At 42.8% G+C, this 61,493-nt stretch overlaps 1 protein-coding gene across 6 annotated transcripts; it reads right to left on the bottom strand.

Moving 5' to 3' along the window:
• Positions 1 to 862: 862 nt before the first annotated feature.
• Positions 863 to 41,932, bottom strand: AKAP1 (A-kinase anchoring protein 1). 6 transcript variants are annotated; one of them, XM_075590045.1, is made up of 11 exons: positions 41,754 to 41,932; positions 21,054 to 23,227; positions 18,856 to 19,022; positions 17,776 to 17,902; positions 16,175 to 16,299; positions 14,784 to 14,961; positions 10,193 to 10,343; positions 7,525 to 7,592; positions 5,536 to 5,609; positions 4,112 to 4,177; positions 863 to 3,079 (listed from the first exon to the last, which is right to left on the bottom strand). In XM_075590045.1, the coding sequence occupies exons 1-11, from the start codon at positions 41,915 to 41,917 to the stop codon at positions 3,017 to 3,019; spliced, it is 3,357 nt and encodes a 1,118-aa protein (XP_075446160.1). In that variant the 5' UTR covers positions 41,918 to 41,932; the 3' UTR covers positions 863 to 3,016. The 6 variants fall into 6 exon arrangements, with proteins under 6 accessions (XP_075446160.1, XP_075446161.1, XP_075446166.1 ...); XM_075590046.1 differs by having other exon boundaries at positions 18,856 to 18,989; XM_075590051.1 differs by lacking the exon at positions 41,754 to 41,932 and adding an exon at positions 41,624 to 41,743.
• Positions 41,933 to 61,493: the final 19,561 nt, after the last annotated feature.

The following is a 61,493-nucleotide window of genomic DNA, read 5'->3' as shown; positions in this document are numbered from 1 at the left end:
TCAGGCTTTACGAAGTAATCCATCAGTGAACAGACTGCTTTCAGTGGGAAGGATGCCTGTTGCAACCTTTGATGAAGGATCACCTTGAACTCTGATTAATAGTTTAATACACAAGGTAACCCAATCCCACATCTAATAGAATTAACAAGTGGTTTAAAAAAAATATTTTTTTTTATCAGACGGTCTTTGCTTTACTAAAGGACAACCCTTTAAAATGAGCATACAACTCCACAATAACACATTTTAAAATGTTTATGAAACAGTCAAATTCTAAAAACACTACCCCATTGAACACTGGAAATAAGACCATTCGGACTAAATTTAACCCACACAGTAGCTGCATGTCGAGGGATCTGAAGAACTGCTTTTTCATTAAAGGGGGGGGGGGAATAAACTATCACTTCAATCTTGTATTCTGGAAGTCGGACGTTATATTTTATTGTATGTAATGTAAGCAATCATTAAAAATGTTAATATTGCAATGTGCTCCCTTAATACAAAAATACCATATAGCAACTGAACAACGCTTGCCGATATGACTTTCAGACGTCCGTTTCAAAGAGTATCAGCCTCAGTACAAAAGCGGCCAGCAATTTACAGAGAAACAGATTTTAGATTTGCCATTTTGATTTCCTGATCAAGGATTATTTTCATTTATACAGACGGAAGAGATTCAAAGGAGGGGTTATTCCTGCTTCACAACTACAAAAATATTGTATGATACAATGGATCGGGGGCGCTAGCTAGGATCTATGGGTGTACACAGGGTCAAAATAAGTGCAGAAAGATCCTTTGTGCTGCACACTTCAGTTACACCCTCTCCACCCCCCATCCCCCCCAAAAAAGTGGAGGTAAAGTGAAGTCAATATTAAAATAATTTTTAATTGGAACGTCTTTATAAAAAATAGATGACAAATCGTTGCAAAGAATTAAAAAAAAGTGTGAGGGAGTATACTCAAATCTAGAGATGGGTTCTCTTTTATAAGATCAGTAACCTATATGTCTCAATGGGTTAGATATCTAATCCAGGGAGAGAAAAAACATACATAAAAGTAGCCAAAAATACAGAACACGCATACATTAAAGGGAAAAAAAAAAAAGAAAAAAATGTAATTAAGTCAAAGGAGGATGTGCACCAAAGCAAAATTGGTCTTTCCTCCAACATTTGCCCCATGTGCACCAGTTTGTGTTCAGGGGAGCATCAATAAGAGGGATTAAGGAAATCCAAATTCTGTGCTTCGGTTTGTCAAACCTCCCTTGCTTTTGTCTAAAAAAAAAAAAAAAATAATCTAAATGTTTAGCACTCTGCGGTAAATGTAAGAAACTTGGACAAAGTGCTTGAAGCATAAAATGATTCAGGCGCGTCAAGAAATTACTTTTATTCACTAAAAACAGAGCATGGAGTGGATGGTGAGATAGTACTATTGAAATAAGCAGGGCTACTGAATGCTAAACTCGTCCCAAACGTGGCCAGAGCATGTATTGTAACGTCGGCCTTAGACTTTCATTTTACAGTACGAAAATAATCACGGCTCCGATTGCTTCATTTGTAACCGTCTGTGCGCTTTCCTTTGGGACGTTCAAATACAGGTTTTATTTAGGCTAATAGCAATGCTAAAAACCACTGCTGCTACTTGGACATTTCCAGTTCAGTGGAAAGTGAGGGGACACACATTGGAAATGTGGCTGTATAACACATGTAACCTCCCCTGCATTAAATGCTGAAACTAACTGGCAGAGGGTACCCAACTCAGTGGGGTGCTGTTTAAGTGCCTGTAATATAAAAACTGCAAACTGAACACAAAGTACTTTTAGGTGATCGGGGCCAGTTGAATCTCTTCAATGAAATGTTAACTGCCCACCTATACTGCCCAACACTGGACTATCATATCATTTAAAGATTACATTTCACCCGTTTCCACCATGAAGCAGCAACATTCCATTCAGGTTTCAATGCTTCCCGTTCAGTGCTTTTATTTCCCATCGTCCCTCCCACTCACCACAGGTTCAGGAGAAAAAATAATAATAATAATGCATTTTACAAAACCTTTCCAGTGGACTTATATATTACTTTAACAGGTTTAAAAATCGATTTATGAAATGAAAGAAAAAAACGCCAATGCAATATTATTTCCATTTTTTGTTGCTTTTTACATCTGTACAGCAAAGTAGCAAATAATTAATTGATCACAATATCAGACCAAACAGCAAATCTAAGCATATCACACAGATTTGCGCACAGAAACTCCTTTTCAGGTGCTCAGCTCTGTGCTACAAACAGATTCAAGCTAAAGTTGACCGAAAGGTGGGGAAAATGTCAAGTTCCCTTTGTGTTCTCTCCAGTGTTCTTATACAAAATATTACAGTGATCCGATTTTTTTTTTTTATATATATTTACAAAGATTTGCACGGCTACAAAATTATAAATTACAGATCAGGCTTGGCAGACAGAAAGTCACAGAAAATGTGTGCACACAGGTTGAGATTTCTTATTGCATCAATGGAGGTTTAAGCCATTTGATGCATCTCCAGACAAGGGCATACTACCAAAATACTAGTTAATATCAATGCATAATTCGTCTGAAACAAATCTACTCAAAACTCTGTTTGACCACTAATTTGCCATCTTTCAGCCCCGTCCATGCCACGATGAGTTTATGATCCCAGGGACAGCGATGTGAAGAGGAATGCAGGTTCAGGTCAACATTTTAAAACGTCAACTGATATGATGGAGGGAAAACCACACAGGGCAGGTTTAAAGCTCTATATAAAAAAAAGTATGGCTTTCTAGTCATTCCTGGACGGGCCTAGTTATATAAAGTTTCACAGGCCGGTCAAATGAGATATGTGAAGTGAATGCAGGGGCAAACCGGAGAATAGTTCAGAGAGAAAAACAAAAACATGAAAAAAAAAAAAAGAAAAAAAGAAAGGGTAAATGTCCGAGTGCCAAGCCCAATACAGATACAGTACAAAAGGGATTCTCTGTTGGTTTAGAAAATGGATGTGAAGGGGCTGGCTAGTAGCTGTCTATCCACTGTGCAAAGCCTCTTTCCACTAGGGACCTGTTGATGGACACCACCTACAAGAGAAAAGGGAAAATAGAGTGAAATGATCATTTTTACAATACAAGGCATTTGCTACCCATGCAAAACCATTGGACCAAATTATTTGACATGTGAAAATATTATTTAGTGAAAACCGTTCTGCTGAACAGACCAATTCCATTTTTAGTGAATGGCTGAAAGGTTAAGTGGAAACAAGGTAGGTAGGTCATAATATACTGTTATCTATGCAGTTAAAAGAAGCATTGCATGGCTAGAAATGCATCACAGGGGGAAACTTTTAATGGAGCTCCCACAATTAGCGCTGGTAACACCTACTGAACTACAACACTTTCATCAAACACCATAAGGAAATGTCAAAGGTGTTAAAATTCATCTCTGATAAGCTATGACAGAGCAGTGGTTTAATCATTTGGGTGGCTCTATAGACGTAACTACTGTGTCATGGGGTGTAGCACACCAGAAACACCGTGACAGCCATTACGTGCTAAAAGCCAGACTTGTTTTTCTAGGGGAGATCGCGTTCAAAGCGATCGGTCACTATGTGGAACTGGAAGGGAGGACCATTTCCTATCAGCGATGGCGCGGTTACTTGATAGCAAGTGCCGGAGGGCTGTGGTACTCTGCTCCAGCACACAAAGGGTTAATCTGTGGTGTGTAACCTTGGGGTTCCTCAGGTTACCAGAGGTTCACCGAGAAACATTTGGTAATGGTAAACATTAAACAGTTTCAAGACCCAAACATTTTATTTCTGGTCACATCTGTTAAATGAATACATTTAAACAAAAAATATTAAATGTTATACTGCAATATTATATAAAATGGATATATATTTATTTACAAAAGGAAACCTCTAAAATAGTATTTTTGTGCATACACTGGATAAGCGAGCTGGGGCTCTGCAAAGTTACACACTAAGGGGCGCAAGGAAGTAATAATTAATTTTTTAAAGAGCTTCGGGAAGGGGGGGGGGGAAGACCACTGACTTGGAGAATCTCGGGTCACTGGTTGGACACCCACTGACAATATGGCTGTTTAATAGCCCTTACCTCATCTCCCATCATGCTCCATAACTGGATCAGCGGAAGCCCTGTTGCACCATCATAATTTGTAACCTGGAAGACCATTAAAAACATTGTTACACACTCACTAAAATTACAATACAATGGTGCTAGTTTTAACTTCATTGACAGAAGGCCAGCAAAGCAATGCATTGCAGGCTCCTTTGGCAAAGAAAGGTTTAATGATGCAGTTTGAACAGTCATTTCCCATTTTGCACAGAAAACATTTTTGGGAGCAAGTGTATCCTACACAGCTGTGTGGACTCAACAAAAATCTAATTTATTTGATTTATTTACTTTTTATCCATCACCATATTGTGACTTGAATCTTATTTCTGGGTATGGCCAATATCATACGAAGAGCAAATGGCGTAGACCGTAACTGAACCCACAACTAGTAAACTCAAGACTAACACAGTAACACTTCATTACACTGCACCTGTTCATATCCATCTGCATTTTAATGATTTGTTTTCAAAGACGAAACTCAAGATACCTATGCCATAGAGCAGGGGATGCGCAAAGTTTTTGACCTGTGCCCTCACTGGCTCAGCATTCGCGCCCCTCCCTCTCTTACGACCCGGCGTCAAATAACGCCGCGGGTCACATGACCCCGCAGTGTCATTTGACGTGCGTTGACAAAGACCCGGCTGGCAACAGGTAAGGGATGTTACAGAGGTCTCATGCCTCCCCCGGCATTTAATTTAAATGACTTGGGGAAGGGCGCGAGGCCTCCGTAACCACCACACCCCTCTAGAAAATCATGCGCCCCCCCCAGCCATAGAGCATACCTCTAACCTTTTGTTGGTCAAGGCAGGGGTTTGCAAACTGTGGGGCACAAGATTTTCAGGGGGGGTGGCTTAGAGCCCCGCGCTCTTCCATAAAGCATTTAAATTAAATGCCGGGGAGCGCACGAGGCCTCTAAGTTCCCTTACCTGGTCTCTGGCATCCTCTGGCGACGTGTTGCCATGGTAGCAACGCCGGAGACAAGGTAAGGAGGAGGGCACGAGCGGGGGCAAAAATAAAAAAGTTTACGCAACCCTAGGTTTAGGGACCCTATAATTATATTGTGACATTCTGCAGAACCTCAACCCTCTCTAATATCAAGTCTGAGATCAGATGCATTGTAAGGAACCCCAACCCTCTCTAATAGCGCGTCTCAGATCAGATGCATTCTTCCGTATTTGGTACCATTCTCAAATAAGAAAATTGCAGGAATCCTTTAGAGATGACCAGGTTCTAAAGAACCCGTTGAAAAATACAGCTAAAGAGGCCAAGAACTCGCAATAGGACACATTCTTATTTCTCAGTAAAAAGTACAATTTGTGCATTAAATCAGACAAGTGAACCACAAAAAGAAAAAAGAAAAAAAAATAAAAAAAAGGGTTTTCAAAAGAAAAAGCCCATGTTACCTGTGCAAGCAAAGCTGTGTCTCTGGTCATCTCATTCACAGCATCATCCGCTTCTAATGAAAAGTGAGCTTCCTCTATATATTAAAAAAAAAAAAAAAAAAAAACAAAAAAGAACAATTCAACGTGTCCTCTCATCCTGCCATGGTATTATGTTTTACAATTATTTGGGGAAGAAGCAAGATTGGCAGCTGGTGGACAAAACACCATTTGAAAGGGGAAAAAATAGGCATTACTTGGACCACCTAAACATTTTTTTGTTTTAATAACTTTTTCCCTGTACCTTTATGTTATGTCTCCATGATTACAAAGACAAAGCACTCAGTAATTCCCCCCCCCCCCCCCCCCCAAAAAAAAGTGTAGGGGTCATTTTATTTACTTAAGAGCCCAAATTGTCCTTAAAGGTGCAGTTCAGTCTTTTTTTTTTTTTTTTTTTTACATTTATTTTTTTACTTCAATAGTTTCATGTGGGCAATCTCTAATTAGCTAAAGAACTGAATAGCTGCAGGTCAATTCGTTTTCCATGTATTGATAGGCGAAATTTGGTGACATATTAAAAGCTGGGATTTGTTTATAATCTGCTTGACTGGCAGTGGAAGCTCATGAATATTCATGAGCAATCCTGCACTGACACGTGCTAGAGGGAGGGCAGGGCTGACAGAGGGGTGTGCCAGGGCTTGTGACAGGACATGAAGGGGCAGTGCCTTAACAAATGGCTGTTAAAATAGATACAAGAAAATTGGTCTTTCAAAGTTATTTTTTTTTAAAACAGAAAATGCTAAAAATATTTTTTCTTACTACAGAACTGATTTATTAAAAAAAACACACATGCAGGCTATTGACTGAACTGCAGCTTTAAGTGTTATATTGTAATATTATAGACTACGCATCCAATATCTGCCACAGCGGGCACTGCTGGGTAGGAATTTTGTGCATCATCTACCACTAGGTGAGGCCTTACCAATGATTTCCAAAGATGTGTCACTGTGTTACTGTGTTGTTAATTCCCGAGTTAATTCTACTGCCCCTCTTTGGTCTTGGCCACAATGAACACGACAACAAGAACCGTCCCTCTATGGGGCCGGCCATAGTACGTGTGTGCGTGATCAAACGAGATGGCGCGACCACATTTTCGAAAGACAGGATACTAGTCTTTTCGCGCAGCGGCTGAGAAATGGCCATGTCACGGCAGCGGTTCAGCCAATGAGGGCGAACCAGCCGCGTGTCGTCATGGTCACGCTGCCACGCACCCCCACCCCCCCAGCTAATCTGAAGGCCACAGATCGCTCGGGCGAAGGGTACACGTGCCGCCATGCGCTCGAGCACCCACTGTGGCCGTAGTCTAACAATGTTTGGGTGGGTCGGATTCCAACATTTGGTCACGACCACGTCTCCGCCGACATTCGGTGCTGAGGGACTCTCCACGCAGCTGCTCTGCCGCTGGACATTCAGCCGCAGGCCACTTTGCCAAGCCAAGTTTATTTAAGGGTTAATCAAGGGGCTTCAGGGCTTCCTTAGTATTAGGGGTTTTTAGGATAAGGTTAGGGATTTACCTTGGCAACAAAGCAGCTGACTGTCCGAGGAGAGGCGAGAAGCAGCTACGCACAAGCAGATTTAGTCACGGCAAAACGGCCATGACCAAATGTCCTAGGCCGTCTCCGGTTGCTGCCCGTTCTATGGAGCGTGTATAATGGGTCTCATACGTATGTTTCTGCACTTCCAAGCACTAGACTGGTCACTACATGACTATCTTACTTCAATCCCTTTGCTTACCCACTCCTCCTGTTGCAGATAATTTTTACCAACTATTTTTCATACAATTCCTCTAACTACCAAACGGAAGTGGCAGCTCTAAAATACTAGAGATCTGGTTACTAAAGTCCACATTCTGACTTGCACACATTTTTGCAGACTTGAAAAACATGCATAAAGGGGTAAATCCCTTTTCTGTCAGAAAGCATGGTAACCAGGGAGGTCTCGGGCTGCATTTACCTGGAAGGGGAATCATGTTGTCCAATAAAACTTCTGCTCCTTGGAAAGGCAGAGTAACAAAATCTGACCTGCGGGGGAGACAGAAAAAGAACAAAAGTATTGTATCAATACCCGTATGACCTAGTACAATGGTAAAAGTAACATTTAATAATGTTTTGTGGTACCTTTATTACAAGGGTATGATTAGTATCCTTTGGTTCAACTGTGTTTTGCAGAAGTATTCACCCCTACCAATGATGTCACAAGTTGTCGAATTACAAATGTATGATTTTTTTTTTTTTTAAACAAACTTTTTATTCTAAGCTACAAAGCTGTAGTGGTTAATTTGAACACTTTTATATGAGGAGGTTAAAATGTCAGCAAAGGAAATATGCAACCAGAAAATGTCATTTCGTACAAGTACTGTATTCAACCCCTTAAAAGTCACTCCTTGGCAGAAGAAACCTTTTGGAGAAATTACTGCTATGAGTCTCTGGATAGGTCTCTACTAGTTTTGCACAGAAGAATGGTGACATTTTTGACCATTCTTCACGGGGAAAATTGATCCAGTTCTGATAAGTTTGATGGGGACTGTCAATGGACTGCAATCCAAGTCTCGCCATAAATGTTCGATTGCATTCAAGTCAGAACTTTGACTAGGCTAATCAAGAACGTTAATTCTCTTCATGGTTAACCACACCAGTGTGGCTTTGGCTTTGTGCTTCGGGTGATTGTCCTGCTGAAATGTGAAGTTCCTCCCCAGTTTTAGAGTCTTGGTTGACTAACCGGTTTCCCTCAAGGATTCGTCTGTACTTTGCACCATCCATTCTCTCTATCCTGACAAGCTTCCTAGTCCCTACTGGAGAAGCATCCCGATAACACGATGTTGCTACCCGTCCATACAGGCCAACTTGTTGACGTGTGAACACGGACTCATATCTCAGATACAGAACTCTGAATCAAACATGGACCTTGGGAAATCTGCAGTGACATCTTAAACCAGTTTCCTGCTTACTTGGCTGCTCAGTTTGGGAAGGTGACCTGATCTGGGTTGTGTCTGGGTGGTATCATACAAGTCACTGTGCTAAGAGATAATCAGCGCCTTTGCAAAATTTTCTTGCACCCTTCTACTCTGTACCTCTCTACCCTTTTACACCTGACGTGTTGTGAAAGCTCCTTGGTCTTGATGGTTGCCATGTTGGATCACCATGTGAGTTGCAGCTTTAAAGTCTTTATATACCCGAGGGAAATGATCTACAAGTTAAACCACTTTGATTACACACCACAGGTCATAAAATTAGTGAAATGGTTTCAGCCTTTCAAATAATTCATTTGCACCTGAGCTGATTTAGGGCTGCAGTAGCAAAGTGATTGCATACTTGTGCAACTGGGATTAATCTGTTTCTCTGTAAATCTTACTTTATATTCTATATACATTTTCTATCACTTTGGCGTATTTTATGTAGATTCTACATGTAAAATCTAATTTGAAAGCATTGTGGAGAACACCCCGGTGTGAACAAAAAGTAAAACATTTGCAGGGGTGAATACATCTGCAAACCTCTGTATATACATCACCTGCAGCAGTGTTGTCACATTTTATTTTGGCAATATAAATATGTTTGACAACTGTAACCAAGTGTGAAATGGTTCCTAAAAAGAGAATATCTTGTTCTCCCCTTAACCCATTTGCGGTCAATTATGCCTGTAATGCATTGCAAATGGCTTTGGTGGTCACGTGCAACAACATCCGCTTAACTCCATGCCAGACAAAAACACAGCTCTAACACTTTTTGGGTTTTAAAAAGATATTAATGTGCAGAATGGACGCGTGCACACAGGGAAAGGAAGCAGGCTTCCCTACCATTAAGAAACAATTTGCTACTTTGCTTTAGAGAAAGATGAAGTCTGCTGTCAGCTCTACCAGGAGTCCACCAAAGAGGTGCTGCACTTTGGGTTCTGGGAGAGCAACCTGTTCCCTCCAGAGAGGGCCTGGCACTGGCCTCGGCTTATCCCAAACACCACAAATTGTACACGTCTTCTAAAACCAACGTATAGCATTATGATATACACGTAGGTCATCTTTATGGCATGGCTGAAGTATACACTTCCTCCTTAAAAGAGCAAGTCCCAAAGCCTTTGCCTTGAGGATTTAACAAGGTGTCCACCACTGCTGGCCTTTTTACACCTTAAGTATAGGGAGAGCCATTCATTTCTCTTGGAAGTCAGAAGGCATGACAGTATGACAGGGAGGGCTTGTAATCAGTGGCTATCGTAACAGGACTATCCCATACATTGTAAGCGCTTTGAGGTAGGGATTCCCTTTATTTATGTTGCACTTATTGTATTATATTTGACATGTATATCAACGTTTTGAATTGTTCTGCATATAGTTTGTTGTTCATTATGAATGGAAACACCAATGCTTAGGTGCACATTTACCAAGCTTTGCTAGGCCACTTGAATGGGCTGGAAGCTGCCTTTTGGGTTTGCAACACTTAGTAAATATGGTGCATAACGTCCCAATATTAAATGATTGGCTCACTGACTGACATGCATTATAGTATGCATGATTCTATATATCCAAATTAGCATTGGATTGAGAGATTACATTCTCCCGATAAACACAAATCCTGGCTGTATGTGTAAGACCAAAACTATCTTCACTTGCGTGCAGATCTTCACTGACCTGATTTGCCGGAGTATCTCAATCTTGACTTTTTCGTATCCACCATAGTCCACATATCGTATCTCCACTTCCTCGCTATCCTTTAAGTAGGCCACAACCTGAGCCCTCCACCATGCATCCTCTCCAGCAGGTGCTGCACAGATCACCCCAACTAAAAACAAAAACATTTAGACACTGTTTTCGCTCTTTAAGGTGTAACTAATGTTAACCTACATACACTTATGTATACACACATGCACCTATGGGAGTATGTACAATTGTGTGAAAAAGAAAGTACACCCTCTTTGCATTCCATGGTTTTACATATCAGGACATAATAATAATCATCTGTTCCTTAGCAGGTCTTAAAATGAGGTAAATACAACCTCAGATGAACAACAACACATGACATTACACCGTGTCATGATTTATTTAATAAAAATAAAGCCAAAATGGAGAAGCCATGTGTGAAAAACTAAGTACACCTTATGATTCAATAGCTTGTATAACCACCTTTAGCAGCAATAACTTGAAGTAATTGTTTTCTGTATGACTATCAGTCTCTCACATCGTTGTGGATGAATTTTTGCCCACTTTTCTTTACAACGTTGCTTCTGTTCATTGAGGTTTGCGGGCATTTGTTTATGCACAGCTCTCTTAAGGTCTCGCCACAACATTTCAATCGGGTTGAGGTCTGGACTTTGACTGAGCCATTGCAACCCTTTGATTCTTTTCTTTTTCAGCTATTCTGTTGTAGATTTGCTGGTGTGCTTGGGATCATTGACTGGTTGCATGACCCAATTTCGGCCAAGCTTTAGCTGTCGGACAGATGGCCTCACATTTGACTCTAGAATACTTTGGTATACAGAGGAGTTCATGGTCGACTCAATGACTGCAAGTTTCCCAGGTCCTGTGGCTGCAAAAACAAGCCCAAATTATCACCCCTCCACCACCGTGCTCGACAGTTGGTATGAGGTGTTTGTGCTGATATGCTGTGTTTGGTTTTCGCCAACATCTCCACTTTGGTCTCGTCTGTCCAAAGGACATTGTTCCAGAAGACTTGTAGTTTGTTCAGGTGCAACTTTGCAAACCTAAGCCGTGCTGCCATGTTCTTTTTAGAGAGAAGAGGCTTTCTCCTGGCAACCCTTCCAAACAAACCATACTTATTCAGTCTTTTTCTATTTGTACTGTCATGAACTTTAACATTTAACTGAGGCCTGTAGAGTCTGAGATGTAACTCTTGGGTTTTTTGCAATTTCTCTGAGCATTGCACGGTCTGACCTTGGGGTGAATTTGCTGGGACGTCCACTCCTGGGAAGATCTTGAATGTTTTCCACTTTTGAATAATCTTTCTCACTGTAGAATGATGGACTTTAAATTGTTTGGAAATTGCCTTATAACCCTTCCCAGATTGATGGGCAGCAACAATTGCTTCTCTAAGATCATTGCTGATGTCTTTCCTCCTTGGCATTGTGTTAACACATACCTGAAGGCTTCAGACTAACAAAATGCTAAAACTTCAGCTTTTATAGAGGTGGTCACACTTGCTGATGATCAATTAATCAAGGGCATTGATTAGCAGCACCTGTCTGCTACTTAGCATCTTAATTCCTATGGAAGCAGTAAGGGTGTACTTACTTTTTCACACATAGCTTCTCCATGTTGGCTTTATTTTTGTTAAATAAATCATGACACGGTGTAATATGTCATGTGTTGTTGTTCATCTGAGGTTGTATTTACCTAATTTTTAGACCTGCTAAGGAACAGATGATTGTTATTATGTCCTGATATGTAAAGTATTAAAGGAGAAGGAGCGGCTCAGTGAGTAAAGACACTGACTGGCACTGAGTTTGGAGCAGGGGAACCTGGTTCAATTCCCGGTGTCGGCTCCTTGTGATCTTGGGCAAGTCGTTTTATCTCCCTGTGACTCAGGCACCAAAAACGTAGATTGTAAGCTCCATGGGGCAGTAAAATGTCTCTGTAAAGCACTACGTAAAACTAGCAGCGCTATACAAGAACATGCTATTATTATTATTATAACCATAGAATTCAAAGAGGGTGTACTTTCTTTTTCACACAACTGTATATGTAAAATGCAAGTCAGTCATTCTAATGACTAAGTCATACTGTAGCTGCATCCAACACATCGGTGCATGCAAGCAGCTTCATCCCTGAAACCGAACAGTTGGGTGCCGCAATGACTTAAAATTAGTGGTGTACCAAGTAGCCGGAATTACCCGGTACCCGGCACATTTCCAGCTACCTGGACCCGGCAACTGAGAAGTGGGCGTCGGGTAATTGCAGGGCAGCTGGAAATAATCTTAATATTTACCTATCCGAAGACATCTAGGACCAGCAGCAGCAGTCCTGTGGCGGTGTCAGCATCGGCGGTGTCTTCAGCCGGCGGGGGAACTGCAGGAATCACTTCCACAGCACCGTAGCAGGTAAACAGTGTCTCTGTGAGCCGCCGGGGAACCACGTGACCGGAGCAGGAGACGGAGCGTTCCTATTGGACAGCTCCCCCGCCGGCTGAAGACACCTCTGACGCTGCCATCCCACCGCCACCGTTGCTGCTGGTCCTAGATGTCGCCGCCACCCTGCAGGCAAGTGCCAAACCGGGTACCCGACCGGATAGGACCTTTAATTTTGGCCGGGTACCCGTTACCCATCCGGTTCAACATTACTTAAAATTAAAATGACCGACTTGACCTTGACTCTTTTGGTGCGCTTGACATTTGCTCTTTAATATACTTGACCAGCATATGGTCCAGTCTTTCCAGCATTGTTTTTGCTTTTGCATTATTAGACCCTGCTCCAGTTCATTTCTAGTTGCTAACACCTGATCCTTTTTGTTACTATGTATGCATGTATGTACATACAGACCTAGACACAAATGAATAGGCAGGCAAATATTTGGTATACAGTAGTTCATGATCGCCTTATTCAATGAAATGACAACACCATCGCTGCCATTAAAGGTAACTAAATTAATGCACACGTTGGCACAATAAAAAGGTATTGCATTGCACTGCACATCAATGAAAAGTCTACTGCATCTATGTCACGGTAGCTTATGACAAGATATAATGAACACCAAATATCTGGGTTGAACTGAACGAGGCTTAGATATAATAAAATATAATTTATTCCTTAAAAAAGGTGAACACAGCAATATAGTACAATTAACAGGGTTGGGGAATGGAGAAGTATCAGCTAGAAATTCTCCTGCAATCCGGTGACATTCAAGATGGTATCAGAAGAAGAAATAAAAACTGTAGGGTTGACACGGTTTATATACCTGTGTAACCCTATTCTTAACATTGAATACAGACTATTGGTGAACAATTATCTGTATCCAATCCCTAACGTGGAGACACAGATTAACCCATGCCCCCCCAGCTAAATAGCCCATGTGTACTGGGACTCTATGGGTAGCCCCATAATTAAATCAGGGGCGACGACCAATCTACCAAATGAAGTATCTGCATTGTTTGTAGGTGTAGACATAACACTTACAAACCACTCCAGTTTGATTATTCTCCACCCTCAGGTAACAATTAGAGTGGCAGAGTCTGTTGATTAGTACTTAGTGTAAACAATCAGGCAGTTAACTTTTGATCACAGTGCTTAGGCTCAATCAGCCGGCTGCCTTTCATGACCTATTAGCATAGCAGATGGTCTGCATTTCCAGAGCAGATCCAAAATACCATACATATATACTTTAATATCTACACATATTAATAAGTTCCATTCTGGTGGGCTCAGTGGGTCAAAATTTGCCAGTTCTTAATGCCTACAGTGACTCCACACATTGGCCAAATATCAACTCTGCGACCTCCAGAACTGGAGATACAGAAATGCACTTTAAAACATTAAAATACAGGATAATAATGAAACATGGGAACAGGGGAACATACATTTTCATGACATGACAAGGTGTAAACCACATTCCTGGACCGCAGTCCAGTTAACCCCTTGCCTCTCTGGTGAGGTCAGGGGGTGGCCATATGGGGTGCAACCCCATTAATACCGGGCCAACCCCCCTCTCCCTCTACAATCTAGTTTACTCTGACATATGTAATGATGGTGCTTTTAGCAGCAGCGTTAACATGGTTATTCTGGAATATATAGCTGGCCCTTCCTTATGCCACTAACCATATAGGCCAGAATGCCACGCACTTCCTATACAGAACGCTGATACTTTACATATTAATTCATTACTATAAAGGGCTGTGTAGTAGGTGCATGTTATTGCTTAAGCACTGAAGCTTGTGTAAAAGGATCTAAATCTTTCCTTCACTCAATAGCAATAAAATACTATTTCAAGGGGTAACACCAAAACCTACATTCTATAAACTTAGCCCTGTACATACTAAAATACTTTTAAAAAGTCTGTTTAAATCAACCTAAAAAAGGGTTTTGCAACTGCAACCAGAAGGTCTATAGAGACGGATTTAAAATAACAAGCAATAGTGTAGTTATATAACTTGTAATAAGGCTTGTTACAATACCCTATTTCTCAATGCTAATGATACAGACTTAAAAAGGCCAAAAACACAAGTATGTACAGTTGCACTTCAGGGGAAAAGGGAGGGAGAGGGAGAGGGCTCACCTTCCACCGGTGTTGGCAAAGTTGGAATTCCAGGCTGAGAGTAGCAGAGATACATCTGCTGGTCCAAGCTGCGGAGAGCGTGAAACGTAGGGTGTGTGTGCTGCTGTACGAACACGTGTCCTGCATTGACCACATTAACTACAATCACCTCAACTGTGACACCATCCGGCAGCATCAGCTGCAAAACAAAAAGAAAGTGGTTTACTTTAATCATAGTGCATTATGTTTTGGTCCATGAGATACATACCACATATAGCCAGGCAATGGGCATAAAAGCAGGACCACACGATCAAGTCAGTGCTTTTTAATAATTATTATCTAGCAATATTCTATTTCTTATATAGTGCACACAATATATGCCATGCTGTACATAGAATTTTGTATGCACGAGTGCCTGCCCTAAAGAGCTTACAATCTCATTTTGGTGCTCCAGGTCACCTGGAGCAAGACTGAATCAATCTTATTACCAGTTCAGGAAATGTGGGCCTCCCAAACACTTACGGGGCACAAAAATGGCAGCTGGCAATGACTATGTCAAGTACAATGATTGGTGACTCAACCATTGGCAGTCACTGCTGACAGCCATGTTTACTTTGCAAACAGTACTTTGCAAACAGTTTACTTTCCATCACATGACAGGCTCGCTAGCGTTCTCAGAGTGTGATACACACTGTCATTAAGTAGATAATGAATAAAGTTTCTGCTGTTCATCACGTGGCTTCTAGCAGCAGAACCCATTCAATGAATGGAGCAGAAGTAACACTTTTAAAGGATTAAGCACCAGGATTGATAAATTGATGGAAAAGGTTGAGATCTTCTATTGGACACCCATAAGAGACCACTGAAAGAGAAATGTGATGACTGTGCAATCAGGAAGCAGCAAAGGATGGGATATTTTAATGCCGAATGGTGCTAGTTTGTCTACATATTTATTACACATCCTGCTCATCTTGAAACACACCTGCAAGAAACTAGCAAAAACGGTACAAAGTTCATTGCTAAACTGACCTTGCCTGAAGACAAAGATTACCGGACTAACCAAAAATCTGCTATCACAGAAACAAGACCACCAAGCCCCTACATAATAAGCCACAGAAGAGAACAGAAAAGCACTGACGAAAGATAAAGCCAGCGTGGAGATAGCAGATGCAAGAATGATGTGGAGAAAGTTTCTTACAAGTATATATACTGGGGCATTAAGATAGATTCTTTGTCTAGACCAGGGTGCTTATCCTCATGACACCGAGGCAAAGCCACGATATTAACCCTATTTGTGTGCTGTGCTTAAATTAACAAAATCTACTTTGAGAAACGTCTTCGGGTCAGATGTGCCGCCTTTCCTTCATTTTCACAACACTGGTACCATGTGTGCAACTACCGACACAACTTACCCAGGATGTCATAGGAAGCGAGTGCAGTGTCGGAGAAGGCGGAGGGGCATAAATATTTGTGAGGTTCAGCTCCTTAAATTTCTTGCCAATTAGACTCAGTGCTCGGTCTACCTGCTGCTGAGAGCCTGCGAAACAGCAAACAGTTAAACATACACAGAGATCTTAAGCTGGGATATTCAGAGGCCTGCAAATTAGGTACTAGACACTAGCATTTTAGCCGTGGAGACAGCTACCTGATGTATAAGGTGATGAGGAAACAAGTAACAAGCAACTATGGGTCTTGAATCCACCCAAAAGCAGTAGAGGGAGGAGCTTTGTAGTCATCCGCTACAGGAACATTTTCAAAACATTACCATTTATACACAGTCGCCATTCCAGATTTTACATTTAGATGTTAGGTGAGCAGATCATGGTTGTACTCACAATTTAGGAAGTATTTTAGATCATGCAATTCTGAGCTTCGTATCTTTGATATTTTCCCTCTATAGCTGATAGTTACAATAAAATACTGTAGACATAAAAACAAATCCGATTGTCTCCGTTTAGTACAGCTATGGGCAACTTCCTATAACTTGGACAATATGGAACCAGATAAGAAATAGTGGCTCCGCGCTACGCTTTATGAGTTATAACCATCCAAATTAGGACTGTTCACTGTGCAAAATAGTGACATTACCTAGCATGTGCCTTATTATAAAAGTATATCTTGGTTGTGAGAAGAAAAAAAAATGAGCTAGGGATTTTTTTTTAACCTCTTTGGCACTCAACCCTTTCCGTGCCGGAGGGTCGTACCACCTCTGTGGAAAACGGACCCTTCAGCACATCCACATCACGTGACCGCTCTGCGGAGGCATCATGTGATCATTTCTCGGTACCGGCTGTAGTGCCAAATGTGAGCCTTGCACCCTTCCCCTTCCGTGTGGTATGTGATCAGATCGCCATTGGGGCCCTGACCACGTACAGTACAGACCCTAAAACGCGAGCATAAGGGCCCAATGTGGTGGCACTATTATTGACGTACACCGAACGTCATTAGGGCGCTGAGAGGGTTAGGAAGGTCAACCATTGAGGGAAGGAAGTTTTAAAAGGCAAAAAAATGGAAAAAATATTTATTGTACTAGGTTACAATGGTGTCTGACAAGAAAGTACATTTAACACAGTATTGGCTGAGAACAGAGAAATATGGTGACATATGTTGAACAGGTCAGAGCACAGGCAGAGTACTGATCCATTAACTGGAGTCAGGTAGAAAGGATTTTATTTCTTTATGAAATATAATTGGCAAAGGTGCCACTGGGGTTGTATTAGTCTGCTCTCCATTGGATGAATGTACATATACTGCTCATACCACCTAGTTTAGAATTGAACAAAGGCATTTGTATTGAACCTCAACTGCTAGGTAAATGTGCCAAATGCCCCAGAGGAACTTACTGGCATAAGGTAATATTAACTCATTCGCTGCCAGATGGGCGTGCAATGCGCTAACAAGCCCCTTAAGCTGCGTAACTGTTCACAATGCAACCAGACTCGTCCTATCGCCTTTCCGCGCAGTCCTTTTTCCATGCTATGTAAAGAAGTGGGCGGCGGTGGCAGCAGCTCACCTTCCGTGTGACAAATCTGGAACTCTTGGGTATAAGGCAGAGTGGAAATATAAATTTTGGCACCAGAAGTCTCCTTCAAGAAGCTCACAAATCTGCCTTGTTTCCCAATTAACCGTCCAACCAAATGCTTCAGGGGAAAGAAAGAAAAAAAAAATAAGAAACTGAAACACGCATGTAACGACGAATAAAATTGACAGGTAAAATTGTGTGACCTGTATAACAAGTAGAAAGATCTTGTCTGCCAACAGTTGAAAGAATTTACATTTAAAGCCCTTTGCTGCCCATCTACAAATAAGTTACACTATATACATTCTCAGGAAACCACATGAAACATTTTGAAGGGAAAGCAGAGAAATATTATAACGCTGTCCCTGGACAAAGCGCAAGAAAGAACATGTTTTGCTACACTTCGGCATAGTTCACCCTGCAGTCCCTAGTACTAGAATATTTGCTTGCGTGGTCAGAGTGGATTAAAAGAAAAGTGATCCTACCAATTTAAAACCTATCTCCCCAAAAACTAAATTTTATTTAGCCCTAGTAGTTCTTTAGGCTGTATTTTAGAAATATGTCAGCAATATTTATGATGTGAAAAAGAAATAGACAAACGCTTTCTAAAACAAATGCCCTTTTTTTTAAAAAGTGGAATTGCAAATCTATTTTTTTTTTATTCATAAAAAAGTACTACTCTGGGTCTGGGCACAAACTGTATCCCCCCCCCGCCCCCCGCCCCCCCTTGTACCATCACTGCTATTTTCCATTCCTCGGATGTGACACCTTGAAAACCCCAAGTCCATGGGTGGAATAAAATGGGCACCAATATCTGGCACAAAAAGCATAGACTAAAAGACAAAGCTAAAACATCTAATTTTTGTCTCATTTTAGAGACTTTCTAAAGAACCAATAAAATATGCTTTGGGAAGTACTGTATATTCCTGTAAAAGAAATTAGGGGGGATACTGCTTTAATCCAGTTGTTTCCAGAGGTGACACAACACATTGCTTGCAAAGTAATGCATTGCAGCCCCCCTGGCAGCTGAGAGAGGTCAAGTGTGGAGTGGACAGAAGCATACGCCTGCTTTACCTTTGGCACCTCTATCTCCCAGATGACCAGCTCAGACTTTTTGGATTCCGACCTCTGTTTGACATTCTGGAGCTCCTCTGTCTTTCCCAGAGCAAAGCCGCTGTCCACAGAGTCCATGCTGTTTACATCTGAACCTGCAGCAAGCAAAGCCAAGGTGATCACACGCTCTGTATTAGAAAAACACAACGGGCTCAACGTTCTCATATATAAAACAATTCCACCCTCCACTCTATCACGCTCCCCCTGTGTAACAATTGCACCTCTCAAATGCAACTTTAAACTATTCCACTCTGGTGCTCAGGCTCAGTCTTGAGGGCCAGCAGACATTATTACAAATCAAACAGTAATTAATCAAACCAGACCAACTATTGGCCCTACATTTACAGCTGCAGTCATTATTCTTATATCTTGTTTATTGTCCCAGAATACAAAAAAGAGTCAGGTGATAGTTGTGTGGACTACACTAAACAGGCAGGTATAAAGATCTCCACAGTGCCACTGCTCTTATACAGGTGGAGTACCTGACCCTGGTCAGTGATTGTGTGCTCAATCGTCACATTTTTGATGGATTATCGTTCTGGTTGCACAGATTCTATAAGACTTAACCTTTTATAATTATACAGAGAACGGTCATCTACCACCAGAAAGGTGTAAAGCGCCAATGAAGTAACAATAAATCTTACAGTATAAACACCCAGCAGTGTACAATTCAGAAACTGTGTTTGATGAAGGCTTCCTGTAAACTGCTGGAGAAAGAGAAGGCAGGATATGCAAGCATTCACTGGCACAGGGGCCATGCAACGCAATGCAAAGCGTGAACATGAAGCAAGAAACAAAAAGGAAAAAACTAAAAACAAATCCCATGTTTCAATTTACAATGTTTACAGACCTCAAGTCTTTTAAAAATATATTTAATGCTTTCAAAATTGCAGCTTACAACTACAACGCCATGATGTTTTGAATTTATGAAGACCCCTATGTCACGGTGACCTTTGCAGTCTAAGGCTGGTAGATCAGGTTTTAATGGCAATTAGCACAGATAGCGGCCCAAAATCTGATTACCATTGCATTGGAGGAACCACCCCCCCCCTTCTCTGACCCTATTCTCCAGAGTCCCAAATCTATTATGGACTTTAGTCATATGTCAAACAGTGACTATTAAAAAGATTGATTTAAGCTTCTTAGGTTTCAATATAATTTTCAATATCACATGATGATGCCGGTTAAAGTATCCCACGCCCAAAAAATTTAAAAATAAATTAAAAAAAACTTTTAGTTTGACTTTTTTTTAAACTTAATTTTCATTTGCAAATATTTAACTAAAGCAAACGCAAGTCTCAAAGACTGTATATAAAAAATGACCACTAGATGGAGATGTTTATGCATCATCTGTCAGGGGAGCACAAACTTTTCTAGCTCCGCCCGTGTCTGTCTGCTACGGAGCTCACAGCCCCCTCCTACCTGGCAGCTGCGTCAAATGACACTCTGGGGTCACGTGGCATCATTTGACGACTGTGACGTCACATGACCCCGGGTTGCCATGGAGATACACCACAGCATATGCAACAATAAAACTTACCTGGATTCAGAGGCCTCACGCGATCCCCCGGCATTACATTTAAATGCCATGGGGAAGAGCGCGGGACCTCTGCAACCACTCGCACCCCCCCCCAGACAAATCTCCCACCCCCCAGTTTGCACACCCCTGGTCTGTGTGTTATAATTACTGGTAACAGAATAAAACAGTGATCCCCAATGATATCCTAAGTAACATACGTGAATATGTCAATGAGGATTTTGGAACAAGTGTGCCCCGATTTACTACTGCAGTTTAAGAAATACCCCATTGGCATAAACACGCAACTAGTTTATCCCAGAAAACGTTGTCTTTTAGGGTTCAGGTTGGTAAGCCAATGCAATATAGAATTACATGCAATCAGGTAAAAGATCTGACCGACAACAGAATGATACCATTCAATGATCAGAAAAATATGATGCACCTACCTTAAATGACAGGTGTGCAGACACCATTAGATTATACACACAAGCCCACCACAATTGCTCAGATTATCCAGTTGCCTTGCTCTTTTGTTAACACACTGTGCACACAAAACTCTTCCAAGTAATCTTACGGTCGTACACTTTCAAACATCTATGTTTTTGGTTTAAACTACTTTAGTAACCAGAACACGTCTCACCTCCTGAGTGATCTGCTTCTGTCTCTGCAGTCCAAGGGCCTCCATTTTTCAGATCCGGGGACCCTCTCTTCACATCTCCATTGCTAAACGGCGCACACTTGTCCTCCACCACTCTAACTTTTTTTGTTTTCTCACTCGACACTGTAACCTGCTCACTCGATAGTTCAATTCCTGAGGTGCTTAACGTATCGTCCGGCACGACACCCACACATGACAGCGCGGTGCTTTGCAACGGCTCCTCCATGCCCATCCCATCTTCTAACGTAGAAACACTTAAACTAGAGAACTCGGTGACGGCATGAGCTTCGTCAAAGGAATCTGCAACTCTATGGACTGGACTGAGGTCTGGTTCTTTTTGTGTCTTATGCACTGAATTTTTTGGTTTGTGCTCTTCTACTTCTGTTTGCTGCACCGGACAAGCATTACTTACACTACCTACCTTACATCTAACTTCCACGTGCTTCTGTTCCTCTTTTTGAGTAGATTTAGTTAAATATTCTTTTGCATCAAAACTTTCATCTTGTCCAACAGAAGCAGAGACATTTTGCTCCAGTACAAAAGTGCATGCCTCTCTGTCTATGGAATCTCCAATCTCACTGTCACGAATATGGCAACCACTATCTGACATATCGCTCACTGTGCCAGACAGTATTTCTTGTGTAGCGGCTACAATTACCTTTGAAATGATGTTTCTTGCCAGCTGCTCAACCGTTAAGGCCTCATGGTTTTCCAATACGGCTACGTTTTTCTGTTCCTCCATATTGTCAGGTATGGTGCCTGAGGTTTCAAACCGTTCAGCATTTCCCATACATTGAGAAAAAGTGTTTAAAATAGAAGTACTTTCATCTTTTGTTAATAGCTCTGTGCATGCAGGTCGCGTACAACTATTAGACAGTACGTCCACTGCTACTGACTCAACTCCCTGTGACTTCAGAGACTCGAAATTGCTGTATTCAAAGGTTTCTTCCTCTGAAGCAGACGCCTTGTCATCTTGCTCCGCAGGCAGATTCTCTGTTACCTGCCCTGGCTGAACATTCTCTACAACAAGAGACTGTGAGGCACTAAGATCTGCATTGGATTCTTTTCTCGCGTCTTTATCTATGACTACTTTTGCCTTATTTGCCATTGTTTGGGGACACTGTACAAAAATGTTGACCACTGTTTCTACCTCCCCAGAACATATCTGGACACTTTCTTTCCCAGGGGACTCGACAAGGAATTCGTCTGACAAATCGTTCTTGTGCAAAGCCTCAACCTGGGTGCACTTTTCTGTAGAGTTGAGCTCATGTATTTCATTGCCCGCTCGACAAACTGTTTCACCTGTACCATCTTCAATTTCACTGGTTTCAAGGGTCGCTCCGAGACGTTCAGCCTTAATTAGCTGAGCCACTGCAACATTTGTGTTTTCCATAAAGCTTGGCCGATTACCTAAATGTGTGGGGACTTTTTCTGCGCATCTACCCATTTGAACAATGTCTTCATTCTCTGCAGGGATCTTCATATCTGACTTAGCATCTAGTTCTGACAAGTAAACATAGTCACAGGATGATTCGTCTAAAGTTATGTATTCACTACCTACATTCTCAGAACCCTGTATTGAATCATGTTCTACTTTTCTGATAGTTGCCTCAGGTGAACTATGGAAAACTTGTTTTGATGCTGTAGAAGTACATACCAAAAGATCGTCTGCTTTGTCTCCATGATCAATTGATTTACTTTTTAGAATGTTCTTATCAATGTTATTACTGTGAATGCTAAATAACATGGGTTCGGGAAACTCTTGTGAGAGGCACGCAATATTATTTTCAGCTTCAGATTTGTTTGTGCTATACTCAGAAGTGATGTCAAAGTTTGATTTAAAGGAAGAAGCCACCATCTCCACTGAGGACACGGAGCATGAAATGCAGCTCTTCGGCGCACGCTCTGGGTTCCGCTGCACAGGCTGTGTCCATGAAGAACTCATCACTTCTTCTGTGGGAACAAGTTCTATTTGGGCATCATTTGCCTTCTGTTTGTCTGCACGGGCAGAAATACGCTTCTGTTTGTCATCGCGTTGATCTTTCTTTCGGGAAAAGAACCACCACCAACCAATAAGTGCCAGCACTCCAGGCAGGGTGTAGGGGACGATTGCACGCAAGCGTAAAGCCATATTTAAAAGTTCTCCACAATGAAACCTGAAAGAGAAACATCTGATTACAATCATGCGCACAAGATCCTCTTTACTGAACTTATCTACAGGGTCATCACAAAGAACCTAGAGTTAGAGCAAGCTCGCAGGTTAAAATGCGTCTCCAACGGGTGGCTAACTTAGCCCCTCTGGCAGCAAAGGGACTAGAAACTAGTCAAATTGTGTTTTGAGCATTATGACATTGCAAACAGACTAAATGCATTTTAGATTAGTAGGTGTTTGCATTGCAATAAGTGCATCTGAAACTAGGAGTTTGCTTCATTTCCCAGTCGCAAAATGTCCACGATACAAGCAATCAATACACTTCAGTACTAGATGTAATTGTCGAACGTTGCGTACAAACAGGAGAACTTTTCAATGGTGCTTCAAATACGAGTCAACCGATATTACATAATATGCAACATGCATAAGAATTTTATGGTAGGTTATTTACTGCCAAAGTTCATAAAGCACTCTAAAGTCAACCTGTTGCCACATTAACCTCATTAAGGCAATAATAAAACAATGGTCAAACTATATCAAAAATACAAAGAAAATATTACCATAACATCATGCTGGTGGCCACTTGCTTGCTTGTTTTTATTCAAGATCAAATTCCCGGAGAACATACAGCTCTGTATTATTATACCTGCAACTCAGATTAGTTTGCCCACAATGAGCGTTTTTTAAAGTAGTGTTTGCTGCGGTCTAGGACATTTGGTCAAGGCCGTTTTGCTGCGACCAAATGACCCGTCGCCACGCCGAGACACCCTCCGCAACCAGATATCCCGTTCCGTTCCGTGTTTACTGGGCCATCTACTGCTCATGCAGCTGCAAAGGGGATTCTACTCAGCTACTGACATTATTTAGATAGTGTGTTTGCTTGGGTCACATTAGATTTTTTTTTTAAACTACAGAGTAAATTGAATTTAGATTGTCAAGATCATGTGAATGCACTTGACTTGAATGGCTGATGACTTAACAAGTAGACATTGGACTTCACCGTGAATATGGTGTTTATTCATAGGCTCGAATATTCCTCGCTCAATGTCGTGTGTGTGTGTGTGTGTGTGTGTGTGTGTGTGTGTGTGTGTGTGTGTGTGTGTGTCACAAAAGGTGTGAATGTCAGCATTAGGGGCCAGTGTGGACAGGCACAAAAGAATACAACGAAATCGATATTTCAAAACATTTCCAGATCGACATGTTATGACGCACTCAAAAAGGGAGTGAGGACTCAATACAACATGCATTTGCCTGAATTTTTCCATGGCAAATTGAAGGTTATTTGACCATAAATCAAATTTAGTGATAACCACCACAAAGAATTTGCAGATTGAATTTTGACACATTCGTCTAGGTCTACTAACACGGTAATTTCAGGGCTTAATGAAATACGTAGAAGAAAATGCATTGACTGAGTAAAAGTGACCACTTATGTGACTGTTTAAAAACTGTGCACCACACTGAATATTAGAGGATTAATAGGTTTAAACTAGATTGACAGAATTTTATCCTCACCTACTAGTGTTACTCAATAAAGCATCACTGCAATAAATTCATTTTGGCACTCTGGGTGCAATTCATTTAACAGTGGGAATGCCCACTGAAGTTAAATTGGGGTTTCTGTGCGATAGTGCCTTGACTGGTACCATCACACTTTAAAAGTGAAATCCCACATAGGGATTTATTATTAATCGCCTCCAAACCCACTTGCTTTATGTTGGAGCACCATTGATAAATTAGCAGGACGGAAGATGGCATCACAAAGTGTTATGAACAAGAAGGAATGACCGTAGGATAACCTAAATGATAATTGCAAGTGGTCCATGGGTGGCTGGAACCCACACAACCTTAGTGGGTGCAACCCCAAAAATGCATACAACTAATTTGCAAGAGCACTATACATTCCAATACATAAACCACTTTATTATTAGAGTAGCAACTCTTATGGTTTAATTGAGAGAAAGAATCCTATCCAGTTTCTGGAAACTCTACACTGTATAATACAAAAAATAATCTGCATTTGTCTAAACTGAACTCACTTTACACAACAGTCTATGCTTTTGTATAAAAAATAAAATTAAAAAAACCACTTTTATAAACAATGTAAACACGCTAAAAGCAGTTTGGTCTAGAAATTATAAATTGCACTTCTTAAAGTGGCTATATCTCTTGGTTTATTGTAATTGTTTTGACTGGTAAGTGGGAACGAGGGAGTCTCCATATATTGAACTGCATGGACTTCCCCTCTGGGGACCACCCGATTCCCAAGCTACATGGCTCTCTGAAGTGGCTGCTTCTAGCAGCTCTGGCTGGGCACGTCTGTTTAAGGGTCCCGCGGGTTAATAGGAAGACACAATGTCATACCTTCCGGCTCCCTATTGGCTGATGTGAGGAGGAACCTTTAAACAGCAGTGAGATACCAGCATCACCTTCCCATGTAGTATCTCACGGAGCAGGGGGGGGTCACGGAGCAGGGGGGGGGGGTCACGGAGCAGGGGGGGGGGGTCACGGAGCAGGGGGGGGGTCACGGAGCAGGGGGGGGGTCACGGAGCAGGGGGGGGGTCACGGAGCAGGGGGGGGGTCACGGAGCAGGGGGGGGGTCACGGAGCAGGGGGGGGGGTCACGGAGCAGGGGGGGGGTCACGGAGCAGGGGGGGGGTCACGGAGCAGGGGGGGGGGTCACGGAGCAGGGGGGGGGTCACGGAGCAGGGGGGGGGTCACGGAGCAGGGGGGGGTCACGGAGCAGGGGGGGTCACGGAGCAGGGGGGGGTCACGGAGCAGGGGGGGTCACGGAGCAGGGGGGGGTCACGGAGCAGGGGGGGTCACGGAGCAGGGGGGGTCACGGAGCAGGGGGGGGTCACGGAGCAGGGGGGGGTCACGGAGCAGGGGGGGGTCACGGAGCAGGGGGGGGTCACGGAGCAGGGGGGGGTCACGGAGCAGGGGGGGGTCACGGAGCAGGGGGGGGTCACGGAGCAGGGGGGGGTCACGGAGCAGGGGGGGGTCACGGAGCAGGGGGGGGTCACGGAGCAGGGGGGGGTCACGGAGCAGGGGGGGGTCACGGAGCAGGGGGGTCACGGAGCAGGGGGGGTCACGGAGCAGGGGGGGGGTCACGGAGCAGGGGGGGGGTCACGGAGCAGGGGGGGGGTCACGGAGCAGGGGGGGGTCACGGAGCAGGGGGGGGTCACGGAGCAGGGGGGGTCACGGAGCAGGGGGGGGTCACGGAGCAGGGGGGGGGGGTCACGGAGCATAAATTAACACAGTTGAGCTCCGGAGACTCCTTTCTTCCCACCTGGGGGAAATAAGTTTTTTTCTTTAAAAAAAACCCAATGGTCCTTTAAGTGGGTCTGAATGGGAAAGTGTTTGTCAATCGTGTGCTCTTTACACTAACCATACCCGAGATCTAATGAAGAGAAGGAAAACAGATAAGCAAGTACTGGATATAGAAGTTAAGAAGAAACATAATTGGCTGTGTTAAAATGTTAAAAGCAGAGTGTTACTGTTTATCTGCACCAGCCAGTGAAATCACATGAAGGAACTGACAGCAACACAGTAGCAAATAATTTTCAGCTTTTAACAGACAGGATTGCTGCTGTGCCACATACAGTGGCTATTGAAATATTTACAATGTAACAAATTGCGCCCAATAACCTTTAAACGAATATAGTGAGGATTGTTGTTACAATTACATATACACATATACACATATACAGTGGTCGACAAATCACAAAAAAAATCTACTCGCCACCTAGTACCACACGTGTGCTGCTTGGGCCAATAGAAGCTCGCCACGATGTTAAATCCACTCGCCCGGGGCGTGCAAATGTATAGGTTTGTCGAACACTGCACATATACACATCAATATCACTTGTGAGCACTTTCACATGTCTTAGGTCCGCAACACTGCCTTTCACCATTATCACCTAGCATACAGTGCTTCCACTGGAGCAAGGGAGTCTGGGATATGACATGCAAATGAGCACACGTGTCACATTTTGCCTGAAATCCACTTTTACATGGACCCCTTATAAGCAAATGCTCTGCTGTTCACACAGCTTTTAAGCACAGCATGGGATTAGATGCAAAGCTAGTCGAACCACACAGACAGCTATGTTGACCTTGTGGGTATCATCAGTGTGAGTTGGTTGTACTGGCTCTGCTATTTTCAAGGCTGGGTAGGTTAACCATACACATTTTAAGTTATGGTGGGTGAAAAAGGCAACCAAAAAAACCTGTGCGCAACACACACACACACACACACACACACACACACACACACACACACACACTACTAACCAGAATATACGAGATTCATAGACAAACTCAGACTTTCAGATTTACAACACTTATAGCACAAAAGAGACATGACATCCTTAGAAACGTAGTTATGCCAGGTTAACTAACCAGACCCCTTCTTGCCACAACACCTGTTCTCAGTTCTCTGCACTGGCTGCCAGTAAAATTTATTTCAACATTGGCTTGCTGACATTCAAAGCACTACATGAGCAGGGTCCCATCTATCTGTATGCACTGCCATACACAGCACTTATTCCCTCACCTGCTGTCTCGAAGTTTCCCAACATACCACTTAGATTGTAAGCTCTTCGGGGCAGGGATTTCCTTTCCTATTGTCTGATTTTGCTGCACTTATTGTATTATAATTCCCTGTACTGTATTCTTTGTGAAGCGCTGAGTACACTTTTGAAGCTATATAAATAAAGACATACAATACATAGAGCTTCTAGTTCCCTACACTCCCATTCGCTCACTTTGATCTGCAGATGAAGGACTCCTAACTGTTCCCAGAAATTCCTTAACTTCCTTTGTGGCCCGAGCTTTTAGCCTCACTGCTCCCACTCTTTGGTACAATCTGCCTCGTACAGCGTTTTCCCATTGGGAGAAAAGCGCTATTTTCTCTCCAAACAATAAGGTTAACAAGGGAATCTCAGACATACGCCCAATCACAGAGACCGCGCTATATAGCAATAGTGTGTGTGGTTGTACCGACCACTTGAAACAAACTCCAGTGAAACCCCACAAGTCACAGCTCCCACCCACTTCTCTCCAAACAAAATGAATAAGCTAGATTCCAGTAGGTATTCCTTCTTTAAGTGATCCACACTGCCTCAACCAAACAGAACTTTAGTGACTAGCAACTTTGCGAAGTTATCAAGCTGAAAACAATTAAAATACATAAACAAATTATAATTAAAATGACATTCGAAAATGTGAAATACTCTTGCCGCCAAAAAAAAAAAAAAAAAAATGATATCTAAATGATTAATGTATTAGAATTATCGTAGTAACAAGTCGCATGAAGTTCGGCAGGTGCGTACTGTCTACAATTGATTCACTCGTTATCATAAAATAGTCGCTGACCAGACAAAAATACACAAGATCAGCAAAACGACGAATGATCGAGTGCTGTACAATCAGATTTCTGAATATAAACCCCTCCACAGCTCTCGGAGCTTGCAACATATTGCAAACCCCAAGACACAACCTCTATCAACAGCTCCTGCGCTCCGTTTTAAGGACATCTACAGCCTGCAAGGCTCATCCCAGCTGTCTGGGCCACAGAAGTGGTTGTCAAGCTCAGAAGAAGCTGCCCGGCTACTGTAAACAGTCCTAATACACATACCCTTGTAGGGTTTCATTAGCTGCACTAGCGTCATGTGCTTTATATCCGTATACAGCAGGGAGCAACCAGAGGGGAAAAGCAAGGCAACTATTAGCAGGATACAAATTAAAGCTGCACTAACATGAAAGCACAGACACACAAAATACATAATTTCCAACCTATTCGGATCTAAAAAGTGGTTGAATGGACTAAACATATTAATGACAGAATACTCGGCTGGACAAAAAAAAAAAAAAAAACTAAAAAGGGAATTAAATATTAGTATAGAAGCTCATTTATTCTTATGTTTGAACAATTTAAAAAGTGTTTATGCTGTGAATAATGTTCTTTAAAAAAAAAATATATAAATCTGTCTCTTTAAAAAGAAAAAAGGAAATGCAAGTTTGTAACCATTTGATCAACAATTATGCACAAAGTCCTTTACTTGAAGGGCCAAATGGCAAGGCTTTCTTTCAGCAATGGGCATGTAGCATTAGAAAGCTGCAGGAAGTCTCATGACTCAGGGAACAGGGAGGTGTTCACAGAAGTACTTATCTTCGCATGTCCTGGGTGCTCGCAGGACGATCGGGAGTTACCAAAATCGATCAGAAACACACTTAAAACTAATGTTTATTCTCGGCACTGAACGTTATAGGTTAAAGAAGGTTCTTCATTTAACCCATAGCAAAATACAAACACTAAAACAGGGCGAGGTTTCGAGCCTAGGATTAATAACCGAAGAATCTTTTCAACAAATTGTGCGAGTGTGTATCTTTATATTTTTCTAATTCTGGAGCACTGTAGACATTTTCTATTTTTGTAGTATTTGGATTCGGAGAAGTGAACACGGAGCATCCAGCGAGCACATGTTATAGCCAAGTTCCTATTCTTATTTTATTTATCCCCCAGGAGTGCTTTCAGCAAATTAAGTGTGTGGGGTGCGAGAGCATGTGTGACAGACAGAGACCCACCCTTTCCCACACAGACACCCCCTCCTCCCTGCCACAGTATGCATTGAGAGAGACAGGAAGGCCCCGATTAGCCCCGCCTCATCCCCCAACTAGCTCCACCCCCAAGCCCTCTGCTTCTTGCTCTCCGATCCCCCCCCCCCCTCCCCTGGTCTGTGTTGACTTGAACTGTCAATCACCACCAGTTCCAGCACGCCAGATCCGGCTTTGATGTTGCTGGGGAGCGCTGTTGCTGGTCGCAAGGGCGATTCAAAGATCACAACTGCGCACATACACTTTTTTTTTTTAAACGCAGTCAGTAAGCAAAGTAATCAAAACAGTGGTCTAAATGTAATGGGAGATCATACATACCCACCAACAAAATCTTCCGTCAGCGCGCATTTATTTTTTATTTTTAAATGAAAAATAACAAGTTCCTCCTGTAAAATGAGATCACGAGCTTTGCCTTGGGGTCTAATAAATGTCGTTTTTCAAACCAGGCACTGTGGAAAGCACTTGATATGTTTAATCCACTAGTCTAACTAGTAACATTGTCAGGCTACATTCAAATTTGGTAACCTGGAGGGTGGATACACCCTACACTACTCTAAAAACACAAGTCGCTGTTGCAATATCCATATCCATCTGGGTCTTAAAATATCCCACAAGCTAAATGTAGCAATCAGCACCTGCTACGTGCATGGAGAAGGTGCAGAAATAGGAAAGGCCATTGTATTTGGAACCGTGGAAAATACAAACGCTCCGACCTTATGATTTCCTTGTAATAAAGCCATTCACAAAAAGGTAAACATTAACGAGAAAAAAAATCTGATGTTTGGAAATCATGGACCCGGCAATATTTTGTCCTCCTGCTGTTGGTGCAGTGACAGGCGGATCAGGATGCCATCTGTACATTACTAGAGGATTTCCATAGAAAGCAGCAAACCATACCGCAAACAAAATCCTCCTGGAAAAGAACAAGGCAGCTAAAAAAGGTCAAGCAAAGACATGGGAAATAATACATAGATCTTAGAAACTTCAACTCAAAATACTGTAGCAGACGTGGAAATATTGGCTGATGTCCAATATCAGTGACTGTAATATGATCACAGCAAACTGCACCCTGATGGCTATTACTATAAGGTGAAAAAAATAAAAAATAAATCATTAAATAACTTTCCTTGTAAATTAATTATCGAGCTTTCAATTGCAATTTTTACAAAACTTTACCCTTTTCGATGCTCAATAGGACATAAGTAGCCATAAAAAGCAGAAACAAATAAAGCAACAAAAAAAAATCCCAGACAAAAACAATTAAAATATATTAAATACATTAAATACAGAGAGGCTAACTAGAGGTACTAACCAAAATAAAAAGAAGTGTGTTTAAAATTCTATGTATAAACACTTTTAGCAACATCTAGCCAGCCTAAATTATTATTTGAAGGAGCTATAGCTTTAAAATATAGTTATATATATATATATATATATATATATATATATTTCCCCTTTAGGTGGGAAGCAGAGAGTCTCCAGAGCTGAACCACGTTGATTTAATCTCCAGGGACTGCCTGTTTCCCAAGATACAGTACTTACATTGTACGGGGCTGTCGGTATCTCAAATCTACAGGTCCAGCGTCACAATAGGCAGCAGCAAGGGGTGAAAATCATGGCTTCCTACTGGCCCGCGGGACCTTTAGACATTTTCTGTGCCCAGCCGGAGCTGCTACTGGCAATCCCTTTAGATGCATGCATTTCAGGAAGCAGGCGTGCAGAGAGCTGTGCTTTACACAGATCGGCTCCAGAGACCTCCTGCTTACCACCTAGTCAAAACTCCTCCTCAAGAGGCAACACCACTTTAAAATTAGAAAAGATATTTCAGCAATATTTGTTTCTATTGATACCATTGCAGTGGCATTAATACTGGAGCTTTGAAAAGATGGATGAGGAATCACAATCTAGCAACAAAAACACAAAGCCCCCTTACAAATATATATATACATATATATATAATAAGTCTTGCGTGAATATTACAGTATTATTGGCATCGCTAGTAAGGGAAACTGTATTACAATATTAATTGCCCATTATTCCAATATATTTTGTAGGCATCAAGATACGTAAATGCCCCGATACAAGATGGGATGGATTCAGGAAACACCAACATTCTACAGCAAGAAAGAGCGATTTAGAAAAAATACCATACCGCGATAAAACACAAGACAGGGAAAATCAGCCTTGCTGACAGCTCGCCAGGGGCGAGTAGCAATTCATGCCTGGCAAGTGTCTCAGATAGTGTGTCTGGCCGCTACCTGCAGGGGCTGGGGGGGGGGGGCATGAAATGGCCAACTGCAAAGACGTGACAACACGCCAACTACAGGTGAGAGTAGGGAGGGGCAGTGTGTGACCAGGATAAGCAGGGTAGGCAGACATGGCGAGCAATGAGATAGACTCACTATTTCCCTCATCTCCCCCTCCCCCCCCCCCCCCCCCACCCATGTGGTGGATTGGGGAAGAAAGTGCAGGCTGGTAATTTTTTTGTATTAGTCTGCAAGTTTGTTGAAAATATATAATAGACAAGATCTCTCCCCATAGGAACTCATGTTTGGGTGCTGCTTACTGCAGGAAAAGTGTGTCCTGCTACAAGGGTTCAGAAGTCAAAGCATGGTATATTTAGCCAGCAGCATCTTTTTAAAAGGCCTCCCCCCATTTATGGCTTGCAGTAACCGGATTTTACTGCATTATCAGATGGGAAATTGTATCGGTACTACAAAAACCAGTTACTGGAAAACATTCAGGACTGGTAGGAGAAAGAATGCTCCAGGCATTACTCAGGTCTTTACAAAATCCTCAACACCTATAAGCATGTGTTTGTGACTTATTTAATTACTCCCCTCAATCTCTTATTACTTTATATTAAAATATACATTTAAAAAAAAAAACCTTACAATACAAGTCTCGACTTGATATCCAACATCAGACCTTTTATTTACAATTTCAGTTAAAGCAGCAAAACATGTAAAATCTCATGTTTATTTTAAAACAGCTCTGTAGTATTAGATATTTATTTTTAATTCAACTCAATGCATTTTAAAGGATGCTTTGATTTCTATAGCAGGGTTTAGCCCACCTCCCAAACAGTGCAACATCTTTGTAACACTTTCCCATTTGTGATAATTTGTTGCTAATGTTCCCTGTAACTGTAACAATAGATAATGTTACCTTACTAATATCAGGATACATTGCAGCTGCCGAGTTACACTGAATGAAGGAAGGATTGATTGAAATCGGAAGGCAGCCATTTCATTAGTCCATCAGGATTTGTACAGATGTATAGCAGGATCACCAAACGATTGCCAGTTTAGGTAAGAATGTAGAATTATAGATTGTCACATGCTTTATATATACAAAGAAAGAAAGAAAAAGTGGGAGTGTAGTATTGCTGCCTTAGGCCTTGGACATGGTAAAAAATAAAGCGCTGAGCCAGCACACTTACTTCCTGCATCTGGTATGTGTGTGGCGCTTTAGCAGGCGCGTGTGGAATTGCAGCCAACAGATTAATTTAAGTGTTAGCGCTTACAGGAGCGGAGGGCCGGTCACGTGACCGCAAGCAGCCAATGGGAACGAGGGACTAGCCCTGCCTCCTCCCCACCTCCCAAGCGCGCTCGCTGCCTCGTCTGACAGGACGCAAAAAAGCTCTTGCTTGAGCAGGCGGGGCTGAGCACGAGCGCTGAGGAGCGCGGCTGGTATTACCATGTCCGCGGCCTTAAAGGACACAGTATACTTGCTCTCCCTGCTGAACCAGGTTCGTCAGTGGTTGTCTGGGAACCCTCTTATTACCGAGATGTGTCTTTTTTGTGTGTGCCAGATTTGCACCAAACAAAAAGGTTAAAAAGAAAACTAGAAATATGGCAGTTGGGGACACCAACAGAAAATCACGTCACCTGATTACATTGCAGCTTTTCTATTGGCCGCTAAATCAATCCTTGAACCCATATTGATCCCTCATTTTGTCCAGTGGATATACGGTCCACCACTCGAGAAATGAGGGGCTGCCGGACATCAGGGGACCACCGATTAGCTCCAGGGGAACACACGATTTCTGCTTTAATCTGAAGTCTACTTATCTGCGGAGTACATTATTATATGTATGATCCAGCTGTCAAACTTCTACATGTAATCATAATCTTGAAGCCTTTATTTTTATATCATTCATTTACATTGCAAAGATTGCACCTCTCAAATCTCCATCCACCTGCAGACTGCACCTGCATGTAGAACATGACACTGAACTGCAGACACTGGGAATCTGGGAATGAATAGGAGCACACAAATGAGGATGTCATGTCACACCAACAGTTGCCTTTAAACAGCAGTTACACTAAAGTACTAGGCTGCTGTATTTGCAGCATGTGCAGTCAAGCTTGGGTTAAAAAGTACAAACCAGCAGACCCCCCCCCCACCCCCCAAAACAGGTGGACTGCACCTCGTGGGGTTGGCGTGCAACTAATTATATACCAGAATGGGTCCTTAATCAACCTGCAATGACTGCAGTCGTTTTAACCCCATGGCTGCCAGGAGGCTGCATGGAATTGCAAGGTTAATTATCTGCCTGCAACACCCCAACAAGACATGATTTGTGCATTTTGGGAACGCTTTCTAATTATGGAAATTGAAGTTATGCTTTATTTATTTTTAAAGAATGGATTAACCCAGAGCCTAAAGCTTCTGTGATTTATTTTCACCTGAATAACTATAAACATTCAATGACTAAACTCATGCTTTACAGTTTTCTCTAGGTAGAAGCCACTGTTTGCAATTACAGCAGCAAGCCAATTAATGATGCCAAAAACATTCGGGGGGTGAGGGGGGGATATTGTGTACATATACACACTAACAAAACAGAAGCAAAGTACGCCTGCAGTTTATAATGGCATACATGCTGATGTGTCAGGAGTTTAACATTGGCAAAAGTCCTCGGGGTGACAGACATCCTTAAGTTTGTGCTCTGCAAACTGCAGTCATTTAATAATACAGTTTTGCTGCATTTACAACCCAAAAATGTAATAGAACCCCTTGCACTGAAATCATGCAAAACATTCCTCTGCTACCCACCCACTACACCAAGCACAATTGCTGCGTGAAGAGCCATTCTTTACAGGAGCAAAACTTGGTTCCATGTTAATGTCCTACGGTATGTCTGCATTGGGTTGTCAAGTTTATACATGGCAGATAGCAAAGTGGAAATGTAAAGGTTTTAAAGCAGCAAAACACGTGAAATCTTGTATGTATTTTTTTTTAATAAATCAGTTCTGTAGTATTAGATAGTGATAGTTTTTTTTTTTATTCAACTCAATGCCATTTTTAAATGCGTTTTAAAGCATCCTTTGATTTCTATAGCAGGCTTTAGCACACCTCCCCAGCTGTGCAATATGTCTGCAACACTTTCCTGTTTGTGATCATGTGTTGCCAATTTTCCCAGCAGTTTCAGCTGTAATCTGTAACAATAGATATGTTACTGTAGTAATATAAGGATGCATTGTAGCTGCTGAGTTACACTGACTGAAGCAGCCATTATGTTAGGCACACAATTGGGATTTTTAGAGATTTATAACAGGAGCAGGAAACGATTGCCAGCTTAGGTAAGAACGTAGAATTATACATTGACACGTGCTTTACAAATAAAAATAAGAAAATAAAAATAAAGGGGGGGGGGCGCGCAGGGGGGAGAGATGTAGTATAGCTGCTTTAAGCAGCAGCCATGTCCAAGGTCACACTGCAATAGATCCCAGTTTGGGACCAATGAAACATCGGCGTTCAGGCAGTAATTGAATGACCACCTCACTACTTTTTCATTATTTCTGAACTATACCATGCCGTCCCACGAGAGAACATTTTTGGAAAACCACAGGAAATAGTCATTCAATTCTTAGGCAGAACCACCTCTAAAAATTGTGGATTACCAACTTTACAATTAGTCAATTGTACGATACTTTGCATAATTTGCAGGAACTAAACAAAATAAAAATATAAAAGTTAAGCTTTTTGGTGCCCCAATGGCATAAGTTACAACACAGACGCTGGAATTGTACAGGCCCGTGTGCCATACCACATACGTCATGTTATTAATGGAGGGCACTCCACTTACGTTTCTGTCATGTAGGGGATCGCTCAGGTACTACCAAACTTCCAGCACGGAAAAGGTTAAAATCTAAAACTACACTGAACTATTGAATAGAGGGCACAGGCAGCACAGGCAGCACAGGCAGCACAGGCAGCACAGGCAGCACAGGCAGCACAGGCAGCACAGGCTTGGGACTGCTCTGCTAGACGGGGTTCTACTCAGAGGGGAGAAAAAAATTGTAACTGACATATTCAAGACCACATAATTGTATTTTCTGCCCTATTAAATAGTATACTAGAATGTTCAAATTACAATGTAGGAAGTTAAAATGTAACATATGTAAGCCCCAACACAGTAATCATATTTTTTACACATATATGCTAGGTGGGCTACTGTTCTGCAAAACCACGTTCATTTAAGGTGTCCCATGAAATCCCAATACATTATTAAAAGGATTTGGCCGTTTTTGAAAGGTTGAAAGCCATTGCCCTATGAACTTTCTTCAGCAGCTGCAAAATGGAACCTTCCAACTCAAAATCTTAGCAAGAGTCCTGCAAGGAACATCCACAGCGCATGTTTAAATGTGAACACACACAGTAAAGTAGCAGCCAGCGCCAGTTTGCAAAACATTACATTTTTCAGCACTTTCCAATAGCAGATTAATAATTTATTGTTTGCATGTACAGGAAGTCCTCGGTTATCAATGTGTTACTCAAAATGGCGTCGGATAGCGAAACGTCGTAAAGCGAATCACATTTTCCCATAGGAACACACTTTAAATGAAAGGTTCTGTTCCTGAAGGCATTTTTAAAACCAAAATACACCAAATATTTTACGCAGGCAATAAGATGATGCAGCACACACAAATTATGATTTAAAAGATCCTATTTATTGAATCCAGAACTGTATAATAAAACTGTTAGACATGTTTAAGGGCATAAATACACCACTAAACCTTCACACAGACTGATCTGGATGATTTCCCTGACTGCAGCTTTCTGATTAACATAATGTTGCAACTTTGCAAAGCGCCATCAGAGCGTCGGATAAGCCATTTTGGCGTCGTAAAACCGCCCATAGGGATGCATTGGACAGCGTCGGATTAGCCGTTCATCGTAAAACGAAGCGTCGTAAAACGAGGACTTGCTGTACCTAGAAGATTGAATACCAATCTTTGTTTATAGCAGTTCAATTTCACTCTGGTGATCCAAAGGATACCAAGGTAATTTTCAATGCAGAGTTAATAAAAAGCTCTAGAAAAGCCAGAAATGCCAAAAGCAGCTGTGATGCACAGATCTTATATTTCTGATCACATCAGCCATCAGCTGATACTTAACGGGTATTTGTTACTACCTACAACAGCATCTGATCTCCTAGGCCACTCCATAATTCATGCCTGCTTCACCAAGTTGAATAGCAGGTCTACTTAAATGTGCAGAGACTTTTTTTTCTGTGTATCAGGGTATTAGCACTGCACAATCACTCCACCTGACCACCGTTTGCAAACATACCAAGTTCTGCAAGACGCCACCGTAATAAGCAAACCTGCTCACTACCTGATTTACTCACCCCTATTGTGCAAGTGGGCAGTGCAGTTTTACAACAAACAGTGTCTGTGTGACTAGCTGCATTACATTTGGGGAAGAGGGGCAAAAGCAGAGCAGTGACATTCACACTCAACTCAGTAAGAGCAGCAATACTACTTTCCCCCTTTCACTATTTTTATATGAAAAGCATGTTACAATATCCAATTCTACATTTTTACCTAAACTGGCAATTGTTTGCTGCGCCTGTTATAAATCCTGATTGTGTGCCTAACAATGGCCGCCTTTCAGTTTCAATCAATCCTCCAGTCAGTGTAACAATGTATTCTTATAATTACCAAATGTAACATGATCTATTGTTACTGTTTGCAGCTCAAACTGCTGGGAATATTGGCAACAAATGATTACATACAGGAAAGTGTTGCAAAGATCTTGCACTGCTTGGGAGTTGGGCTGAAACCTGATATAGAAATCAAAGGATGAGTTAAAACTAATTAAAATTGGCAGCAAGATTAATAAAAAAAATGTTTTTTAAAACAGTCAATATTATCTAATATTATAGAACAGATTTTTTTAAAACATAAGATGCTCATTTTACGTAGAGATAGGCATTACTTAAATGCGTAAATAAACTACACATTTCACACCGTCATGCATTGCTGATTCTGTCAGAACTACGGCCCTTTAACCCAACAGTGGTTTCCAACCTTTTTTTGGGTCAAGGAACCCTATGTGAAATTCTGAGGAACACCAACCCTCTCAAATAGTGCGACTGAAATCAGATGTATTATAAGGAACCCACCCTCTCTAATAGCGTCTGAGATCAGATACATTATAAATTCTTCTGTATTTGGTACAATTTTCAAATGCCCTGAAAATTGCAGGGAACTCACTAGGGATGGGGAGCCCAAGGCTTCCTAGGAACCCCAGTTGAAAAACACTGACCTAACAATGACGAGAATCAATAATTGAAAAAGGGGTTATTTTATTGTATCGTAGTTTTGTTTTGACAAAGTTGCCTAGACAGCACCAGAACATTAATAAAATAATAAAATAAATATGATACCTTGTAAAGTGTTGCATCTACAACAATGCATCATTAGAAGCATATTCCACCACCTCTAACTCTGCCCTTCAACCTAAAGCAATAACCATGCCAACAGTCCTTCTACATTACTTGGGCTCTCTCTGTTTGGAGAAAGCTAGACAATTTCACTTTATGCTATTCTGGTAGCATGGTTCAACAAACATTACCCAACATTCAGGGGGTTATGTCCATAATCCAGTCAATCAATCCTCAATAATACATTAGAAACAACGATGTATGCATTGCCAATGTTAACATGCACTCTTGTACTGAAGTCTCCAACTAACCAGCAAAGGCACATATGCTGCCATACTCGGCATAATCAGCTGAAACCCAGAGGGCAAGATCCAAATTCTGCACCTGTTACCCTTATGCAACAACTGTGATCAATGTGGATTACTGCGGCCACCATATAACCGTAGAAAGCATTTTGATTTAAAGAGAAATGGGCGTATTTTAAGGTTCTCGAGTAGCAACTTTGTGTTATATTTGATGCACTGCAAACCACACAAAATGGAAACATTAATTCTAATTTCCAAGTATTTTGATGCAAATGGATCTAGTGGAAATGAGGAGATATAGATTAATATTTTTTTTAAATACCTGTCTTTTTTTTTTTTACTGTAGGAAGTATCAGCAGCTATGATTTTTCGAGGGACAAGCAAAAACAGACTTCTGTCAGCATAATGGTAGATGTAGGCTCCGGAGGATGCATGCCGGTTAGTTTATGGTGCACAAATGCCGTGGTGTTCAACGGTGGAGGCTGCCGAGTGTGTTGTAGTTCAGATTTAACACAGGCAAAGGGGGAAACTGTTAAGAATGCCGACTGCCAGAGAGGACACACCATATAGAGAGAAATACAACAGCTGAAAGGTAACCTAAAACTGCAACGCTGTTCTGTAAATTGACACTACTGTCCTTCTGTCAGATATGTGTTGGAGATGCTGGGAAACAGCGACATGCGTTTTTAATGTCCCACAATATCTACCTACAATCTGCAGTATAAAATGGTTATTTAACAGCAAAACGTCTACACAAACAACTAGGACCGTTTTCAAAACAATAAAAATATACACAGATCACACAGTCGATACACTAACCACTGAAGTTTCATGTCTGGAAGTCACACAAGTCACTTGCAACAGCAGTGTCACATTTAAAGATAACCCACTATTTATTGACGTTGAGGGTTTTTTAAAGCCTCGGAGGCCCAAGCACAATTTAACCTAATATCTATTTCTTAGGGGTTTTGGTCAGAATTAAAAATAGCTGACAGATTTTACTGAATGAATACATTAGTCCGTCAATGTGCTTAAATCATTTAAGTGGAACAATGAACTGATTTAACAATGCTCAGATTTTCACTTTCCCCAATTAAAAAAATACTGGTGCATGGAAATAATGTATTGCTCTAGGCTTTTTAAAATCAGAGACGAGTTACAGCTGGTTGAAAAAGAAACAAAGGGGCTTTTGGGAAGCGAACTTTAAAAACACATGCAATAAACTAACCGCTTTAAGGACAATGCCTCCATTGCACTGAAGGATTTAAAAATACATATTATGCTGTTTAATTTTATTTAATTTATCTAGAAAAATAGGGGTCTAAAATAAGAGTATGAATGTATTAAAGTAGACTGAATCATCCTGGAATTTATGATTTTATGTACACAGGATTAAGGCCCACGAACGAGTAACAGTTTGAAGGTTTCCATTAAACACCAACCACACTTACTAGGAAACTTTATAATCGGCTACTATACAGTGCATCAAAATAGGCCAAAACTTCTTAAAAACAGACTAATTGCCATATACGACTCACGTCCCGTAGAATTCGACATTTTAACCTCCTAAACAGATTAACCTGCAAGCAAGAGGGGGTATGTCCACTAAAGTCAAGTGTGAGATTAGGTGACCTTGGTGAAATCATTGCAGGTCATACTTGCAGTCCTGGCATGCTGGGTATGAAAAGCCTTTCATTCATACCAAAGCACCAGAAGAGCTACAGTAATTTGACTGACACTCCACTGCCAAGGACAAAAAGCAGTTCCTTTCACCTCTAAATAAACTTTACAGTGGTGCTCGGATACACACCCTTGGCGTATTCCTTTGTATACAAGTTCATATAAGAAGTGTAACAAGCGTCATTTCATGTAGTGCTTTTGTTCCCACGGAACACAACGCGCTTCACAAATACAATATATTGTGCGGCACACCACGACGCACAAAGAATTGTGCATGCAAAGTCCGCGTCGCAGATCTGTATCTATGTTATTTGACGCCTGAGGCACAGGGAAATCAAGTGACTTCCTCAAGGTCAGTGTCATTGCTTTCAGTCAGTGACTTCACTCACCGAGCCAAAAAACATTTAACAGATTAACTACAATGGATTCAAAATCTCCTCCCTCATCACCAACAAACTTCATCTTCTCTTTCAGCTCAAGAGAGATGGAGGGAGGACTGAAACCGGTCTCTTTAATTACAGGTTAAAACAACAAAGCCCCGTGCATTTGCTTTCCTTCACATGCTGCCCTGAGTGCATGCGATCTAGTCCCGTGGGAGGCGACTCTGCGGCCTCCCCCTATTCCTGGCCTCCTTACTCCATCTATGGGCCATGGATCCCAAAACGTCCATATACACACACACACACACACGTATAAAATGTGCGAGGGCCCATATAAATAGATCCATTGCATGATGACAGTTTCTATATTTAGACGCGAGACCTACGAGAGAGGCACAATGCAGCCTCACCCTGGGCCACTATGAAGCACACACGTGGGGGACCCCAAGCACACCCACTTCCACTGGTCCCGATCTCCCGGGAGCACCATACGAGCCTGCACTACCACGCGTGACATAACCCCCCACCCGCTACCCCCTCTGCTCACTGCACTCCCTTAGGTTACCTGCACACACGTGAGAGCTCAGGAAGCACATAGAACACCCGCCGGGCCTCCCTCACCCTTCCCAGGACGCCCCGGGAGGCTGTGACCTCCATGCACTTCTCCTAACCCCGCTGTCCAGTCTGCACTGCGTCCCAGTCCCCCCGGGCATCAGAGATCCCCGGCGCGAGCTCTCTCACCTTGCAGTCCGCGCGCACCCTCCCACGTGCTGCTGCGGGGTACCCGGGCGCGCGCGCACACACACAATCACAGGAGCGGGGAGGCGTGCGTTGACCTTAAAACTCGCAGTACAGCGGCCCCCGGACTCACCTGAGTGTCTCGCGACAGCTCCGTACGCCGTCGGCAACGGGGGAGGGAGGTGGGATCGGAGAGTGAAACAAAAACTCCTTCTTCCCCGCCTTGGCCAATCGCGTTCTGAGCCGTAAAACCGAAAAGCGCGTCACACAGGCGAGTTTAAAAAAAACAATCCACATACAACGTAAACCCCGCCCAGATTGGAGCACGGCCGTCACGCGTGACGTTCCTTCACCGCGGCTCCAATGCTTTGGGAAGACCACACCCCCTATGGAATAGTCTTTATAGGCAGAAGGCTGCAGGTTCTGTGACGGGCCGTAGCCCCGCCCCGCTGCTGCTGCTGTCATGTCAGTAGAGTGACAGGTGGTGTTGAACGGGTTGGTTGCTCTCCGCGTGCACGTGCTCCTCTGGCCAGGCTGGGAATGCTCTTTGCAGGCCAACGTCCCACATGCTCCGGGCACCTGGCATGGCGCCTGTCACTTTGCAGCGCGTGTGATGGCAGTGGCAGTAGTTTGGCACCTCAAGCACAGAGCACGTGTGGCACGGGGGTCTTCTTAAGCACGTTTAAGTTGCACTAGGCACCTCACTGCCATCTAGTTTGGAGGATTGCATGGTACAATAGTTTTGCACCTCGTCTGCGTCTATAACACGCCTAGCACCTGTCTCGCTGTGGGCAGCAATGGTTGTAGGTGCACTCACAAACACAACCTGCCACAGCTGTATAACTGAAATAGAAACATGCAGGCACTCCAGTGGGCATGGAAAAAAAGAAGTTTTGGTCCTCACATTGACCTTGGTTAAAATATGGCATCATGGGCTTAGTCAGTTTGGGATTGTTTGACAACATGGTGTGCCATGAACTGAAGACATCCCCGTGATAAGGTCTATGTCCACGATTATAGTGCGGCGGCGCGAACAACAGTGCACCTCTATAAGGCCGGCCATAATGCGCACGGCTGAGGCTGAGCAACCGTGTGGCAGAATTTTGAGCTGACAATTTTTTTTCCGCGTGACGTCATGTGAGCAATTCAGCCAATGTGGGTAAACCAGGTGATGTCACGGTCACGCCTTCCCATCAGAGTGCAGGGATCGCTCGAGCTACAGGCGACCACGACTCCATGCGCTCCTGCACTAAAAACGAATCCTAATGCTGCGGACAGGCAGGGAGCGCGCTGGTGCTCGTGCGCGGTGACATCACGCGCCCTGCTCAGGCGGGAGATTTGTGGCCGGCTAGGTGCACGCGTGGGGTACGTGTCATGGGGCGCGGCCATGATGTCACAGAGCTGGTCGAATCGCTCACGTGACGCGCCAGTGAGGCAAATTCAATTTTGCTTGCTTCGGCAAGCAGCTAAGCGCCAAGCATGCGCAGGTGCTCGCTCACGCTGGCCACATACATTGCTGCAATGTGTTTCATCGCAGTGAGCGTCCGCTCAGCGTCACACTTGCCACACACGAGACAGCGCAATCGCCTCTGCGATCTATGGATTCCGTTCAAGCGCGTGTCGGGGAGGCGTGGCCGTGACATCACCAGGCTGGTTCACCCTCATTCACTGAAACGGCACACGTGACGCAGCCGTCATGCAAAAAAAGATTGTCTCCAAATCCTGCCGTGCTGTCGTGCTGCTGCACGCGTCGCATAGCGCGCAGTATGGCCATGAATTTGTTCATGCCACACACTATGTTTGCAGCCTATGAGCCATTCAGCGGACAACTCATGTTTTGGACACTGGTTGCACTGCACCAGAGCACTGGCCCTGGTGGACTCTCACTGGCCTTCTGGTTTGAGAGCCCATAAGTACTGGCACCTGATGCACCTTTGGCTCTTGTTAAATGTGTTGTACACTGTGTTGCAATTCTAGGAGGTGGTTGGGACAGGTTGAGGAGTACAGGACCAATTTTTGGGGTGGGGCTGATTTACAAACGAAATCTGTAATATACAGTACGGTACATATCACCCTGCTGATCGGTCGGCGTGGAGGAGTGGTGTACCATCTGTCCCGTTTGCGGCGCCGGTGCTGAGGTCTTGTAACATACTTTCCTCTGGCAAGGCTCCAGAGAGGCAAAAGTAGGGGACGTTAGCTTGTTCATTCTTTCCCACAACTTGGACTCTGAGTGCTAATGTTTGCTGCGGGGGTCTAAAAACCTACCTGCTACACTGCTGCTGCTGAGAAAAAACGATTTCATCAGGATTGGAGACAGTTGCTGTAAAGGAGTCCCCAAGAAGCAAGTTGTTCGTGTCCAGTTGTGGTAACATGTACCCTAAACATGCCCTGCTTGAATAACTGATTATTCTGTACGTGCAATACTACCACTTATTATAATTACTTGTTAACCCTATGAGTCGTGCGCTGTGTTCCTTTCTTTTTCATGTCCCTTCGTGTGATGTTGAGCCATCCACAGTGACCGGCAGCAGACTCATTATTGGTGATTTAAGGTTGTAATATAATTTTCATCTAATTATATTGTCATAATCACAGTGATATTACTTTAAGATTATTATTGTCCTCACTTCACCCAGTGCACTTTAATATTTTTCTAATAGTAATTAATACAATCCCATTCACAGTTAGTGCGCAGTTTATTTTTGTTATAATACATTACCTTCATGTAAAAATTATAAATCCGGGGGGTTTGTAGCACTCCTCATCGCTATGGACAGATTTGTTCTTTGGGGAAGAAATATAAAATATTCAGCATGATGGCAACATGTGCAGAAATGCACTGTAACCTTCCGACAGTCGAGTAATTGCCAATTGCATGGACAAGGCAATATGCACATTTGTTTTTCTTTCATACACAACATTTTTTGATAACAATAGTGTAACTGTACTGTAATATGGGCAACAATTTCACTCAACTACTCATTCATAAGTACAGATATAAGAACACATACATTTGCCCACATAAAACCATATTAAGGAGTATGGGGGCATCACGGTTAACCCATCCTGCTCCTCACCAGTCTATCAGGCCACACTGTTTTAGCAATGGGATTGCCATAATTAAAGCACCATTACAGTATTATTAAAATTGCCGCTCTTCTACAAAGTGACATTTGGGGCACTGCTACTATTAGCTACTGTTCTGATTAAAGACAGCCATTTTTACTTTGTATTAGCTGGGATTGTCTCTGCAGCTCTAATGAAAAAGTAATTACGAAAAAGATATGAGACTGACTTGATTTGTGGAGGGTGCTGCTTTATACTAAGCGCAGGCGCACTTTCACGACGCAGGTGGCGTGCGCGTTTTGTGCCTATAGGCCAAACGACTAGGAGGCGTGGCCATGACATTACAAGGGTAGGCCTCACGGTTGTTGTCTCACAGTGTCACGTGGCACGGCAGCCGCTCGAAAATACAAATTTCCTTTAATTTCCACCAAGCTGCCGCGTCAACGCTGGCTGCCGTGCACGCACGCGTTGGCAGTGGATACACTGTTGTAGGAAGACAGGTATTTTTCATTGCCGCGCACACGTGCTTAGTATAATACATGACTTGGCAGTCCATCCAGCTCCACTGCCTGAGTAATCGGCCTTTAATTGTTAAAACACAAATATAGCATTATTTGAACTCTCACTCGTAATGATATTTGGGGCCATTACTACTTACGATCTGTGAGGGATTTGATCACAGTCAGCCTTTATTTATTTTGTATCAGCTGGGTCTGTGTTTTGCAGCTCTAGGGAAAAAGTAGCTAAGAAATGAGACTACTCTAGTCGGTAGTTAATACTTTTAGCTACACTGTCAGCAATAACATACATTATAAATATGGCTACATTTTGTGGTATACAATTAACATTGTAATTTCCCTATTAGGGGTAGATCCACAAAGCTCTGTTGGTGACGTAACAAGGCTTCTTCACGTTTCTTTTTAAATGTGTTGTCAACATCCAAGAACCAAAAGCATTTGTGGGTTAAAAATACATTTTAATGACAAAGTTTTTGTGCGACTCCATTGAAATCTTTGAGATCGTGGATGATACAAATGAATTGAAATGAATTGAAAAAGTAAGACAAACAAGTACATTTATGCAAAAGTGAAGAATGTAATCTAGATCCAATAATAATACTTTTTTTCTGATGATGCTGTATTTGTATCTAACACATTATCCTACTATTAAATTCACTGGAGAATGATCGGACGAGTTTTCAGCACGATTCAATGAAAACGAGTTTACGCCTTGAATCCGTTCCTGAGGGTTAAACGAATAGTGAGTGAGGAGAGGTATTTACAGGAGAGACTTAGTGATATGGAGAACAAATTTCAACATGGTACAGAAAGGACAAATTGAAAGAGCACAGACGAGTACGGCAGCTAGATAGGAGACGTTTTGTGGAAGGAAAGACTAGACACTAGAAGGGAAGCAGGAAAAAAGAGGTTCCCAGTGGCACTGATGTCCATCCCAGCCAACACACAATCTAGAAACATCATATAGAGACATTGGCATATAGAGAGTGACTCTAAAATTGACCACTTAATGAAAGAACAACCATTATTTGCCTATTAACAAGCAAACCATGTTGAGGATATTTTGGTTAAAGAAGCCCTTGGATCAAACACAAAACCACAGACAAGGGTTTTTGGCATTCCTAAAATGGGCACATTCCTTGCCTACAATGTGCGAAGTGTAATTCTGTGATCAAGGAGGATTCTCTGGTACATGTACATAGCGGCAGGAAATCTAAAATCAATGCCTATGCCACGTCTGTCTACCTTTGTGGTTTACATATTAAAATGTTGGCGTATGTATGTCTTTATTTATAAAGCGCCATTAATGTACTTAGCGCTTCACAGTAGTAATACACACGACAATCATATAAATAACAAATAATACAAATAATAAATCATGGGAATAAGTGCTTCAGACATAAAAGTAACATTTAGGAAAAGGTGCCCCTGCTCCGAAGAGCTTACAGTCTAATTGGTAGGTAGGAAGAATGTACAGAGACATGAGGAGGACATTCTAATAACTGCATCTGGATGGGGCCAGGCTTTATGTATCAGGTGTATAGTATTAGCCACAGAGCTACTCGTATGCTTCGTTAAGCAGGTGTGTTTTAAGGTGGGTCTTAAAGGTGGATAGAGAGGGTGGTAGTCGGGTATTGAGGGGAAGGGCATTCCAGAGGTGAGGGGCAGTCAGTGAGAAAGGTTTAAGGAGGGAGAGGCCTTTAGATACTAAGGGGATAGAGAGAAATCATCCTTGAGCAGAACGCAATAGTCGGGATGGTGCATAGTGAGAAATTAGGGCTGAGATGTAAGGAGGGGCAAAAGAGTGTAAAGCTTTATAAGTGAGGAGAATTGAGTGTGAGATGCGGGATTTGATAGGAAGCCAGGAGAGTGATTTCAGCAGGGGAGACGCTAAGACAGATTTAGGAAAGAGTAGAGTGATTCTGGCAGCGTTTAGGATAGATTGTAGGGGAGATAGGTGAGAGGCAGGAAGGCCGGACAGCAGGAGGTTACAGTAATCGAGACGGGCGATAATGAGGGCCTGTGTCAGAGTTTTAGCAGTTGACTAGATAATCCAGGGATGGGAAGGGGGAAAAGGGAGGCGTAAGGGATGCTCCCGCATCAGCAGGTATATAGTGAATAATTAGTAGTATGTCAGGCAAAATGCCGGTGCAAAAGAGGAAAAATATATAACTGAAGAAAAGAGAAAAAGATCCTCCTTGAATGCACTCGGATAAGCCAGTGATTGATGATGATGAGTGTATTTAAAAAAACTTTTTAATCAAAACCTTTTAGTCACAAGAGAAGGTTTAAAACAGGGTTGTATAGAGGGGCATGGTATATATAGTCCAAGGCCAGCCCCTAATAGGCAAACCAAACAAAATCGTCCTCACTTGAGAGGAGATGTAAGTATAACAACACCTTAATGTGGAACTATGTCGCTCAGACAATCCCCATTACTATAATACCAGAATAGAAGGCCCATAAGCCATATGGAAGTCCTTTTGTCAATAATTCAATGAACCTAAAATGGTATAGGTCATTGAAGCTAAGTCTGGAGGGGTGATTATCTTACACCGAATGGACAGATGGTATATATCTGGATGATGTCCCTAGTCCACTTAAGCGGTGTGTACAACAAATAAACAAAACATGGTGAAAACAATAACAACGCAACAAAGATGATCATCGGAAAATGGAAACTCAACCACCATATGCATGTGGTAGTGGGTAGCTGAATAGTGTATGAGCTCAGCAAAGGGCAAGCACAAAGTGTGCTAACGGAAACGCCCTGAGGCACGGTTCAAAGACCGTATCCAGTTATAGCCTCATGCATGTAGTAGTGGGATGCATAGCTGAATAGTGTGTGCGCTCTGCAAAGGGCAAGCACAAAGTGTGCTAACGGAAAACGCCCTGAGGCACGGTTCAAAGACCGTATCCAGTTATAGCCTCTGTGTACTGATTGATGTTTAATGCAGAGATTAAAATCACAGGTAGCCTCTCTAGAGTCCGGTAATAATCACTAATCAGACTTAATAATTATAAGTTACTGATAGGTACATGGGGTAAGGAACAGCCTGACTCATAAATCATATTGAGTCTCCCTCTAAGCAGGTAAAATATCATATATACATTGCTAGGGCTGATCATGGTCGGTGACCAATACCCCTGATTACACCTTCCTCCCTTTTGTGCATATAATATGCTGGTAACCTGAATGGTAGCTATGATAGAATGGAAACATAGCAAACATAATAATGCACAATATAATATCAGGACCTAAAAAGTGTCTAAGGTCCTAATAGGGGTGCTACTTAGCTCATGGGTGCATATAGAAGCCATTACACCATCGTGGGTAGAAGGGAACGGCTACAGGATACCATGGGAGGGGTGTTCCGGTCTCGAGGCGGCAGCTACAGCCGCGGAGGCGCCATCTTGGATGCGGTGACGTCACCACGTTCGTAGTCACCTGACGCACGTTTCGCGCGGGATCGCGCTTTCTCAAAGGTACGTGCACGCTCTTGGAGTGCACTTTAAGTAGCTAGTGGTTGCCACAGCGACCGCTGGGGGCGTGTCTCCCCTTCGTCGCTCGCTTGCCTGAACTGCTGCACTGTCTGCTGCACAGCCGGCTCTAGATTAGTGAATCATGTCAAGACCTCTACGTATCTGGGGGTATTATTAACCCTGGTAGTTCACCATGTATCAGTCCAGGGTATTTGAGTATCCTATATGCTATGTGGATACTGCGGATGCAGGTAAACATGCGTCCCTATAAGGTTGTGTCATAATGTAGTTCCCCTTAAAGTGATGGACTAATATATATACACAGTAGCTATTGGTCACCGACCATGATCAGCCCTAGCAATGTATATATGATATTTTACCTGCTTAGAGGGAGACTCAATATGATTTATGAGTCAGGCTGTTCCTTACCCCATGTACCTATCAGTAACTTATAATTATTAAGTCTGATTAGTGATTATTACCGGACTCTAGAGAGGCTACCTGTGATTTTGATCTCTGCATTAAACATCAATCAGTACACAGAGGCTATAACTGGATACGGTCTTTGAACCGTGCCTCAGGGCGTTTTCCGTTAGCACACTTTGTGCTTGCCCTTTGCAGAGCGCACACACTATTCAGCTACGCATCCCACTACTACATGCATGAGGCTATAACTGGATACGGTCTTTGAACCGTGCCTCAGGGCGTTTCCGTTAGCACACTTTGTGCTTGCCCTTTGCTGAGCTCATACACTATTCAGCTACCCACTACCACATGCATATGGTGGTTGAGTTTCCATTTTCCGATGATCATCTTTGTTGCGTTGTTATTGTTTTCACCATGTTTTGTTTATTTGTTGTACACACCGCTTAAGTGGACTAGGGACATCATCCAGATATATACCATCTGTCCATTCGGTGTAAGATAATCACCCCTCCAGACTTAGCTTCAATGACCTATACCATTTTAGGTTCATTGAATTATTGACAAAAGGACTTCCATATGGCTTATGGGCCTTCTATTCTGGTATTATAGTAATGGGGATTGTCTGAGCGACATAGTTCCACATTAAGGTGTTGTTATACTTACATCTCCTCTCAAGTGAGGACGATTTTGTTTGGTTTGCCTATTAGGGGCTGGCCTTGGACTATATATACCATGCCCCTCTATACAACCCTGTTTTAAACCTTCTCTTGTGACTAAAAGGTTTTGATTAAAAAGTTTTTTTAAATACACTCATCATCATCAATCACTGGCTTATCCGAGTGCATTCAAGGAGGATCTTTTTCTCTTTTCTTCAGTTTTAGCAGTTGAGTAATATTGTGGAGGAAAAAGTGACAGGCTTTAGATACGTTTTGAATTTGAGAGAAAAATGTGAGAGGAGTCGAGTGTGACCGCTAGGCAGCATGCTTGTGCTACTGGGTGTATGACAGAACTTCCAACAGTAATGTGGAAGTAGGTAGTGGGGCCAGGTTTGGGATGAAATATGAGGAGCTCTGTTTTTGACGTGTTAAGTTTAAGTCGACAGAGAGCCATCCAGGATGATATCGCAGAGAGACATTCAGAAACTTTGGTCTGTACAGCAGGTTACGGTCAGGGGTTGAAATGTAAATTTGTGTGTTGTCAGCATAGAAGTGATATTTGAACCCAGGAGATGTGATTAGGTCACCTAGAGAGAGTGTGTACAGAGAAAAGAGGAGAGGTCCCAGGACAGAGCCCTGGGGTACCCCCACAGATAGATCGATAGAGGAGGAGGTGTTAGCAGAAGAGACACTGAAAGTACGATGGGAAAGATAAGAGGAGATCCAGGATAGAGCTTTGTTTCGAATACCAAGAGTATGGAGAATGTGAAGGAGAAGAGGGTGGTCCACGGTGTCAAATGCTGCAGAGAGGTCGAGTAATATGAGTGTAATGACCTCTGTCTTTGGCAGCATGGAGGTCATTAGTTATTGTAGTGAGGGCTATTTCAGTGGAGTGAGCAGTGCAGAAGACTGTAGAGGGTCTAGGAGAGAAGAGGTGTTGAGAAAATGGAGCAAGCGAGAGAATACAAGACGTTCAAGGAGTAGGGTCAAGCTTGCTGTTTTTTAGTAATGGTATGACTGTTGCATGTTTGAAGGAGGAGGGAAAGGTACCAGAATAGAGGCAGGAGTTATAAATGTGTGAACATAGGGATTATAGTAGGAGCAAGAGGTTTTAGGAGATGGGAGGGAATGGGGTCAAGAGGCCAAGTGGTAGAGGAAGAAGGAGGGAGAAGAGGGGATCAGCAGTGACATCCTCCTCTGTGACAGCGGAAAAAGAGTCAAGGCAGGAGGAGACTTAGGAAGAGGTGTAGGATGGGAGGAGGAAACAGAGGGGATGTCCTGACGTATGGATTACACCTTTTCCTAGAAATAGTCAGTAAAGTCCTGAGGTGAGGTGGAGGAGGAAGCAGTTGCAGTTGAGGGTGGTCTGAGTAGGGAGTTAAAGACAGAGAAGAGTCGGCGAGGGTTAAACGTGTGTGCTGATTAGTAAAGAAAAGTAGATTTGTTTAGCCTGAGAGAGGGCAGAGTTGAAACAGGATAGCATAAATTTGTAGTGAAGAAGTCTGCAAGAGTGAGATTTCCTCCAGAGGCGTTCAGAGGAACGAGTGCAGGAACGCAGCTTGCGCGTGTGGGAATTTAGCCAGGGTCTGGGGATAGAAGGGCGAGAATGGCAGAGAGAGGTGTGGTCTGTTGTACGTAGGAGAGACGACTAGGGAGATCAAAACCAGAGTTTCGAAGCAAATCATCAGGAGATGGAATGTGGTATTTCCTGGGACTAGGCACTACATAAAGGCAGGCTACAGCCCATGCCAGAGATACGTGTCCAGGTTGTGGATGGTGTACTACACTTGAGCGGTGATTGGTATGCTCCTAAAAAAGTGAACTTTAGTGGATACACACTACATACCATGGCCCCAAGAGAGCTACGATTTTGGCTGCTGCGTATAGGGAAGAATGTGATATGTTATAATGTCTAGTTGTGGACGGAGGTCCGAATAAACACGGTGACAAGTCACTTAATGATCTCCTTTATCTCAGGTGCCAGGATACAAAGTTCTCACGAAAGGACTAAAATATAGTCTCTTCTTGTCCAGTCTATTCCTGTAAATTGTCCACTGCCTCCTGAATGTGTTCACAGTCCAGTACCCTACACAGTGGCGGATTTCCCATTAGGCCAGGGGCGGCAAAAATGTCCGCCCCCATATACTTTTGCCACACTCTCGGGCATGATGGGAAGTCATTTAGCTGTTGTGGCCGCCTCCTTACCTGCCTCCCTCCTCCTTCTGAACCGCTGCGTCATACGTCAACAACGTGACGTCACACGTCTCGCTGCCATGGAAAAGCGATGTTGCAGCGTCAAAATCACGACACGACCTTGCGTCACCGTGGCAACGTGACGCAGTGCAATGTGACGTCCACAGCATTATTTGACGCTGCAGTTCAGGAGGAGGAGGGAGCGATAGGTAAGGAGGCGGCCGCAACAGCTATGTGCCCTACATGTGACGTCTTGACATTACGCACTGTTAATGTTCCATCTGTCTAATGTATTATATGTGGTGACTGGTCCGCCTATATTCCCGTGCTCCCAAACTGGGTTATCTATAGAATTTAAGATATATATAGTTGGACCAACTTCTTTCTTGTCATTGAGACTAGGGAACCTTATCCAAATCAAAGTGCATTAAGAGATCATTTTTTTTAGAGGAACACACAAAAGGGGACACTCCTTTTTAAGACAGAAAACCTCTCACTATGTGCACACAAAAACAAATGTTCCCCATTGAAAGGAAAGAACCACAGCATCACCACTGAGAAGAAATAGGGAAACAAGTCTAGAAGAGCAACATGAGGGGGAAAACGTATACAACAAAAAAAGAAGCAAATAATAATAATGGATGGCATTTTTAAGTAACATCTCTTTAAACAAATAAGAGTTGTCAGTTTTGTCCAAAGGTTTGAATTTTGCTGGTCCCAATTAATTACATTTATAGATTCCAATAAATACATGAGGAAGCTTATGGTTAAAAGACACCTTTTTGAGAAGAAATGTTGATTTACCTAGTGTTTGAAATTGAAACACACTAATTTTAAAGAGATATTCTACGCTGTCCATATCTTGAAAAACGAAGTTTTATTGAACCATTGTTTCACTGAATTTCAAATGATTTTGAGGAACGAACTAAAAATAATTCAGATAAGGAAAAAGTTAAACAGAATATTACAATGAATGAAAAGGAGGCTATGGTTAAACTAGCCGAAAAATCATGATTTTGTGATTAAACAGGCAGACAAAGGGAGAGGAACGGTTATTATGAAGAAGATATTCTATATAGAAGAAGCCCATAATATATTGGGAGATAAAAAATAAACATAGAATCATAAAGAGGCGAGCAGAAAGATCCTTTGTTGCAGCTTCACTCAGACATTCAAAGCCGGCAATCCATGCCGGCAAAGGTTTTGGTGACTTTTTTTTTTAATATATAGAATTGAAGCAGGAGGTTTCCGTAGCTGAACCACATTCATTCCAGCTGCTTCTGGAGAATCTTGTAAGCCAGGGGTGCGCAAAGTTTTTGGCATGCGCCCCCCTGCCTGAGAGCCCCAGCGTTCGCGCCGCCCCACCCCCCCTCAGTTAGAACCCGGCATCAAATGAAGTCGCGGGTCATGTGATGTCACATCACATGACCCAGCAGCGTAATTTGACGCCGTGTTGCCATGCCAACGTGTCGCCGAAGACCCAACTGGCCGCCTCCCACCGGCATTTCATTTAAATGCCTTGAGGATGGGCGCGGGGCCTCTGTAACCGCCGCGTCCCCCTAGCAAATCTTCTGCCCTTCCCCAGTTTGCGCACCCCTGCTGTAAGCTTTAGCATTCAGAACCGAGTTAGCCACTAAGTGCAAATAGCCATATTAACAAACATATAGCTGTAAGTTAGAAGTTCCCTAGCACTGGAATAGCATCCCACTGAACTGCCCAGTGCATCCCCCTTCCTCCGTGTCGATATCACATGTATCGTGACATCACACGCATCCAACACGTGTTTCTCCAATCGGCTTCGCCTGGAGTGGAGCCATCAGTCCTTTATAGGGGAATTTTTGTGATGGTGCTCGTCTTCAATCAGGAAGCGGACCCGCAGGGCTGAGGTAGGGATGCAGAATAACCGATCAGAGCCAGAGGACAGAGTCCTGTTAAAAGTATTCAAAGTTGGTAAGCAGGCAGAGGTCAGGGCTGGTGGCAGTGGTACAAAGTCCAGTAACCAGGCAGAGGTCATGTTGGGCTGAAATGAGATAGGTAGGGGTCACGGTCTGGGGTCAGCAACAGGGGGATCCAAACAAACAAAAGGGTAAGGTGTGACCGCGTAGACAACAGGAGCTGCAAACATAAGAACCTTGCTCGGCGACTCCCACCAGGAACTGCAGCCTTATATAGCCAGTACACAAAATGGCCAAAGTGGGTAGAAAGGGCAGGCAACTTGGAAAACCCAAACCGCAGCAAAACCCGGCACACATCGAGCAGAATCTTTACAGTTTTATAATGTAGTGTGGTCATAGTGATTTGGAATGCTTAGTTGCGTTTCCAGTGCATCTGCACTTATTACAACGCTGACATTTACTGCTACAGTCTAGTGAAACACAGGATCTCTATTATTGAGGAGGTAAGTTATACAATTTGGTTTGGAATCATATATATATATACACATACACACACACACACACACACACACACACACACACACACACATGTGAATGTGCTCACAAGTGATCTTTTTATTTGCTATATGCAATAAGGTTGCCTTTTTCACCCACCATAACTATATACAGTGGTTGACAAATCACCAAAAAATCTACTCGCCACACAAAAAAATCTACTCGCCACCTAGTACCAAACGTGTGCTGCTTGGGCCAATATTTACTCGCCCGGGGGTTAAATCCACTCGCCCGGGGCGAGCAAATGTATAGGTTTGTCGAACACTGACTATATATATATATATATATATATATATATATATATATATATATATATATATATATATATATATATATATATATATATATATATATATATATATATATATATATATATATATATATATATACAGGCATACCCCACATTAATGTACGCAATGGGACCGGAGCATGTATGTAAAGCGAAAATGTACTTAAAGTGAAGCACTCCCTTTTTTCCACTTATCGATGCATGTACTGTACTGCAATCGTCATATACGTGTATAACTGATGTAAATAACGTATTTGTATCGGGCTCTATAGTTTCCCCGCTTGCGCACAGCTTCGGTACAGGTAGGGAGCGTGAGCTGCCATTTGCTTATTGGGTGACATGTCCTTACTCGCGAGTGTACTTAAAGTGAGTGTCCTTAAACCGGGGTATGCCTGTAAATATATATATATATATATATATGTCTCTAAATTTCTTGATTCTGATTTATCCTCAGATATTTGAGAGATTTCCCAGAAAAAGGAGCCCCTTATTCCAAGACAAAAGGTAAGTGGATGGGGAGAATGTCTTTTTATACCATGTAACACCTCCGAAATATGTGCCGGTAGCAAGCAGGGTTCACAATATGTCCACTGTTAAGATTTTGCACCCTGCGGACCAATAGGCTTCCAATATGTCCATGTGACGCGGGTGCTTTAAAAACTTTAAAGCCCTGCTTGCTCAGCCGGAGAAGCTACCGGCACCTACTTCAGAGGTAAGTATCTACAGAAGCAGGAGGCTCCCGGAGTGGAAATGAATGGGATTCAGCTCCAGGAAACCCCCTGCTTCAATTCTATATACAGTAGAGTCTCTGTTATCCGACTTCTGGTTAACTGACCCTCAGTTTTATTGGACATCTGCGGCCCTCCCCTTCTCAATTACCAGGCTTACCGGCGGTGGCGACAGAAGAGGAGGACTGAAGACATTGGGAACGGAGCGGCACAGGAGGAAGACAGCTAGCGGCGGGAGAAGTGGACCATGTCAGCGGAGTTAAGGCAGCAAGTGGCGGAAGCAGCGGCAGGAGAAGACCATGTGAGCGGAGCAACGGAGTTAAGGCAGCGAGTGGCGGTAACGGCAGGAGAAGACCATATGAGCGGAGCAGGAGCAGAGCGGCACAAGAGAACGGCTGGGGAGGAGCACGCTGACTTCTGGTGTCCGCCGCTGTTACAGCGCACTCCTCCCCAGCCGTTCTCCTGTGCCGCTCTGCTCCTGCTCCGCTCACATGGTCTCCTGCTGCTTCCGCCACTCGCTGCCTTAACTCCTTTCCTCCGCTGACATGGTCGTCTTCTCCCGCTGCCAGCTGTCTTCCTCCTGTGCCTCTCTGCCCCCGTGGGCTTCAGTCCTCCTCTTCTGCCGCCGCCGCCGGTAAGCCTGGTAAGTAAGAAGGGTGGTGGGGGCCTGGGGCCGCAGATGTCACAAAATACTTTCCGTATTATCCGTCATTTTCGGTTATCCAACACTGTATCGGTCCTGTTTAGGTCGGATAACCGAGACTCTACTGTATGGATTGCTCCTTTAAATGTCTATGAGTGAAGCAGCAAATATATCAACGATGAGGTATCTATAAGATCATTATTATACTGCTATTCATGAACCAAGTTCAATGCGCTTTATACTTTGGCTGTTGACTAAAGCAGGCAATCATCTGTAACACTTTGTTTTTGAGCATTTTGCAGGCTTCTAGTGTGGAAATATAATATAAGAGATCCATTCACCATGTTTGTATAGCAATATTGCTACACCTTGCAACCACCCAACTATAGTTTACAGCAGGGGTGCGCGAACTGGGGGGCGCAAGATTTTCAAGGGGGGGCGCGGCGGTTACAGAGGCCCCGCGCTCTTCCCCAAGGCATTTAAATTAAATGCCCGGGGATCGCGTGAGGCCTCTGCAACTTACTTTACCTTGTCTTTGGCGACGCGTCACCATGGGAACGTGGCAGCAAATTACGCCGCGGGCTCACGTTACACCATGGCAACGTTCCATCACTTGACCCCGAGGCGTCATTTGACGCTGAAAACAAGGTAAGGAGGGGGTGCGAGCAGGGAGGGGGCGCAGCGGGGAAAGTTTGTGCACCCCTGGTTTACAGCACAGTACTATCTGTTTTAAACTTCACAAATAACTATCCTACAATAGCTAGCCCATAGCTAATTCTTATTGGACAAGATGTCTAGTCCAACGTGATACATACATATAGAAGTACTCATCCCATACAATAATACTCTTCTTCAGATCAGAGAATACCCCCTCACATTTTTAAGTCATTTTGTTTTTGCGACGATCTATGTATGTGTTACCAATTTTTTAGAATTAAGTTTCAATTAAAAATGATTTTTAATACTAAGTTCACTTTACCACAAACTTTTTCTTTAAAAGTGTGTGGCACAAAGTATCTCACTACTAGCTTCGTTTTGATTCTATGATCTACATATAAAGTTTAGCCAACACCCCCTTGCCTACTTTATCACCATATGATATCCCTATAGCTGTGAAGCCAGATTACTCCTCTCTTTGGATAAAAAAAACAAACCATACCAATACCTGAAAGAGAACCCCACTAAATCTTTCTTATAATGCAATGAGTATAAATAAAAAAGAAAATAGTGCGCTCAGGACCGTGACAATAGTGATAGATATTATAAATACCAGTGAAAAAATCACAATGTGATAAATTAAATCAATATTGAGAGTGCTGTGTTTTAAACAATAAAATATAAATAAACCTGTTCCTAGGTATAAGATGGAGGTATGCCGTGGTATTCCGTGGACTGGCTCCACAAACCACACGTGCTAAATGAAACAAAAAAGAAAAGAAACAGCGCAAAACCTCATAGTGTAGTATTAAAAATATAGTATATATTATTGAGCAGCAGGTGAGTATCTCACGTACATCAATTCAAGGATATATAAGCATGGCATGTTATGGACATGTTACCAAACCGCTACCGCAACAGCACACGACCATCCGATCGATCGAGGGAGTGGATCCTTCTCTCTCACACGATTTCATCTCAGATCCGTGGCAGGGGATCTCATTTGATACGACAGTGGCAATATACAGTGTGTTTGCAGTTGCAAAGGATCCACTCCCTTGATCGATCGGATGACCGTGTGCGATTGCGGTAGCGGTTTGGTAACATGTCCATAACATGCCATGCTTATATATCCTTGAATTGATGTACGTGAGATACTCACCTGCTGCTCAATAATATATACTATATTTTTAATACTACACTATGAGGTTTTGCGCTGTTTCTTTTCTTCTTTTTTGTTTCATTTATAATGCAATGAGTAGCTTATACTGTATCTGAACTGACTCCATTTGTTCTCTCCCATAGAAATAAGAGTATTCATTAACAGTTTTCATGCTTATGCTTTTATCTAGGTTTAGGCGTCTGCATTATACTGTACATACTTTGATACACAATGAGGATATAATTATTTATTTCATTATTATGAAGGTATACATACAAATGCCTAGATCAGGGGTGTGCAAACTTTTGCAGCTGCGCCCCCCCTGCCTGGTTCTCCCAGTGCTCGCTCCCCCCACACCTCTGTTCCCGGCATCAAATGACGCTGCGGAGTCATGTGACATCATGTGAAATGACGGCGCGTTGCCATGGCGACGCGTCAACACAGTCGTCTGAATCTCGGTAAATTAGGTTGCAGAGGTCTCACGCGATCTCCCGGCAATTAATTTAAATGTCGTGGTGAAGAGCACGGGGCCTCTGCAACCGCCTCGCCCCCCAGAAAAATCTCCCCCCCCCCCCAAGTTTGCGCACCCCTGGCTTAGTTCACAAAATAGTTTGGTTCAAAGTATCTCCTGTGCATCTGATTGATTTGTGCTTCATCCCTGCTATGTGTAATATCCATTTAAGACATTAGGGAATTGTGTTGCTGCTGCTGCTGCTGCTGCTGCTGCTGCTGCTGCTGCTGCTGTTCACAGGATTAAGGGTGATTAGGTAGCCTATTGAAACCCTCCACTATTCACTAGCTTGCTACTGTATACCTGAAGAAAGAACCAGAGGCCCTGAAACACCAGCGTCGCTATATCATTTGCTGTAGGAATTTTGTGTCAATTCACTTTTTTGTCTGAGATTGCTGTTTTTGTATTATTATTGGATTTCGATTAAATTAAAGCTGGAAAACGTGACAAACCCAATGTTTTTTTGTTTTTTTTTAAATAAACCAGTTCTGTAGTATTGGATAATACTGTCCCCATTTTTTTTGCACTGATCATTCTTTGGTTGCTACAGCAATGATTTAGAAAGTCATAGCCACTTCCTCTTTTGACACAGGCTCTGACACACCTTTTTTGAGTCTGCCCTTTGGCGACAAAGTATCACAAATCTGTTGCTGTGTTCCAAACAGCAGACTGTCTATTACTCTGAAAGCTGTAACAATAATCTGTTACACCTTGTAATAGAGTGTTACACATCAGTTGCAGCATTTGATAGACTGCAGCACAAATGAGAAGGCGGCCATGATGTTGGGCACACAATCAGGATTTTGACAGAACAGGAGCATCAAACGATTGCCATTTAGGTAAGAATGTAGAATGATACATTGTCACATGCTTTATATATACAAATAAGAAATTAAAAAAAAAGGGGGAGGTTGGGAATGTAGTATTGCTGCTTTAATCACTTTTTGCATAAATGTACTTGTTGATTGAATTTTTTTGCGTGCCGGTCCAACAGACTTCTTGTAGATTTTTTTCTGTGCCCAGCGGTGGGTTGCGGGACCAGAGCACCAACAGACAGCGAAGTCTTCAAAAACAGGTGAGTGCATGTTCCAAATAATCATTCTCACTGAATCACACTTTATTCAGCATCCGTTTAAAAACATGAAGAGCATCAAAAAACTGGGTAATAGCAAACATTGTGCAACATTATGGCATCATAGAGGGATTAATTCAGTGATCTACTGTATACCTGTGCTGGCATGAGATGGCCCCATATACTCAGACTGCCGACAGCTTATTTATGCCTTGCAGCGCTTTCTCAAGGCAGTGAATAATAATGACGTTACTTCGATTAACTCTTTATAGTAATTCTTTACCGTAAATACCCTATTTATTGTGCAAATTCTAATGTAATTAATCCAAAATAGAAAAAAATATATACACATTAGCTCAAAGTATAAAAAGTATAAACATCATTAATAAAAAAAAAAAGTTGCATGTTGCACAATCTTTATTTGTCCGTGCGTGATCCAGGGGGAGCATGGGAGAAAAGAATATAGAAAAACACAATATAAGTGCAGACAGTTTGATACTGGGTGAATTAAAGTGATTTTTTATCTTGGCTCATGAGTGTTGCCTACTCACAAGATTCAAATAGGACACGGGCAATTTAGACACAATGGTCTCAGTGGACTGGATCTGTGAATTCTGAGTATGATGAGGTCTTCACTCTCAGCCAGACAGCATATGTGTGGAGGGAAAGAAAGTATACATAGTGCAGACCAGTATAGTAAAAAGGTATGACTTTATAGAACTTTAAAAATGAACACTTACAATAAAAACATTGATTTCAAGCATGTATCACAATAATTGTGAGTGAAAGGAGGTGGACCGTGGATCTTAGGGCTCACCCGCCACCTTTGATGCGCAGGCACTGCGAGGGAAACTGCTCCACTGAAGGGTCCTTCTCAGTCCCTTCCCGGGTACTCGGATGGTGGAGACTCCAATCTCCCGGTTGTGCATCTGCTGCGGTGTCCCCCTTCAGAAGCACGCCGTCTGATAGTGCTCGAGTGACTCCGATACGTCACTTCCGGTGTAGTCCCGCTATGTCACTTCCGGCGGTGGGCTCCCGATCTCCGTCCTACTCCTCTCTCCCAGAAGGCAGATACCACTCTACACGTTTCGCCAAAGAGTGCGTGGCTTCGTCAGGAGTGTCCCACTCCCCACACTCCTGACGAAGCCATGCACTCTTTGGCGAAACGCGTAGAGTGGTATCTGCCTTCTGGGAGAGAGGAGTAGGACGGAGATCGGGAGCCCACCGCCGGAAGTGACATAGCGGGACTACACCAGAAGTGACGTATCGGAGTCACTCGAGCACTATCAGACGGCGTGCTTCTGAAGGGGGACACCGCAGCAGATGCACAACCGGGAGATTGGAGTCTCCACCATCCGAGTACCCGGGAAGGGACTGAGAAGGACCCTTCAGTGGAGCAGTTTCCCTCGCAGTGCCTGCGCATCAAAGGTGGCGGGTGAGCCCTAAGATCCACGGTCCACCTCCTTTCACTCACAATTATTGTGATACATGCTTGAAATCAATGTTTTTATTGTAAGTGTTCATTTTTAAAGTTCTATAAAGTCATACCTTTTTACTATACTGGTCTGCACTATGTATACTTTCTTTCCCTCCACACATATGCTGTCTGGCTGAGAGTGAAGACCTCATCATACTCAGAATTCACAGATCCAGTCCACTGAGACCATTGTGTCTAAATTGCCCGTGTCCTATTTGAATCTTGTGAGTAGGCAACACTCATGAGCCAAGATAAAAAATCACTTTAATTCACCCAGTATCAAACTGTCTGCACTTATATTGTGTTTTTCTATATTCTTTTCTCCCATGCTCCCCCTGGATCACGCACGGACTTGCACAACCTGAGGGACCAGTGGAACCAGTCCCTAACCAGCCGGGTCGAGCAGGGGTTTTTTATACAATATTTGTTATACACTTTGTTATTATATATATTCACGTATTGAACACGTATGTACATGAGTTTGTTATATTCCTGCATCAATTGATTTAATAATATCCACTGTATATTGATAGTGGACATTA

This window comes from Ascaphus truei, chromosome 3 (assembly GCF_040206685.1).
Source record: "Ascaphus truei isolate aAscTru1 chromosome 3, aAscTru1.hap1, whole genome shotgun sequence".
Lineage (NCBI taxonomy): Eukaryota > Metazoa > Chordata > Amphibia > Anura > Ascaphidae > Ascaphus > Ascaphus truei.
This window is presented reverse-complemented; position numbering and strand designations above follow the sequence as displayed.

What these genes read in the sequence shown, in the direction of transcription:
- AKAP1 (XM_075590045.1), bottom strand. Translation starts at nt 41,917, where the DNA reads ATGTGGATTGTTTTTTTTAAACTCGCCTGTGTGACGCGCTTTTCGGTT. An exon ending in GAGATACTCCGGCAAATCAG is followed by an intron (nt 7,593 to 10,192) that starts GTCAGTGAAGAT and finishes TCTCCCCCGCAG; the next exon opens with GTCAGATTTTGTTACTCTGC. An exon ending in GGAGCATGATGGGAGATGAG is followed by an intron (nt 3,080 to 4,111) that starts GTAAGGGCTATT and finishes TTTCTCTTGTAG; the next exon opens with GTGGTGTCCATCAACAGGTC.